This window comes from Dipodomys spectabilis, unplaced genomic scaffold, assembly GCF_019054845.1.
Source record: "Dipodomys spectabilis isolate Male_0828 unplaced genomic scaffold, ASM1905484v1 ptg000092l, whole genome shotgun sequence".
Lineage (NCBI taxonomy): Eukaryota > Metazoa > Chordata > Mammalia > Rodentia > Heteromyidae > Dipodomys > Dipodomys spectabilis.
In genome coordinates, this window is record NW_024870769.1 from 5108956 (window position 1) to 5169903 (window position 60948).

Sequence of the window (60948 nt, forward strand, 5' to 3'; positions counted from 1 at the left end):
TGGTATTAAGGTAAAACAAAACAATGAAGAGATTTTGCTGTAACTTCTGACAAATAACAGTGCTGAATGATTTATAGGTACCATTGTTTACTTCAGTGAAAAAATAATAAAAATAATCACAGAATGATCTGCTAATTAATTTAAAGCCTATCTCTCTGAATAGGAAAGTAAAAATACGTTCTCTCTTATGACTCAGTTCTTGCTCTCAAAGTAACTTCTAAAAAATGTGTCCTTCTATGAAGAATTATTTGACTTGGGTGTCCTAACACTTTTACACTGGCCTCCTTAAGGTTTGACTATCACTAAATCACTAATGTATTCTAACAAAAAGTAGGACACTTCTCTGAGGTAATGGAAATTCGTAAATTGTCCTATCAGCTATAATTGATGCTCTGCCCATATTGATACATAATTGTGTCATAATCATAACAGGCAAATGTTTTAAAATTTCCTAACCAAAAAAATCAAACAAAATACATTTTAAGTTTGCCAGTCCTATTAATTCATCCGATATTTTTTTTAAAGTTTCCCAGTTTAAACCAGGCGCTGTTGGCTCACACCTGTAATCCTAGCTACTCAGGAGACTGAGATCTGAGGATCACAGTGCAAAGCCAGCCAGGGCAGAAGGTCCAGGAGACTCATCTCCAGTTAACCACCAGAAAACAGGAAGTCGTGCTGTGGCTCAAGTGGTAGAGCACTTGCTTTGAGCTGAAGCACTCAGGGACAGCACCAGGCCAAGAGTTCAAACCCCATGACCGACTAAAAACAAAAAGCTTCCCAGTTTAGTAAAGTTTAGTTATAACAAAAATATATGTGATCCCTGGTGGTGAAGGAAATGCAAATAAAGACAACCCTGAGATACCACCTTACCCCAGTCAGAATGTCCCACATCCACAAATCAGCCAACGACAAATGCTGGAGGGGATGTGGAGAAAGAGGAACCCTATTACACTGCTGGTGGGAATGTACACTTATACAACCACTTTGGAAAGCAGTCTGGAGGGTCCTTAGAAAGCTAAAGATTGACCTCCCTTACGACCCAGTCATACCACTTCTAGGCATCTACCCTGAACAACAGGAACCAATATACAAGGACACGTGCACCTCCATGTTTATTGCAGCACTGTTCGCAATAGCTAGGATATGGAAACAACCTAGGTGCCCCACCACAGATGAATGGATCCAAAAATTGTGGTATCTATACACAATGGAATATTATGCAGCCATTAGAAATGACAAAATAATGGCATTTGCAGGGAAATGGATGGAGCTAGAAGGAATCATGTTGAGCGAGGTAAGCCAAGAACGAAGAGACAAACGGTACATGGTCTCCCTCATAAGTGGATGCTAAATCCAAAATGTTAGTGATACGACAAAACTAACAGGACTTAAGAAACAAAGAACTCCCGCTCATCTGGTTGAACCACTACTAAATATCCTCATGCTGCTGATCACAAATATGGTATATAACATGTGAACACTGTTATATATTACAGACTGTGGTAGACAATTTGCTCCAGGGAAGTTAGAATGAACTTGTGACTTTGAAATTATGTAATCATTTAATCACAATCAAAAAAAAAAAAAAAAAAAAAAAAAGAACCTCGGGGAAGGGAGGGAGGGAGGGGATGGTAGGGGGAAAACAATGGAGGGGGGTAACAATGTTCAAGAGGAAGTGTACTCATAACCTCACTCATGTAACTGTGACCCTCTGTATAGTAGCTTTACAATAAAAAAAAAAAAAAAAAAAAAAAAAACAAAAATATATGTGAAAGATATCAGAAAGTATATTCATTTCTTTATTCATTCAATTGTGCACACACAATACTATAACTCAAACCAAGAGTCTTGGGCACACTGTGCAAGAGCTCTGTTACTGCTTGAGCTACATCTTCAGCCCATATTCACTTGGAAAAATATCTGAATGTTTACTACATACTAGGCACTGCACTGTTTTCAATCTAAGATACTATAGTTGTTCACTCATAATAAAGATCTTGCACTTATCATTGTCAACATTTCATTCAAATTCTTGCAAGACCTGATAGTACTGCAATCTGATTAGACAAAAATTAAACAAAAAATGCCTTGCCACTAAAATATTTTTTTTGAATTTTAATATTTTATTTAACAAATAATATCCAACATATACCAATGCAATATATTTCACTGAAAAATTGAGATATGTAATATTTTATAAATATTTGATAATTCTATATTTTTTGTATTACATTTCCATACTCTGGTGTATGTTTTTCAATTGCAACACCCCTCCAGTTGTTCTACTCATGTAGAACAACTTTCTTTTTCCCAAACTTTCAGCATTAATATTTTCTTGTTTTTATTATTTTCTCATCAGTATCCCCATTGTGGCATTTTAACATACAAACAAGAAAATTCACTATTGCTGGTACAGGGTTCAATACATTTTCAAAAATGCAAATGATTAGGCTGAGAAGTTGGTTCAGTGGTAGAGTGCTTGCCTCACATGCATGAGGCCCTGGGTTCAACTTCTCAGCACCACATAAGCAGAAGAAGCCAGAAGTGGCGTTGTGGCTCAAGTGGTAGAGCGCTAGCCTTGTGCTGAAGAGCTGAGGGACAGCGCCCAGGCCCCCCGACCGACAAAAAAAATTTAAATGCAAATGATTGTACTATGACTACTAACATAAAACATAAAATGATTAATATAACTTATATAATGTAAGTGATGTAAAGGTATTATATAATAATAAAGATAATGTGTTATGAAATTAAAATAATACAGCATTATTAAACCATACCATGAAACTGAAATGATGTAGCATTATTAAACTAAGATAATTAATATCACCAATATAAAATAGTAATATAAAATTATGCCACCACTCCCCACTTCCTTTCTAAAGAATGTATTCTTAGTAGTAACCCTCACCTAGGCCACTTTTGTGGCAACCAATGGACTGTTAGATGTCCCTAGGGTTCTGGCCACCTCCCAGCAGCCTCTGCTCTGTCTGGCCTACGGTTATGCCTGCCTATCCCCATCCCACTATAATTAGGCTTCAGAGAATGCCACTTGGCTGTCATGCCCCAATACATTTTAGACTGCAGGAGTCCACTTCTCCAGGTGGAAGCTGCCAGGTCTTTAGGCAATAATTATCTCCAACTCATCATTTGCATCAGTCCTGCAGAATAATGGGAAGCAGGGGTTGTTGCTCAAGCCTGAAAGCTTTTGTAGGTGCTGGATATCATGCTACAGTGACACAATCTGCTCTGAAGTGGTGTTCTTGAGGAGCCAAGGCTCCCCAAGCCTCTCTTTGTGCAGGCTTCACCTTGTTTAAAACTTGCCATGCCTTCAAAACTTCCATGTTTGTGGGGCCTGGGAAGTCTCAGGTGCCTCAGGAAGAGAAGTCTGGACGGATCTGGTTCTGGCACTCTGTGCCCTCATCTGCAAGGTGCAACAGCAGCTCCTGTGGCTCCTTCTTCTTCTCCTCTTCTCCTGGCCATTCAGCTGACACTCCTCTTTCTCCTGAAACAGTTCATCCAGGTCTGCCATCTGCTCCTTATAGAATGCAATGCTGTCTTCAGTGGTTGTGGTGTGTTCTGACTGACAGCTGGCTGCATCAATGTTGGAGGCCATCCACTTGATGCTGGCAGTCCACCTTGTTGTGCAGGTCATGGGTGACGTAGATTTTCAGCTTTTTCTTGGGTGCTTGTCTGTCTGCTCCCTCTCCCCAAACCTGTGCTTCCAGCTCTTGGAGAAGAGCGTCTGCCATTTCATCTTTATCTGGCAGTGGGCTGCCAGGTTAGCTAGGTACCCACAGTGGGCCTGCTGCTCCTGCAGCTGCTGGCTGAGCTTCTTTGATTCAGCAACAGAAAGCACTTAACGGTAAAAATCCCACGTGGTTTGTGGGTTGTCTATGGCCTCTGGGACAGTCATATCAGGTGGTATCATTTCCTCACCCTTTTCTTCTTTGCTCACTCCTTCACCTTCCCTATGGGAAAGCCAGGAAGCTCAGATGGGTCCCATAGCTTCACATGCTGGTGGTTTTTCAGGCACTTCAGGGCCCCTTGAAACTTTTGACTGACCATCTGGGCCTCCAGTTTTCTCTGCACCTGCTCCTGCTTCATCTGGTCCAGCAGCTGAGTGAGTCTGCCTCAGCAGGTGCTTGTGCAGGGCCTTCTTCTCTGAGGTCAGCTGCTGATTGACAGCCATGTGCTGTTCACAGGTGACTGCGCTCCTGCAGCTGGGCCAGACACTGGTTATGCACTTCCCGCAGATTCTGAGCCACTTGCCTCTTTAACTCGGTTGTCTCTTCCAATTCTCCTAACTTCTCCTTTAGCTGGTCCAGCTTCAACTGCAGATTGTTCTTCACTTGCTGCTCTGAGTGAAGATGCTGACAAGCTCCTCCTTCCCATTGATCACCCTGTGGAAGGCATGCTGCATCTTTGAGATCTCTGCTATGCACAATTGTACATCCCATGGCCTCAGGTTCTCTTTCCATTGTCTCAGTATGCCTGGAACTGTTGCCAGTCCCAGGCATACTGATTCCATACTTCCACCTGCTGCTCCAGGAACCACAGCTGCTCCTGCTGATCTAGATTCTGGAGACTGAAGCTCTGGTTTTCCTGGTTTTCCATAGATCATTCTACAAGTGGTAGGCCTTGGCCTTCAGCTGAGATGGCCCTGCAGATGCAACCGCATGTGGTGGCAGCTCTGTCAACTGCTTTTGCAATTCTCAGGTTGGTTTCTAGTTCAAACATCTGCCTCACCCCTTGTTCTTTTTCCTCTCTCAGTTGACTCATCTGCTCCAAGAGCTGCTTGACCTTGACATTCCACTTAGACATCTCCACCTTCAAGTCCTCTGCAATGTTGTCTTTCTGCAATCCTAATTGTATCACTTCTTCATGTTCTCTAGTTCTCTCTCCAGCCGGGTTCCACTCCTCCATTACTTTTTGTACCTGTTGATTACTATCTCAGTGTGGAGATTCACTAGAAAATTGAAGAAGGAGGACTTCTGACATGTTGGTATCAATTCCAGTGTAAGTGGAAAGGACACTGGTAGAGAAGGACCCAGGGGAGATGCTCAGGGTCAGTGTGGTCTTTGGTCTCACTGTTGGTTGATTTACAATCCCCAGTTGTGTTTATCTTGGGGTTACCTCCCTTTGTAATTTCTTTCTTTCTTTTTTTTTTCTTTTCTTCTTTCTTTTTTTTTTTTTTTTTTTTTTGTGTTAGCATTGGCAGGTCCACTAGGACAATTCCTCGGCAGGAATTCTTGCAGTAGTTTCTTGCCTGCAGCTAATTTTTATTCTCTTCTTTTTCTTTCTTTCTTTTTTTTTTTTTTTTTTTTTTGCTCAGACATCCCAGGAGTAGGACAGAGAAGTATGGGGGCCATATTCCAGGCTCTCTGAAATCACCTCTATTCTTGCAACACTACCAACTATTTCTACTTCCTACAGGATCTCTGAAATCACTCAGTCACCATACAGCACCTGTACCCTTACCAACTGCTGGTAGTAGTGTGAGTCAATACAATATGCTAGCATACTAGGCAGTATGAAATGTGGGCGTGGCCTAAATTCTTGTATCCCATTGGTCAGACAGAAAAAAGAATGGAAGGGGCATGGCTAGATCTTGTGATCTAAGCAGAATGGTTCCAGTCAAGACTCCTATTACCCCTCTCCCACCCAGGCAGGACCAGGACCAGCTCTAGCTGGGTGCCTTCACAGCTGTATTGGAGACTGTTCGAGACCATGACCTCCATCATGCACAACTGTGGTAACAAAGTGGTCCTAAGAGTATGATCTCAGGCTACTGCCTAGACTCTCAGAACCAGGATTGGGGGTGGGGGGAGTGGTAATGGGGTCATACCTCAGGTGGTGAGTGAGTGACAGGCAGCAGGGACACTGCATCACTTTACAACCCCTTTCCTCATTTCACAACTTGATCCTCATATTTTCATGTCTTAGAATTTGCCCACAATTTCACAGTCCTCCAGTCCTCCAGACTGTCTCAGTTCCACAACTCCCCCACTCCTTAGTGGAAAGTTCCTGGCCCTTGCAGTGTATCTGTCCTCTTCCCACCTGGATCCAGTCCTGAATCTACTTCCAAGCTATTGCTCCACTCACACCCCTAGTGTACCCTGTTATCATAAGAGAGAGCATTGTACACAACCAGCCTTCCTCTTAGGATTCCAGTCCAGGACTGGATCAGAAACTACAAGTTGCCAAGGACCTTGTAAGACCCAGTCAGTATGTTTGTGCTCCTCTCTCCCATCGCAACCCAACTGCAGCCCACTCAGTTCAGCTCTCTACAAAACCTTCTACCAGTAGACCTACTGATCACATTTTAAATGCTTAACAACCACATGTGTGATTCACTAGTGGCTATCACATTGGGCAGGCCTAGACATTCCATTAGTTTTCCTTGCTCCAAATAAAAAGATGGTGAAGCACAGGCAGCTGTGGTTAAAAGAGCAGAGACTCTCCCACCCCAGCAAGAACTTTTTCACTGATGCTTCCTTAAATCACTTCCCTGATGACCTATCACAGCATATGAGCCCCACTCCTACTGGGGAGAGGAGGGACAGCACCATTCCTTGTGTTAAGGTTTAAAATATGGGCCTACCAACCCAGTATACCTGCTCAACACTGGGTAGAGGGCCATGCACCCCTATGTGCAAAAGTAAATTGCCTTGGCGCGATCTCTGTCTCTTGTGTGTCTATTTTTTTTTTTTTTTAGTAACATCAGAGAGTTAATTTCTTGAGGGTCTCATTTCCACCCTGAGCGTTGCATGCTTCCAAAAACTGGGGGCTCCTCCAGCATCCTCAATCTATCTTGGAAATGGGAACCCCAGCTCCTTCTCCAGGGAGATGCATCCTGCTGCCCAGCTGCAGTAGCCCCAGGGCTAGAGCAGCCACTATTGACTTCCCAGATCAGCTAATGAACCCAAACTCTTGGGTTTGCCATTGTGGATAAAAGAGCTCTAAAAGCCAGGTGCCAGAGGCCCTGAGAGCAGAGAATCATGGAGCAAAGCCAGCTGGTGATTACAAAGCCCTGCCCTTCTGGGTCAGGGGCTGCTGCCGTTGCTCATGGATCTGCAGGCTCTTGGCTGCCTGGATGCTGTGACTGCTGCTGCCCACCAGCTTCAGCATAGTGTCTGAGGGGAGCACTGGACTGGAGCTGTCCAGTTGTCCCATTGGCTCTGCTGGCCCATGACAGTCTACATGTAACAGAACTTACCCAGGGAGCCTGGGGCTGCCCTGACATCCATAGTGAGGGATGACGGAACAGCGAGCCAGGCTATGGGAACCTACAGGCAAAGCCCCTTTAAGAATCTGTGATGTTTTTCCCATTAACATTCCTCTCTGGTTTTATGTACTTGGTCTGTGCTGTGGGATGTAGCATAAATTATCTGCCTTCAGCAAAACGAACAGATGAAATGCACAGCTGCCTGACAGCGCTTGTTAAGGCCATTAGCTGCTGTGATCACACACTACTGGAGATTGTCTGACTTTCTCCTATCTCAAGAAAAGTCCTTAAGTGACTCCAAATGCAGGAGTTAGCTTACCTAGTATGCCAAACAAGCCCAGTTTTTTTTTTATCATCATGCTTGGGAGTTAACTGATTAATGAAAACAATCCTGAGACTTTTTTGTAGGAGTGTATGTTCGTACCGGGACTTGAACTCAGGGCTTAAGCACTTTCCTTTAGATTTTTTGCTAAAGGTTGGTACTCTACTACTTGAGCCACAGCTCTACCTCCATGCAATATTTATTTTTAAAGAAAGTATCACCACAAATGAATACATTTTAGAATTACAAAAAGCCAGCACCATGATAGGATGAAACAAAATTCTTCTAACAGGGCCTAAGAAGATGATCAATATACATTCTTTCTTACATTTGAGAGTAGTGTGTTTGTCTGTGTGTGTATGCGTGCACACGTGCATGCACGCGTGCCTGTGCACACTTTATACTAGGCCTTGAACACAGGGCCTCAGTACTGTCCCTTACATAGTTTTCACTCAAGCCTGGCACTTTACACTTGAGCCACAGCTCCATTTCTCATTTTTTGCTAGTTATTTGCAGATAAGGGTCTCACAAGTTTCCTGCCTGGGCTGGCTTTGAACTGTAATCCTCAGAACTCAGGCTCCTCATTATCTGGGATTACTGGTGTGAGCTCCCAGTGCCTAGCTTGAGTAGTACTGTTTTATTAACACATTACAAAAACACCACAGCCCAACCCCTTAGTGCATCTAGATACTGACCATGTTGATTTGGTCTTCCCTGCTGCCATCATGTCTGCTTTCTACAAAATGGGTGATCTCTTTATTTTCCTGCATGAAGAAGATACTTTGAAAGGCCACAGGAAGTCATTGGCTTCTTTGAAGTGTTTCCAAGAGTATAGATCTCATGAATCAGATCTTTCATGCAAATACATTATTTACCAAGAGATCAAGCAAGCAAAGTGGTATCTGTCAAGGCAATTCACTTCTTATTGATTTTGCCATAACCACACATATAGATAAGTTCATTACCAACTTCAGGTTTGGGCCCTTCCACCCAATATATGCTTGCAGAATCCTGGATATGTTCATTGAAGCCTTGTTGACTTCATAACAGTGCCACTGAAGAGCTAGTGAAAGCCATGAATTTACAGCACATTTTCTGGTCCCCTCCATGGATATATCTCACCATGATGACAAATGACCATTTGGGTTCTACAGGTACAAAGAAGTTACCAGTCTTTCAAACCTCAGTGTTGTATATCTGAAGAGAGAAAGACACACAGACAGACAGACAGACAGACAGACATCCCTGGTGCTAATGCCTAGATTTTATTTTTGCCAGTCCAGGGCCTTGAACTCAGGGCCTGGGTACCATTCCTGAGCCTCTTCAGGCTCAAAGCTAATGCTCTACTCCTTGAGCCACAAAGTCACTTCCAGCTTTTTCTACGTAGTTTATTGGAGATAAGAGTCTCACAGATTTTTCTACCTGGGCTGGCTTTGAACTGTGATTCTCAGATCTCAGAGCCTCCTAAGAAGCTAGGATTGCAGACATGAGCCACAGGCATGGGGGGGGGGTAGATTTTTCATAGATAACCTTTTTGTCTTTCAAATCATCTTTGAGGCAAAATTATTTCTCACTTGTTTGATCTTTACTTTTTCAGCTCTGCAAAACACTTTGTTTTCTCTTCAGTATTGGTAATTAAATTCAGGGTTTCCAGTTTGTTAGGCAGGCTTGTTTTCTGATAAGGTCTCCACAGTGACCATGGACCACAATCCTCCTATCTTTACCTCCAGAGTTGCTGAGATTACAGGCATGTGATACCCTTCACCTTTTCTTAGAAGTTTTCAGGACAACAGGGCCTTCTTTTACTTCTTTCAGAACCCTCCATAATTCCAATTGGAAAAGAAGATCAATATACTTCTAAAATATACATACAAAGAGATAGTTTATTTAGATAAAATCATTCTTCAAATTTCAGTTTTCCTGCATTCTTTGCTTGCTCTATTTGAAATAGCCTGCCAAACCCCTCCTCCCCACCCCTCTTATCTTCCATGCCTCCTGGAAGAGCTTTTCATCCCTGCCCAACCACATACAGACCCTACCACCCCCACCTCCTTACCCTCACCTCCCTCCCACTTTCCAACTCAGGAAGTTTTCATTCTAGCTTGAGAAGAAATATGAATATCCAGGGCTGGGAAGGTGGCTCCGTGGTAGAGTGCTTGCCTTGCATGCACCAGGCTCTGGGTTCAATTCCTCAGCACCACACAAGCAGAAAAGGCTGGAAGTGGTGCCATGGTTCAAGTAGTAGAGCATTAGCCTTGAGCTGAAGAGCTCAGGGACAACCCAGGCCCCACGACAGACAGAAAAAAAAGAAAGAAAGAGAGAGAGAGAGACAGACAGAGACAGAGACACAGAGAGAGAGAGAGAGAGAGAGAGAGAGAGGGAAAGAAAGAAAGAAAGAAGGAAGGAAGGAAGGAAGGAAGGAAGGAAGGAAGGAAGGAAGGAAGGAAGGAAGGAAGGAAGGAAGGAAGGAAGGAAGGGAAGATAGATGACTATCTATCTAGCTGGATGTCTCACGCCTGTAATCCTAGCTACTCAGGAAGCTGAGATCTGAGGATCACTGTTCAAAGCCAACCTGGGCAGAAAAAGACTATGAGACTCTTACCTTTAATTAACCAATAAAAAGCCAGAAGTGGAGCTGTGGCTCAAATGGTGGAGCACTAGCCTTGAATAAAAAGCTAAAGGGAGAGAATAAGACCCTGAATCCAAGCCCCAATACAGGCAAAAACAAAACAAACAAAAAGCCAACAGGAAAATCTGTTCATTGCCTTTTGGTCTTTTTATAGCTTCTGCTAGGCTATTTTATATCTCTTTTCAACTAAACTTTGAATTCATTTCTTTTGCACTTCACACAGTTCCTAACCCAAAACGTTCGAGGTCGAAGGAGTGAGGCTGATGAATGCATTCATAGTTTATGTGACTCAGTTTCCTTGTCCATCAAATGAGTATATCCATCCTGCTTAAGTGGAGTTTATCATGCTATCAGATCAGATAATAAATACAAAAGTTTTCTGACAACGAAGATGTATTGCTCACTCACAGTTCCAAACATTGAAAAGTCCAAAATCAAGGCCCCAGCAAATCTGGCATCTGGTGAGGGCTCTCTGCTTCATGGAAGATGCCTTCCTCTGCCTTTGTATAAGGCAGGACAGAAAGGCTTCATCAAGCCTCTATAATAAGAGCACTAATCTTATTCATAAGGACAAAACCTTCTGACCTAAATATCTCCCCAAGGCCTCCCCTCTTAACATCATTGCATTGGAAATTAGGGTTCAGTGTGTGGATTGGGGGGAGGGGACACAGCCATGAGACCACAGTGTGTTGTGCATAGTTCATAGCCAGCAATTTAACATTATTTTTACCAAGAGCCTTAAAGTTGTCCTTTTATTGTTCTTATTTTCTAATTATACTTTCAATTAACATTCCTAAGGTAAAAGTGTTTTACAGTATTTTAAAGCAGCTTTACAGTTTTGCAGTATTTTAAAGAGCAACGGTGTTTAAACAGCATTTACAAAAAATAAAGTGTGAAGTAAAATCAACATGCAACAAAAAGCATGACAAAGCAAATTACTCCACAAAATACTACACAGCCGTTTCTAAACCACAAAAATTATTTTACGGCCCTGCAATAATAAACATGAGGAACGTTTAAATATAGGATTCAGATTAAGACATTTAGTGTCAAAATTATGCATCTAGTTTAACAGCATATGAAAAGGAAATATCTACTTACAAAAAATCAGACTGAAGCAAGGCAACGTACTAACAATCATTGCTAAGGAAGAAGAAAATAATGAACATCTTTTATTTCTTTTTTAATTTTTTTTGTGTTTTCCAAACATTGCATATTACTTTGAAAAATAAAAAATATGTTTATTACTTTGTACTTTCTGAATATTATATATAACTTTTAAAATAAGAAAGATAAACTTTGATCTGCATTTAAAATCCATATAAAATGTAAATTGTATCAGTTCATTATTGTATGCCACTTATTTTCTTAAATAAAAATGATTAAATTAGTTTAGCTTGTATTTCAAAGCAGTCCTTGTTAGACAACCAAGAAACTATTTAAGCCAGATTTCTTCTGCCTGTAGGAAAAAGTAACCTCGCTGGGCACCAGTGGCTCATGTCTGCAATCCTAGCTACTCAGGAAGCTGAGATCTGAGGATCTTGGTTCAAAGCCAGCTTGGTCAGGTATGTCTGTGAGACTCCTATCTCCAATTAACCACCAAAAAGGTGGAAGTGGAGCTGTCGCTCAAGTAGTAGAGCTAAGGTCTTCAGCATAAAGGCTCAGGGACAAACCCCAGGACTGTCACCAATAAAAGTAACCTCAATAGTTTCAAAACCAGTTAATAGAAAGGCATTTCTCTTTCTTTCAGCACAAAGGCTGGCTGAACCCACTGTGAGGTACTATCATCTAGCTTTGTAGGTGAGACTTAAATGCTAATTTTTTTAGAACTATTTCAGAAGCAGCCACTACCTCTCACTTTTGCTTCTAAGCCCTATTCTTCTCAACTAAAGATCTTTTGAAGGATTTATATTTGCCCAAGTGTTCAACAGGCTTAAACATTTTCTTAGATCCTCATTAAATGTTAAGGTTAACAAGTTTTTCTAGGGTAGTCCACTATACTAAATGTTTTTATACTGCAAAAAACTTTAAAAAGAACAGGAAGAAAATTGAATATCTATTATTTGTTTAAAAAAAAAATCTCATTCTAGGCTGGGAATGTGGCTCAGTGATAGAGTGCTTGCCTAGCATGCATGAAGCCCTGGGTTTGATTCCTCAGTACCACATACACAGAAAAAGCTGGAAGTGATGCTGTTGCTCAAGTGATAGAGTGCGTGTCTTGGGAAAAAGAAGCTCAGAGACAGAGCCCAGGCCCTGAGTTCAAACCCCAGGACTGGCAAACATAAAAAATAAAAATAAATCTCATTCTATCAAAACACATTTCAAACATTAGGGTTTTTGTATTACCTTTCATTTCCAAGTATTTTCCATGTACTTTTTTTTTGGTGTTCGTTTTGTTTTTGGCCTAGAGTCTCACTAGGTAGCCCAGATGGGTCTTGAACTCATGATCCTCATGCATTAGCTCCCTAAATGTTGGCATTACAGGAGTGCACTACCATATAAGGTTTTCCATGTAGTTTTAAAGCACATCTCTTTAGTAATACCTATAATGGTTAACTTAGTAGAGAGTAATCTTTACTGAGAAAAGAAATCCAGTCTTTGAATTTATTCCAAACCAAAAACTTCCTATTAGAACATTTGAATTTAAAAGAAAAAAAAACAAACTGTGAGATGCCTCACGTTTATAATCCCAGCTATGTAGAAAGTAATGGTAAGGGGTGTTCAAGTTCAAAGTCAGCACATGTAAAAAGCTCTCAAGACTCCATCTGAATAAACAGTGTGTTTAGTCACATCTGTGACTCTCAGTTATGAGACCAACATAGGTAGGAAGCTCTTGATTGGAGGCTAGCCCAGCAAAACCCAAGATTCTATCTAGTAGTAAAATGCTTACACACTTGAGGCTCTGAGTTTAAACCCAGAATCTGCAAACACAAAACAAAACACCTATTTTACATGACCATGTTAATTGTGCTTTTCATCGAAACTGTATACTCACTTCTAGTTGACCCAGATGCCATATCAAGTGCCCAAATCAGGTGAAGGACAAGAGCCTTTAGCGATGCTACTTAAAGAAAAGATAAAATGTGACAAAGCTAGACCAGAACTTATTCTGGCGAAATGCAGCATTTTCTTTACATGGATTACATTGGATGTATGCATGTATGTGTGTGTATGTATGGGTGGGCACATGCGCGAACCTGAGTACTGGTTCTGGGGCTTGAAATCAGGGCCTGGGCACTGTCCCTGAGCTTTTTTTGCTCACAGCTAGCACTCTACCACTTGAGCCACAGTTCCATTTCTGCACTTTTTGGCAGTTAATTGGAGATAAATCTCACATACTTTTCTGCTTGGGGTGGTTTTGACCCTCTATCCTAAGATCTTAGTCTCCTGAGTAGCTAGCATTACAAGCGTGAGACTAGTGCCTTGCTTACATGGGTTACATTTTATGAAAAGGAGAAACGGTGACGCGCTGACTAGACAACTTGTTCCTGCACAGTGGCTTGACTGTTTCATTTTTGGATATTCACCCTAACTTTTTGAGCAAAAATATGATTAAAATACAAAACCATGTATTACAATTCACAAGTGGGGAATTTAGAAGATACCAACTACAGGTAAGTGTCTAACTTTTTTTCTCCCTCTCTCTCCTCTCTCTCCTTCCTTTCTTCCTTCCTTCCTTTCTTCCTTTCTTCCTTCCTTCCTTTCTTCCTTTCTTCCTTCCCTTTCTTTCTTTCTTTCTTTCTTTCTTTCTTTCTTTCTTTCTTTCTTTCTTTCTTTCTTTCTTTCTTTCTTCTTCTTTCTTTCTTTCCTTCTTTCCTTCCTTTTGCACTGGTCCTAGGACTTTAATGCAGGGCCTGAGTATTGTTCCTTTTTCACTCAAGGCTGTTGCCACATACCTCCACTTCTAGATTTTTGCAGGCTAACTAGTGCATCTCATGGACTTTCCTTCCTAGGATGGTTTTAAATAGTGATCCTCAGACCTTAGACTCCTGAGTAGGTACAATTACAAGCATGAGCCACCAGCACCCAGCTAGTTCCTTCAAGGATAAAAAGTATAGCTATTCTACCTGTGTACCAGCATCTATCTAATACATGTCTGAATATTGTAGGTGTTCAATAAATGTTTGTTAAACTAGTGACACAGAAACATAATTGACTTATTGAAAAGCAATTGTCAAGTTGTGCCACACTGTAATAGGCATGGTGGCTAATTAGCTCAATTTATTAGTGCAAGAAATGCTCAATTCCCAGAAGAATCTTTTGGCCTGATTCTAGTCACAATTTCATACCGCATTCCAACAAGCCACCTTCCTATGAATATTACAGAATTAGACACACAGGATAAATAAATAGTTTAACATATTCATTGTTACTCAAAGATGGGTAATTTACAAGTTAACTGATATTAAATAAACCATGTATTGATTTGATATGAAATGTTCCAATATTTTAGAATTGGAGGCTTGGTTATTAGAGTAAAATAATGACATTAATTCCTGCTACTAAGCTAGAACAAATTAATCTTCAATCCTTGTGTCATTTTATTAGCACTAGAAAGTTTGCAAGAGTTTGACTTCTGAGGATAATTCTCTTCTTGTGCTTGCTATGAAAGGTCATTTAATTAGAAACCATTGACTTATAGACTTCTGTTTGCATATGTGTGTGTTTAAGAGAGAGACAGAGACAGAGTGTGCTGGTACTGGAGCTTGAGCTCAGGGCCTAATATCTTGCTTAGACTTTTCACTCAAAGCTGTGCTCTACTACTTAAGCTACATTTCCACTTCTAGTTTTTCACTGGTTAATTGAAGACTGTTGGGGATTTGACTGGCTAGGATCCTCAGATCTCAGCCTCCTAAGTAGTATAATTATAGACATGAGCCACTGGTGCCTAGAAAGACTTCCATTTTTTATAAGAAATTTCATAATTTCTTATAATTGCAGGCGTTGGTGGCTCATACCTGCAATCCTAGCTACTCAGGGAGCTTAGATCTGAAGATTGAGGTTCCTAGCCAGCATGGGACAGAGAAAGTCTGTGAGACTCTCATCTCCAATAAACTACTCAGAAAAGGCCAGAAGTATCACTGTGGCTCAAGTGGTAGAGCACTAAAGCTCAGGGACAGAGTTCAGGACCTGAGTTTAAGCCCCAGGAGTTGGGGGAAAAATAGATATCTTTTCTAAGGACATACAGATTTGAACTCAGGAAAATTGTCACTATATTCAAGATCTCACTAGCTTTAAAGCCGGACAGTCAACCAGCTTCTGTGTGCACATTTTCTCATTGCAAAAGTGAAGACAATGCTAGTTACTGCTTCACAGGGGGGCTATGTGAATAAATTGGTTAATGTTCTTAAAGCAGGGCTTAAGTGCTAAATGTCATCATTAGTGTGCATTGTATATCACTGCAATTATCTACCACCTTAAAATATTATGACTTGTAAGAGAATGCCTCTGTTCTGAAATATTTAGAAGTGGTTAAAAAAAAAGTTCAAGAAATTAAAGGGAAAAAAAGCCTGGGTTAAATTACAGTAAGAGAATGGGAAGTTTGGAATTTGGCACATTTTATCGCATGCTTCTTGAAATTATAACATGCTTCTAGAAGAGAAAATTTTAGCCACACATTTTGTAAATTCAAAGTATGTTACATCATTTTAAGAAATCAATGCATAGGGGCTGGGGGTTTAGCTCAGCAGAAGGGCACCGGCCTGGCGCGTGCAAGGCCCTGGGTTCGGTCCTCAGTCCTGGAAAAAAAAAAGAAATAAATGCATAATACAACAATAGTTATGAAAATACAATAGAGTTTTGCACTGAGATACAATATAATTTGTTTTTAATTATAATTTAATTATTGATTAAGAGTTACATGAATTGAAACAACTTGATATTAATTAGACTAGAAGTAATGTCTGTCTTTGATTTTTGCCTCTCTTAAAGGATATAGATTATTATTTTATTTGTTCATTTATTTATTCATTTGATTATTTATTTATTTATATGGCAGAACTGGGATACCAGCTCAGGACTTTATACTTGTTAGGCAAATGCTTTACTACTTGAGTCATGCCTCTAGATCTTTTTGCTTTACATTATTTCTCAGATAAGATCTCATTTCTTTTGCCTGGGCCAGTCTCAGTCTTCCCACTTATTCATGCTATGTAGGTGGGAGCATAGATGTGAGCCACTATTCCTGGATTATTTGTTGTGATATGGTCTCAGTATCTTTTTACCTATAATGGCCTCAAACCTTAGTCCTTCCAATTTCCACTTACTGAGTAATTGGGGTTACAGGTGTAAGCATCATGCTCGGCCCATAGACTGTTTTTTCAAAAAGCTTAAATGCATAAAATGAAATTTCAATTTAATTAATAACAAGAGGAGTATTCATAGAATACTCAAGTTCAAGCCCCAGTACCAGCACACTCTGTCTCTGTTTCTGTCTGTCTCTCTCTCTTAAACACACACAAATGCAAACATAATGTACCATGTGATTTTTTTGTTTCTTTGTATGTTCCTTCCCCATGGTATTACCCCTGTTTTCACTGTATTTGATGTCAGTGCCCTGCATCTTGTTTATATACTTCTCTAGCTTCGGCAGGGGAAGAGAAAAAACAAAATGCTTAAATAGGGATACAGGTTGACCCATTGTAACAATGAGATGTACAAGACACTATGTTGAAAAATGAACTTTGCAATTTAGGTGAGGAGGGGGGAGATGTATTTGTGGAGGTGGGAGGAAAAGGAGGGTAGGGGAAAAACAAAGGAGGAGGCAACAATGCTTGATAGGAAATGTATTCATTACCTTGCTCATGTAACTGTAACCCCTCTGTACAGTATTTTTACAATAAAAATGTATTTTAAAAAAGAAGTCATCTGTTTCTAATTAAATGAGCTTTTATAGCAAGCACAAGAAGAGAATTATCCTCAGAAGTCAAACTCTATGGCAAATTTTCTAGTGCTAATAAAATGACACAAGGATTGAAGATTAATTTGTTCTAGCTTAAAGGTTAGTAGCAGTAATTAATATTATTATTTTGTTCTAATAACCAATGCTCCAATCTTGTGCAGGGATTTATATAATAGACTTATGCACTATAGCAGGTGACAAGTCCTGTGAAGAGTTTGAGTCTTTACCCTATTTACTAACAAGTTAGCTACTCGTTCCATGGAGTCTGGCAGAAGCTATGAGACTCTCATACCAGTGCTATTATTCATAGCAACAGCAGAAGCCAGAACATCTTCAATTGCTTGCACCAGTTCTCCAAGTCTCAAGCCCCACAAGGTAACACATAAAGACCAGGAGGTACCTGCACACACAGTAGATGGTATTATAGAAGAGGAGCCCTGAGCCTACAATCCCTAATCTTTCTTTTTCTCTCCTCAAAGAAAGACAGTGTCTCTCAAAGCTGATCCTCAGATCTGAGCCTCCTGAGTAGCTAGGATTACAGGCATGAGCCACTTAACATTTCTATCTTTTGAGTAGAGGTACAGAAAGCCTTTTCTATTCTTTCTTATTTTTTTTTAAGAAAATAATGAAAGTGACTTTGAAGTCCGGGCTGGCAGCTTATGCCTGTAACTCTAGCTAGGAGGCTGAGATCTGAGGATTGTGGTTCAAAGCCACCTGGGGCAGGAAAGTCTGTGACACTCTTATCTCTAATTAACCACTAAGAAAAACTGAAAGTGGGACTATGACTCAAAATTGTAGAGTGCTAACCTTGAACAAACAAGGAACAATGCCCAGGCCCAGAGTTCAAGCCACAAGACCAACACTAAATTTAAAAAAAAAAGGAAACAAGAAAAAGAAAAAGACAAGAAAAGACAGAAAGAAAAAAAGAAAAAAAAACAGTAACTAAAAATAATAAAACTAAAGTTTTCATATTCCTAGTATAATAATTATTATGGCCAAAGATTTGCCCTTCTTTAATGGAGGTCTCAGATAATTTTTACCCTAGAATTTCCTGAAACAAAAAAATTTTCTTAGTTTTTATTTTAATTTTTAAGAACATTTAAAATATCCAGTATAGGGGCTGGGAAGGTGGCTCAGTGGTAGAGCGCTTGCCTTGCACGCCTGAGGCCCTGGGTTTGATTCCTCAGCACCACATAAACAAAAAGAAAAAAAGCCGGAAGTGGCACTGTGGCTCAAGTGGTAGAGCGCTAGCCTTGAGCTGAAGAGCACAGGGACAGCACCCAGGCCCAGATATATATATATATACATACAATATCTTTTAGCCGCATCCAAACAATCCATTCCTTCCATGGCCCCATCCTCTTCTATTATCTCTCCACAGTTCACTAGCATTCCACTCCATTTTCACCTCTGCTGCTTCTACTAGCATCTCTGAGCTCAACGCTGACATATATCTCCACAATTACTTTCCATCTTAGACAACAGGGACTTCATTCTCTACAAGAAGCTCAGTTTATCCCTTTTGAGTGGCTAGCCCCAACAGCACTTTGTTCTTGTTCCTATAGGCCACTGGTATCCTTCAGTGTTCTTATCCACTGAATTTGAATGGGAACTTCAGTCACTGGCTCAGGACCTTGCCAGGTTCTTGTTAGGTCACTTATAAATAAGAAAACCCTGCAACCGATTTTTAAGTCCTGAGACAAAGGCTATGGAAGGCCAATCTGACCAAATAAACATGCTTCTGGATTCTTTGGGTTTGTGCCTTGCATGCCTTTTTATTTATTTATTTTTCTTTTTGGTGCTGGTCCTGGGGTTGAACTCAGGGCCTGGCCACTGTTCCTTAGCTTTTTCATTCAAGGCTGATGCTCCATCTCTTGGTGCCACAGCTTCACTTCTGGCTTTTTGGTGATTAGTTGGAGATAAGAATCTCAAAGAAGCCGGGAGCTCCTAGCTCATGCCTGTAATCCTAGCTACTCAAGAGGCTGAGATCTGAGCATAGAGGTTCAAAGCCAGCCCGGGCAGGAAAGTCAAAAAAAAAAAAAAAAAGAACCTCAAAGACTTTTCTCCCCTGAATGGCTTTGGACCACAATCCTTACTTAGATTTCAGTTTCCTGAGTAAATAAAATTGCAAGCATTAGCCGCTAGGGCCTGGCTTGCATACCTTTTGAGAAATCTGATCCCCACAAGGAAACTTTAAAATATACTTAGTTTCTTGTATACCATGGAATGTCTGCCTAGATTCCTTCTTTTAACCTACCCAGAGCCTGGAGCCAGTGGCTCACACCTGTAATCCTAGCTACTCAGGGGGCTGAGATCTGAGGATCATAGTTCAAAGCCAACCTGGGCAGGAAAAGTCTATGAGACTCTTTTCTCCAATAAACCATCAGAAAACCAGAAGTGGTGCTGCGGCTCAAGTGGTAGAGCGCTCACCTTGATTTGAAGAGCTGAGGGACAGCGCCTAGGCCCAGAGTTCAAGCCCGGTGACAGACAAAACAACAACAACAACCTACCCAGAATCTCACATAACAATGACCTTTTTTTTTTCTTCTTTTGTTCCGGTCGTGGGGCCTGAACTCTGGGCCTGGGCGCTGTCCCTCAGCTCTTCAGCTCAAGGCTAGCGCTCACAGTGCCACTTCCGGCTTTTTTCTTTTTGCTTATGTGGTGCTGAGGAATTGAACCCAGGGCCTCAGGCATGCAAGGCAAGCGCTCTACCACTGAGCCACCTTCCCAGCCCACATAACAATGACCATTTTTAAAACCTCAATTTGTCTTAGTTCTTTTTTTTTTTTTTTTGGTACGGTCGTGGATCCTGAACTTTGGACCTGGGCGCGGTCCCTGTGCTCTTCAGCTCAAGGCTAGTGCTCTACCACTTGAGCCACAGCGCCCCTTCCGGCTTTTTTATTTTTTCTGCGTATGTGGTGCTGAGTAATCAAACCCAGGGCCTCATGCATGCAAGGCAAGCGCTCTACCACTGAGCCACCTTCCCAGCCCTGTCTTAGTTCTTTACCACACTACAAGTTCTAACCAAGTGCCATGTTCTTACTTGGTTCTATTCTGGCATATAGGAATTTCTGTATTAGGCTTCTTCTTTCAAATGTACTTAATGAGTAAATTGCATGACTTCAGCAAGCTTTTGTTATTAAAGCAAGAAAGTTGAGCAAAATATTCTGTGTTTCAAAATACTCTCAGTGTGTGACAAATGACCTGGGCTTTGTTTATGAATTTTCAACTTACAGGCATCCTTAGGCATTAAATTTAAATGTAAAATAAAATTATAAACACCATGGTAAAATTTGTACATGAATGCATATGTGTGTCTGTCTGTATGTCTTTCTCTCTATATATACAAGTATATGGGATGTATGTATGTATATATACACACAATTATAGATATATATGTAAAATGACTGAAATTATGAAAACAAAATTTTGAAAGTATGAGCAAAGGCTTAAAATCAATCAACAGACAAAAACACACTTCATAGATCAATCAACAGTTAAGTTAGAGAAGTAAGATTATGGAGTTGTTTTCTTTAAAATATATGCCCATTTTGCATTTTGAAATGGAAGGAGTTATAATATTTACTTATAAGTATACTAAGATAACAATGAAAAATAGCTCTTTTCAATGTCTCCTTTTAGCAAGATCTTCTCGAATCAAATCTTGGTTTTGTTTTGTATTTATTTTATTTTATTTTTTTATTTTATTTATTTTTGTTGTTAGTGGTGGTGGTCATGGGGCTTGAAATCTGGGCTTGGGCACTGTCCCTCAGCTCTTCAGATCAAGATGAGCACTCTACCACTTGAGCCACAGTTCCACTTCCGGTTTTCTGGTGTGTCATTGGAGATAAGAGTCTCACTGACTTTCCTGCCCAGGATGGCTTTGAACCACGATCCTCCCATCTCAGCCTTCTGAGTAGCTAGGATTACAGGTATCAGCCACCAGAGCCCAGCTTGTATTGATTTTAGAACACAGACCCTCTCATATGCCTCTCTATAGGCCTCATAAGGTTAACAGCTGTTGTATATCATTATATACTAACAATATTTCTAGTGGGTAAGGACTGAATCTACAATCTTATAATCTTCCTCTTAGTTCTATTGGTTTTGGCAAGCCACTGAACAGATCACCTCTGCTTTTCTTTCAAAATGTGTAATAGTAATAACAATAATAATAATAATGGTTGGATAAAAATTATGAAGTATATATTAAGAACCTTCAGTGAAAATGAGAAATGAATGTAAACTAATATAAAGACCAAGTTCTTAAATTATAACTGAAATGACTGACTATGGAATTTAAGTTAGACTATTCAAATATTAAAATGCATTAGTAAATAGCATGGAAAATAGGATAACTTTCCAATAACAAACATCATGTGGCATGTAAAAACATATATTATTTCCAAGTTAGAATTTGCAAGAAAATAATTTCTTTTAAAACGTTGTAAGGTGCTAACAACATATCAATTGTAATAGCAAGAACCCCACTTTTTCACAAGTCATTGACAAAATACTAGAAATAAAAACTAATTGCCAGTCTAATGTCTAAAAGTGTATCTTCAAGCTGTTAAATGAGTGAATAGAGATCCATTAACACTCACAAGAATGTAACTCACCATGGGGATTGCTGCTATTATCAGTAGGAAGTGAATCACTTACCATTAAAATAAACCAGACTATGTAGAAGATGGAGGGGAACTGAGAATGTGAATGGGGGTGAATATTGTCAAACTCCTTTATATGCATGTATGAAAACAGAAATATAAAACCTCTTGAAATTGTTCTAATAAGAGAGAAGGGAATGAAAGAAAGACATGAAAGGGGCCGGTCTGATCAGGTTACATGTCTGTACATGTATAAATGTCACAATGAAACCTCTCTTTGTGGTTATACCTTCTCTTTGTGGTTATATGTTAATAATAATCTTTTTTTAAAAATAAGACATTTAAATTAAATGGAAATGCATTTCAGCCATTTATCAAATGTTTATTTACTTTACAATAAAACATTCTTGCGGGCACTGGTGGTTTATGCTTGTAATCCTAGCTCCTCAGGAGGCTGAGATCTGAGGATCACAGTTCAGGGTTGGGTCTTTTTTTTTTTTTGGTTGGTCGTAGGGCTTGAACTCTGGGCCTAGGTGTTGTCCCTCAGCTCTTCAGCTCAAGGCGAGTGCTCTACCACTTGAGCTACAGCGCCACTTCCCTGAGGATCACAGTTCAAAGCCAGCCCAGGCAGGAAAGCTTGTGTAGTCCAATTAACAACCAGGAAACTGGAAGTGGTGCTGTGGCTCAAAGTGGTAGACCACTAGCCTTGAACTGAAGAGCTCAGGGACAGTGCCCTGGTCCAGAGTTCATGCCCCACAACTGAAAAAACAAAAACAATAAAACTTTCTCTTGCTAGCTTTTTTTGTGTTTTTTGTGCTAGTACTTGGGCTTGACTTCAATCATGGGGCTTCCAGTTTTCTGTTGGTCAATTGGAGATGAGTCTCACAGACTTTTCTGCCTGACACTGGCTTGGAACCTCAGTCCTCAGATCTCAGCTTCCTGAGTAGCTAGCATTACAGGTGTGAGCCCCCAGTGCCAGGCTATCCCTTAGCTGTTTTACCCAAGGCTAGTACTCTACCTTTTGGGCCACAGCTCCACTTCTGACTTTTTGGTGATTAATTGGAGATAAGAGTCTCATGAACTTTCCTGCCCAGGCTGGCTTCAGACCATGATCCTCAAACCTCAGCTTCCTGGGTAGCTAGGATTACAGGCATGAATATTTGGTCACTAACTTACTAATACCTCATTGCTAACTTCATTAATGCAGGTGTTTTCTTAAGATTTTCTTTACCCTGCCATTTTAGATGGAATTTTTTTAACATGTGTCAGTTCAGGGGCTTGAACTCAGGGTCTGGGCATTGTTCCTGAGCTTTTTTGCCTTCCTCCTCAGGCTGGCTTCTGATCATGTACCTCAGATCTCAGCCTTCTGAGGAGCTAGGATTACAGGCATAAACTACTGGTGCTTGGCTTTAGATGGCTTTTATATTTTTAAGCCTTTATATTCCAAATTCTACCCTAGACAAATAATAGTAGAAAGGTATTGATTTGGAATAATGTAAGAATGTTTGCAATCTAATACATGAAAATGCTATTGTTGCAACAAACATTATTCCTGGTTCAGCAGTGCCTACCAGACAGTTCAAGTTTAGATAAATTACAGAACTTTCCACTTACCTAAGGTTTCATTGTCCAAGTTTCAGTCATCTGAAAACATTAATGAAACATTTCATAAATAAACAATACATATGTTTTAAATTGTGCCGTCTAGCTCACTTCTGCCTAAAACATGAATCATGTTCAATATATATAACAATGTGCTCTCTATGAACCTAGTAGCTACTTAGCAGCTGTCTTGATTATCAGATTGACTGTGTTTCTGTTAAAATGACCCTTACATAACTACCTAAGGTTATGTTGTAATGCCTATACCCTTCTCCCTCATCTTCACACATAAACATCGTGTGGTTTCACATTGTAATAGGAATAGTGCAATAAAATATTTTGAGAGAGACCATAATCACATAACATTTATTAGAGTATAACTTTTCTATTTTGCTATTAGTTATTTTTCACCTCTCACTATGCCTAATTTGCCAATTAAACTTTATAATAGGAATGAGTGTTTAGAAAAAAATATATGGGGAGGCTGGGAAGGTGGCTCAGTGGTAGAGTGCTTGCTTTGCATGCATGAGGCCCTGGGTTTGATTCCTCAGCACCACATAAGCAGAAAAGGCTGGAAGTAGCGCTGTGGCTCAAGTGGTAGAGTCCTAGCTGTGCACTGAAGAGCTGAGGGACAGTGCCCAGGCCCAGAGTTCAGGCCCATGACTGACAAAAAAAAAAAGAGTAAGATCACTACCATCAGCTGGTGGCTCATGCCTGTTTACTATGCAGGAGGCTGATATCTGTAGATCAGGGTTCAAGGACAGCCAGTAGCAGGAAAGCCTCCAATTAACCAGCAAGAAACCAGAAGTGGAGATGTGGCTCAAGTGACAGAGCACTAGACTTAAGCAAAAAAAAAAAAACTAAGTAAGAGCTTAAGGCCTTGATTTCAAGCCCCATTACTAATACACATATACTACACATTGCATGCATATGCACACACATATGCACACACACACACATTATTAAATTAACCTGATCTAACTATAGAAACAATATCTGCCTTTCATTCATCCATAAATCACAGCTTAACAGAAAATCTTCAACAGATTCTCAAAATGCTTACTTGAAAGGGCATCAGAATATTTGACATTTGGCATTTTTTACAACATCAATACACAAATTATACTTAATCCACAAGAATGTAAGATATAAATTGATAAACTGGGGCTGGGAAGGTGGCTCAGTGGTATAGTGTTTGCCTTGCATGCATGAGGCCCTGGGTTCGATTCCCCAGCACCACATAAGCAGAAAAAGCCAGAAGTGGCGCTGTGACTCAAGTGGTAAAGTGCACTGAACAGCTGAAGAGCTGAGAGACAGAGTTCAGGTCCCACAACCAAATAAGTAAATAAATAAATAAATAAAATTGATAAATTGTGTACCATTTGTTCCATCCATAGCAGCAGCCTTGCATGGCTTTTCTCTGAATTATATAGTAGCTTGTAAGACTATATAGGCCCTTTATTTTCTTTACTACCTATTCTCAAAACTGACTCATGTTTCTGTTCTATTTCAACTAACATCTTGAAAGAAGAAACCATCTCATATTCCAGAATTTGGAAGTAACAAATCTTTTCAGAATCTCCATTCCTTTTAGGGTACTTTGAATTTTATTTTGTAGAAGGACTTATTGCTAATAGCTAATAAGTTCCACAGATTGGTATCAGTGGAAATGCAGTCAGAGCTCAAACCCCATGGGATCCTCTGAATTATATGTTTAGGGAAGAAAGTTCATTGACAGCTTTATAGAAATCACACCAGATATTTTATTTTAAAAATGCTACTCACCAGGCACTTGTGGCTCACACCTATAATCCTGGCTATTCAGGAGGCTGAGATCTAGGGATCACAGTTCAGAGCCAATCTGAGCAGGAAAGTCTGTAAGACTTGCTTGGGCACTGTCCCTGGGCTCTTCGGCTCAAGGCAAGCGCTCTACCACTTGAGCCACAGCACCACTTCCGGTTTTCTAACGGTTTATTGGAGATAAGAGTCTCATGGACTTTCCTGCCCAGGCTGGCTTTGAACCATGATCCTCAGATCTCAGCCTCCTGAGTAGCTAGGATTATAGGAGTGAGCTACCAACGCCCAGCTATAAGACTCTTATCTTCAATTAGCCACCAGAAAACTGGGCATGGAGGAGTGGCTCAAAGTGGTAGAGCACTAACTATGAGCTCAAAAGCTCAGGAACAGCCCTTAGGCCTGAGTTCCAATTTCAGCCTCCTAGTAGCATGAGTCACCAGCTTCCTGCTCACTTTAAAGTACTTGTAGTGTTGAAACCTCAAAGGGAAAAAAAAATCTTAGTTCTTTAATAAAAAAGACAATTGCTGGGTGCCAGTGGCTCACATTACTATAATCCTAGCAACTCAGCAGGCTGAGATCTGAGGATGGTAATTCAAAGCCAGCCCAGGCAGGAAAACTGTGTGAGACTCTTACTACAAGAAAGAAAGGAAGAAAGAAAGAAAGAAAGAAAGGAGGGAGGGAGGGAGGGAAGAAGGAAGGGAGGGAGGAAGGAAGAAGAAAGGAAGAAAGAAAGAAAGAAAGAAAGAAAGAAAGAAAGAAAGAAAGAAAGAAAGAAAGAAAGAAAGAAAGAAAGAAAGAAAGAAAGAAAGAAAGAAAGAAAGAGAGAAAGAAAGGAAGAAAGAAAGAAAGAAAGAAAAAGGAAAGAAGGAAGGAAGGAAAGTAGGAAGGAAGGAAGGAAGGAAGGAAGCCAGAAGGGAGCTGTTGCTCAAGTGGCAAAGCACAAGCCTTAAGCAAAAAACTCAGGGACAGTGCACAGGCGCTAAGTTCAAGCTCCAGGGCTGGCACTAAAAAGAGAAAAGAAAAGAAAAGAAAAAAGATAATTGTCACAATCCTGACAACTGCAGGACCTTTCAAATGTCTGCACTGCTTCAACAGGAAGCCAGCCAACATCCTGATAGATGTGTCTACCTCTTTCCTTTTAATTTCTTTTATCATTTAGAATGCTGCCATCACGCATTAGTGTGAGTATTCCTCAGGCCCTGGCCTGAAATATAATTTGGCTTTCAAGTTTTGGAGGAAAGTAATTTTACCTCTTCCTTTTGTTTTATTGTTGTTGTACTGGGGAATCAACCTAGGGCTTCATGCCTGCTAGACAACTGTTCTACCATTTGATTTTAACCTCCTGATATATTACCATATTTGGATCTATAGCTGAATCATTTTTACATGTATTAAATAACAATAGCAACATAAGACTATTTAAAAAAGAAAATATGTGAAAGCTGAGGGTATGATTCAAGGGGCAAAGTCCCAGCCTAGCAACTACAAATCTCTGAATTCAAACCCCAGTTCTTCCAAAAAGAAAAAAGAACCTTTGATACAATGAAATGTAGAAGTAAGACAGTATGATATCTGTGGTTTGGAAGTCAGATTAATAAAATGAACAAAATTTAGGTAGTAGTTGAGTTTGAGAGATGAGTATATTTGAATAACTCCACATTTGTGTACATTTGAAAATTTTCTTTTTAAGTGTAACTTTCATTACAATAAAAATCCAGGGAAATGGTGCCTGAATTATTCTTGTGGGCATGCTCATTCCATCACCATATTCCCAGCTTGACTATAGACTTTTCCATACAGCTAGTTTGTAGCTTTGATGTCAGTTGTTTCCTAAAGGTAAAGGAGAAAGTGCTTTTAGAAGTCAACTGGACTTGTGGTCCAGAATGCTGAAACATGGCCAGGAAATTCAAGATGTTTCTGACTTTCTATCTCATCCCTTCTTACGAGGCTTAGCTTGCCTTCTACTTATGGCAAACATGTTGCTTTTGTTGTCCAACATCTACTCTGCTTTCTAAGGTAATAATTTCTAAACCCCCATCTCAGAATCTAGCTATATTCTCAGTCCATGAAGAAGCCAAGTCCACGTTTGGATTGGAGGTGGCATTTCTCATCAATCAGAGCATTTAGAGCAACCTATCCCCCAATCTTGGCTGGATTCATAGATGGACATGTGACCTTCACCAGCTGAAAGTAAACAAATAAACTGAAGATGAATCACATAAAGCTGAAGGTAATTTTACAACTATTGGAAACAGGCAAAATGAAGACAGGTCTTAATGACATCATGTGAGCTTTGACCATCTTCCTCTGAAGATTATCCTTGGCACTGTAGGAGCCAGTGGTGAGCTCTGTCTGACCATCTTAATTGCTCCCTTTTGTAATTAAACCAACTATATAGCCACATACTGTCCAAGGTATATACCCCAAATGATGCATACAGTTGAAGTATAATCCTTATTCAAAATAAATGAATGAGTTCTAAAACTATAACTTTGTGGCCATTAAATTCTATGAGTTGTATGTTGCATGCCCATTCTGTGACTCTTGTAAGTGTTAATTCCAGCAAGATCAGGCAGCTGAACAATAAGAAAAAAAAAATGTGATTCCCTCAATGCTTTAGTTGGTGGAATTGACATATCTAGCTCCATTTGAAATGTGTATAGCCAAACATTTAAAAGCATCACAGTGACACAATGGCCTAGCTCCCTTCTGGAGTGGCCAGGTGACACACTCAGACTGGGGTTATATAAACAGAGGTAGACATTTGAAAAATGCTTTCTATGTTTGCTAAGCTGAGAAACAGGAAGATTCAGAGATTGTTTCCAGAAAGCAAGTTGGAAGCAAGTAACACAATCCCATTAAAATAACAATCCTAGGAAAATTTGCACATGGTAAGACAATGGAGAAATCAGGAGGTACTAGCCAACACAGAAGATGAAATGGAAAAATCCCTGAAACCCTGGTTGTTATTGTTGTTAGTATTATTATTATTTAGGGGGGAGGCTGGTACCGAGACTTGAACTTAGCCTAAACACTACCCTTTAGCTTTTTATGCTCATGACTATTCCTCTACCTCCTGTGCCCAGCCTGACCATGGTTATTATTATATCTTCAATTAACACTAGGAAAGAGCTGTGGAAATGACAATCTATACATTTCAGACAAATAGAAAAATATTAGAAACTTGGCACCAATGGTTCATGCCTGTAATCCTAGCTGCTCAGGAGGTTAAAATCTGAGAACTGTGGTTCAAAGCTAGCCTGGGAAGGAAAGTCTATGAGACTCTGATCTCCAGTTACTTAACAAAAACACTGCAAGTGGAGCTGTGGCTCAAATGGTAGAACAGTAACCTTGGGCAAAACCATTCAGGGACAGCACCCAGGCCTGAGCTCAAGCACCAGGAGAAAAGAAAGGAAGGAAGGAAGGAAGGAAGGAAGGAAGGAAGAAAGAAAGAAAGAAAGAAAGAAAGAAAGAAAGAAAGAAAGAAAGAAAGAAAGAAAGAAAGAAAGAAAGAAAGAAAGAAAGAGGGGAGGGATGGAGGGAAGGAGGGAGGGAGGGAAGGAAGGAAAGAAACAAAGAAAGAGAAAGAAAAGGAAAACAGCTAGAATGGTTTCTGCTTCTTAAAACTAAATTGAAAACTAACTTTCTTTCTTTCTTTCTTTCTTTCTTCCTTTTTTCTTTCTTTCTCCTTCCTTCCTTTCTTTCTTTCTTCCTTCCTTTCTTAAATTCTTTCTTTCTTTCTTCTGTCATAGGCTTGAACTCAAGGCCTAGGCACTGTCCCTGAGTTCTTTTGCTCAAAGCTAACACTCTACCACTTTGAATCACAACACTACTTCCAGTTTTATGGTAGCTAATGGGAATAAGTGTCTCACAGACTTTTCCTGCCTGGCTGGCTTTGAACCATAATCCTGAGATCTCAGCCTCCCTAGTAGCTAGGCTTACAGGTGTGAGCCACCAGTGCCCAGCAACATTCTACTTTCTAAAGCACGATAGGTCTGAAGTGATAGTCAAGCCAAAGATAAATCCCATTTACAGATAAATGTCATTTGAGCACATACACAAAACAAATATAGTAAATATAGTACTTACAAAAGCAAAAACATTCAGGTGGTTTATTTATTTCTTCTTTTTGTTTTTGTTTCTATGTAGGTCCTGGGGCTTAAACTCAAGACCTGGGTGCTATTCTTTTACCTTTTTGCTCAAAGTTGAGCTCTACCATTTGAGCCACAGCTCCACTTCTGCTTTTTGGTGGTTTATTGGAAGTAAGAGTCTCATGGATTTTTCTTCCGCGGGCTGGGGAAGAAGCGTGATCCTCAGATCTCAGCCTCCTGAGTGGCTACTCTTATAGGTGTAAGCCCCTAGTACCTAGCTTGAGGTATTTTCTTTTGGTGTCACTGGGATTTTAACTCAATGCCTTGTGCTTGCTAGGTAGATCCTCTACCACTTGAGGCATGCCCCTAGCCATTGAGATGCTTGCTAAGTGACTGAAGTGGCAGAGCATATAAGTCTGTGCAGCAGCCAATAGTTACAATTGGTTATTGTCCTCAGGTAGACAGATTTCCATGGGACACATTTCCCATAATGCCAAACCATTCGTTTAGCGGTGTTAGGCAAAGTAATGAGGTCGCTGGATCTTATTTGTTGTCATTTCCCCATTGTAGGTACTTAGGCCCAATGTGGAACATTAATAAATTGAATAGGCCACCACATACAGAGGTCTGGTCAAGATGGAGTCATTTGTAAAAGGTTATGAATCAGATTAAAATTCTCATTTGTCACGGAGCTAGAAAGGCAATAGACTTCCCTTAGCCATAGACTCCTCTACACTTTTCAGGGAATAGTCACTGAAACTCAAAATGAAATATTATTTAAAAGCAACACCAACATCATACCTGTATATTCTTCTTTTTAGAAGCAAGGCAAGGAGTAAAAACCATTAAATGCCATTTGGGGAAACACTTGGGCTTGAAAGTAAATATGGCTGTTGCACTTGTTCTAATGATAATGGAGAGAAGGCAATTGGGGTAAACTTATTTTTTGTAAGGATTTGATTCAAAACATGACTTTTCTGTGCTAAAAATGTGAGACAAGGGCTGTTGTTTACCCCCAATAAAATCTGAGGGTGCTCCAGCTCTCTCTTTAGAGACCCCCCACTCCAAAAGGTCTGGGGTCCCATTCCCCTGCTACCAATAAAATGCCCAAATCAGGTTCTACCTGCAAGTTGTAGTGGCCTGAAAAACTGAAAGCCAGGCCAACTTGAGAAACAGGGGATTCTTATGATAATTACTGTTTATAAATAATTCTTAAATGGCCAGGCATTGGTGGTTCACACCTATAATTCTAACTATTCAGGAGGCTAAGATCTGAGGATTATGGTTCAAAGTCAGTCTAGGCACAAGAATCTGTAAGATTCTTATCTCCAATTAACTACCACAAAAGGCTGGAAGTAGTGTTGTGGCTCAAGTGGTACAGCTAGCCTTAAATTAAAAAGCTAAGGGACAACACCCAAGCCCTGAATTGAAGTCCCAGTACAGCAACAACAACAACAATAACAATAACAATAATCATGTTTCAATAAATTATATACTTGGAGAAGATTGTACAGAAATCACTCACTTGCATTTTCACTGATTGATATATAAACATTTTCATTATTGTGTATATGCTTATAGTAAAAATAACTTAATCTGGATTTTCTTTCAATATGATTATGTCTACTTCTCATTTATAAATATTCTAAGGAAAGAATTGTCATAAGCAAGGAGCTGATGGCTTGCACCTGTAATGCTAGCTACTCAAAAGGCTGAAATGTGAAGATTGCAGTTCAAAGCCAGCCTGGATGGAAAAGGCCTTGAGACTCTTATCTCCAATTAACCACCAGAAAACCATAAGTAGCATTGTGGCTCAAAGTGGTAGAGCACCAGCTTTGAGCTGAAGAGCTCAGGGACAGCACCCAAGTCCTGAGTTCAAGCCCGGGGACCAGCCAAAAAAAGGTGTGGGTCAAGCTGGAGAATATCAACTGAGTAAAAAAAAAAAAGCAAGATCCAGAGTTCAAGTACTAGTACTGGGGTGGGGGCGGGGGGAATGGGGATTATATATACATTTTAACATGGTATTTTCATGACAAGGTAGCAGGACAATTAAATCCAAATCCATATTCCAGTTATGAAGAATTAGGTAAGCAAGAAATTTAAATATAATCACACCTTAGGGACAAAGAGCTACCCAAAATAAAACAAAATGTGATTTTACCCAAAATTACCACATGTCATTTTAAGAATTTCTAAATACATTGTTTCATTGTCATAAAATTAATTATTGACATATACACAGCACCAATACTTGAAAGCCTGATTATATAATTTTGAATAATATTTTAAAACTTAATTGTTCTTTTCTGACTGCTAAAATATTACAGAGCAAGCTGGGTGCTAGTGGTTCACACCTATAATTCTAGCTACTCAAGAGACTAAGTTCTGAGGATCATGGTTTGAAGTCAGCCCAGGCAGAAAAGTTTGAGACTCTTGACTGCAATTATTCTGCAAAAATACCAGAAATGGAGCTGTGGCTCAAGTGTTAGAGCACCAGCCTTGATTTAAAAAGCTAATTACCCAGGCCCTGCGTACCAGTACCAGTAAACACACACACACACAAATTTACAAAACAGTAAACAGGTGAAATAAATATTAAGTAAATAAATGTTAAATGTATAATAAAAGAGCATGATGTCCGCACTACCATTTGTCACAGACCTTGCAAGCTACTGCAGTTGCTGCACAGTGGGACCTCCCAGCCTGAGAGATATCTAATTCCTGTTCTCTGCTACAGATCTTGCTCCTGCACCCTGCAGAGCTCAGGGTCATTCTTAGGTCATGGTGGTTAAAGATGGCTGTCAATTCAGTCTTGGGCTAGGCTTCAAATCTCCTTTCTTTCCATTTTATTGATGACGCCTAGTGATAACTTAGGAAATTAAGTGTTCTATCCATATTCATCTTTAATGGTGTATCTTGGGATGCCAAAGTAACTGTATTAAAAGCTCAACGTACTGTATTTGAAAGTCTGTTGCCCTTTGAGAGCTAAGAACTGGAACAAATATGCTTTTATTTAAATAAACTGTTACAGTTCTGTGCTGCCTTGCAAATTTAAAAGGGAGAGGAGGCGTAATAAGACCAGTTGAAACTAGCTGATCCTGTCTTTTTCTCAGTGCAAAGGCAATTACAATTCAGTCAAAAATATGCAGTGAAAAAGAGTAATTACAGAAAAAGACATCCTGACAGCATTGACCTGGTGTTTTTACTTCAATGCATATACCCTTTTGGATCTCCATGTCTGCACAATTTAATGTTTATCACACTCTCCTTAGTGAAAGAGAAAGACAAACCTTAATTGTAAATTTGTGCATGCTTTATTGTCAATGCAATGGCATGAACACATTTAACGGGACTGTCATTCCATTTAATTACTCTGATTTTGACATGGACCGATCACAGATAAAACTGACGGCATGAGTTATAGGGACTATAAACACACACACACACACACACACACACACACACACACACACACACACACACACACACACACACACACACACCAAAGACCCATGGAAAATTGTCAGCACCAGATACTTCGAATATATGGTCTGCCAGGTTAATATGGTCCTAATGTCAGAGTTTTCTTGCATCAAATCGTAATCCTACTGTGGAGCATTGTCTTACTCTGGGATCTAAACTAGTAATCTTTTGTGTCACTTGGGAAATTAATTGGGACAGTACTCAAAAGGGTTGAACTTTGTCCAGAGCCCAAAATGCAATGTTACGTTCTTCCTAGAGGAAAAGGTATAAAAGGTTTATTTTGGAGAGAATTGCTCCAGAAATTCTAAGTTAGGCCCATTTAAGGTTGACTAGTTTAGAAAGCTCACTGTGAGAATCTAGCTCAGGTAGGCCCTAAATTATTGAGCCTTTTGTAAGTTTAGGTATTTATTTGTTTATTTATTCTCAGGTTTGAACTCAGGGACTTACACATGCTAGGCAGGTGTTCTACCCTTTGAGCTACTCTGCCATCATTATTTGTTAGGCTTAAATGCTTCACTTTTTGGAATATGTAGATATTAGCAAAGCTTCCAATATAATTGTTAATGAAATTTCAAAATAAGTTTTGTAAATAAAGTTTTATTGAAACACAAAAAAAATCTGAATGTGTAGAACCTAAAAAAAAAAAACACAACTTCCTCTTCAAGAGGTAAGTATTAAGACGTTTTGCCATATCTTCTACAGCTATGTGTATTGGGTGAAAGACAGTAATTAGCCTTCCTCACATTGGATTCCTTCCAACTTGAGTTATGCTTTGACATAACAACGTGTAGATCATTTTTTCCTTGTTTTATTTTGTTTACCTGGATTAGAATGGTAACATCTAAAGAAATTAACAAGCAAATTGATAAGTCAGAAAATTTTAAAAGAGAGATGGGAGAAAAATACTTTTCCAAATGAACTGTGTGGGGTTTTTTTAGTTCCATTGTATTTGTTATTTCCTGGGATCTTCTCAATGATATTTTAAAGTACTCATTATTCGCTTTTCTAAAATGAGTTTAAAAATTATCTCAGAAGCTGAACAATAGGCTCAAATTCATGCAGATGCAGCAGGATGCCAGTGATTCACACCTATAATTCTAGCTATTCAGAAGGCTATGATCTGAGAAACACAGTTCAAAATCAGCCTACGCAAAAAAGTCTATGAGACTCTATCTCCAGTGAACCAGCAAAAAAAAGCTTGACAGAAGGTGTGGCCCAAGTGGTAGAGCACTAGTGGTGATGAAAAAGCCAAAAGAAACCTCAAAGCTCTGAGTTCAAGTTCTAGTATGTCACAAACAGAAAGAGAGAGAGAGAGAGAGAGAGAGAGAGAGAGAGAGAGAGAGAGATTTATGCATGTATAGGAGACTATAGTAATACTTTGTTATTGCCAAAAATTTAAAACTGGCATTAAGAGGAAGCCAGTAGCTCTGTTCCTTTGATATTAGTAGTAGGGTGTTTGGCAACCTGGAATGTGTAGCTAAATGGAAAGGTGCCATACTGGCTGGAAGAGTATAAAGTACTGACTTTCTCTTCCAGAATTTGAGGGAAGAAATACTTAAGCAGCACAGTATCAATATTTTATGTAGTCAAATTAAACTGTCTTCTGAGTTCATTTTGGATATTTTACTTTATGACTCACTAAAAGAAGAAGATAGTGTCTTTAAAATGTATCTATAAGTTTGTTTTTTGCAAATTGGGGAGGAATTCTCAGTTTCTCAGTATGTCTATAAATCAAATATCTAAGTAAATGACAGATCAAAGCAAGTCCTTTCTCAGTCTTTTATGCTAAAAACTATCATTAAATAAGGTTATATTTATTGGGCTATTAACCTAGTAGAAATATTTAATAATAAAAATACTCTGTTATTACCAGGTATGGTTTTATCTACCTGTAATCTTAGCACTCAGGATGCTATGGCATGAAGATCTTGAGTTTAAGGCCAAATGAACTATACAGTTGAGTTTGAGGACAGCCTGGATTACATAGCTAGATCAATCAATCAATCAGCCGGGCACTAGTGGCTCATGCCTGTAATCCTAGATAATCAAGATGCTGAGATCTGAGTGTCAAAGTTTAATCAACCTGGGCAGCAAAGTCCAGAGACTCCAATCTCCAATTAACCAGCAAAAATCCAGGAATGGAAATATGATTCAAGCGGTAGAGTGCTAGTCTTGAGAACAAAAGTTCAGGGAAATACTCAAGATCTGACTTCAAGCTCCAGGTCTGGCATCAAAAAATAAAATAAGATCAAATTAGTCAATAAATTAATAAATATCTGCCAGGTGATTTTATTCCAAGATTTCTTTTTTTTTTCATTTCAATTAAGAAATGGTTCTATCCTATAGCAATAAGATGAAATATTCTAAGGATTAAGTGGAAGACTATAAATTAATATAAAAGAAAACATCAGGTCACTGCCCTGCTACAACAGATGAATTATTAAAGAAGGTAACTCCATAGCAATTCACTATATTAGTTTTTACACAGTTAAAGGCAGGGAAAGATCAATGATAACTTTGGCTTACTGTTTCTTTTAATGGTTCATTTATAATAGCCACTTATCTCTATAATAATGTCAAGGCAAGAAAAAAATAATAACCATTATGGGAATATACATTTAATTCAGGTCTGTCTGGCTACTTTAATCTGATTCATGTGTTTGTAGAGTAGCCAGAAAAAAACGGAAATGCAATAGTGATTCTTAGTTACACATAAAAACCCCACTACACTCTACATTAGATTCACAGTACAAAAAAAAAAAAATCTTGCTATTCTATGTTGTCGTAACTATGTTATTAGATAAAGAGCTATGTTACAGAACTTGCCTACCAGCTTAAACCTGCCCCATGTCTTTCCTCCATAGATGCACATGAGCCCATATTTTATTCATTGTTATACATTTTATGTATTATTCGGTAGTCACATTCCCATTCTTGAATAATTATTCCTTGATTTCAGTGAATGTCTGATACAGGCCTCCAATGAAGGAGGAATAAATGCACCTGCTTCTTTCAACAAAGCTGACTGCAACATTCCTCACCTACCAACCTTCCAGACACTGTCTTCCAAGAAAATGAGATAAATATTAAAATGGAAGAAGGGATTATTGAATTAGACAAGGAAGCCTTTCTACTACCACCACTATAGTAGAGTAATGTATAAAAGGGACAAATGTCTTTTGGCAACATGCTTCCATTACCTTGCCTCTATTCATTGCCCTGTTAAACCTCTACCTAGAAGCATTAGAAACTTGACTAATCATCATGATTCCCCATCACTCTGGATAACACTACTGGGGCTGTACATGAAATTTTACTCCAAACATAGTGGTGCACACTCTCTAGAAAGGCTAAAATGAAGACTAACTGTTGGCAATCATATGGAGCAATCCAAACCCTTGTAACTGACAAAAAAGAAAAGGAAAAGAAAAGAAAGGAAAAGAAGATGGACTCTTATAATCAATTTAAGAATTTGAATATTGCTGGGCATGATCCATCAGTACCTTTTTGCTCAAGGCTAGCGTTCTACCATTTTGAGCCACAGCACCACCTCTAGTTTTCTGATAATTAGTTGGAGTTAGAGTCTCACGGGGACTTACCTGCCCAGGTTGCTACGAACCGAGGTCCATAGATCTCAGCCTCCTGAGTAGCTAGGATTACAGGCATGAGCCATCAGCACTTGGCTGCTACTGGTTTCTTACCAAAAAAAAAAAAAGTTTTTATACAAAGTATTAGCAACAGTGTTAGATCCGGAATGGATTCTAGAATTTACATCATTTCACCTCCATCCAGAGAGGTGACATACCGCCCAGCTAGTTGGTTGTAGAAATTAAAACCTATGGCAGGCTGGGAAGGTGGCTCAGTGGTAGAGTGCTTGCCTTGCATGCATGAGGCCCTGGGTTTGATTCCTTAGCACCACATAAGCAGAAAAAGCCAGAAGTGATGCTGTAAATCAAATGGTAGAGTACTAGCCTTGAGCTGAAGAGCTCAAGGACAGTGCCCGGGCCCCACAACCGACAAAAAAGAAAAATTAAAAAATAAAAAATAAAACAAAACCTATGGCATCTGAATTTCAAGCTCTAATTCCAATCTTGGAAGAATTTTTTGTTTCCTTTAGTATTTTCATTTTATTTTCTTAAGTACTAGTACAATGAGGTTTCAAGTAAGAAATTTGTTTTTTAAAAGGTAAAGTGATCATCAACACTACATTAAGTTGCATATCTTCAACCACTTTTGTAGCACATATTGGCTCTTCCCTCCCAAAGGGATCAAGAAAACTAGCCAGGAACCAGGAACAAGTGGCTCACAACTGAAATCTTAGCTACTCAGAAGGCTAAACTCTGAGAATCCTGGCTCCAATCAATTCCAGGCAAAAAAGTCCATGAGAATCTTTTCTCCAATTAACCACCAAAAGCCAGAAGTAGAAGTATGCCATAAATGGCAGAGCATCAGTCTTGGGCAAAAAGGCCCTGAGTTCAAGCCCTAGTACCGGCAAAAAAAAGAAGAAAAGAAAGAGAAGGAGAAGAAGATGATGACAACAAGAAAACTAACCACAAATGTTTAGAGTTCCTTGAACTGCTTAAGCAGCTCTACCTTAGAAATGTGACATATCAAAATACTTTGATATTAGTAATTTACCATAAAATGTATATTATGGCAGTCCTTATTTAGGGAGCTTAGCTCAAAGTCAAAACATATTTTATCTTCAAAACTTCTCTTCCTGGTCCATTTCCAACAACACTAACAAAGTACTAAAACTTAGATATTTAAAGGGTATAATTTACATTATAAGAAATTTTTTAACTTCTCTGGAAATATAATTCCTTCTGTAATGAAGTAACTTTTAAAAGTACACACAGACAAAAAAAAAATCCAGATCTTAATAAATCCTATATAATACTGTTTGTGGACCAGACAATTCCCATCATTCTCACACGCCTGCAAAAGTGAGCCATTGCGCCTTCTTTTGCTTCTCTAACTTTGTGACATTAAAGAAATGCAAAAATCAGTGCCCCCAAGTTTCCTTTTCAAGGGTTTGTAGCTACCTAGATGACCTTTTGAACTCCTATCCCCTCCTGCTCCCAGAAAAGCCCAAACACAAGCTTCTCTCTGAACTCCACTCCCTGTCAAAACAGAAAAGACTCTATATCAGTTATTTACACTTTTGATTGACTGATTAGCTGTACTTCAGTTTCAACAAGCCTTAGTCTATATGTTAATTCAAGCAACATTAACATTTCAAGTCATTTTACCCCTCATTGTATAATGAAAAGTGAAGGCAGCAAATCTAAAGAGTTTTCAACTTTAATTTAACCTCAGTAAGCAAATGAGAAAATATTCCCCACAAGGAAGAATATAAAATCCACACTTTGCCTTTCTAGCCTTGTGAGGTCATGAGCACATTAGAATGCTTAGAAACTACAGGAAGAACTCAAAGAATCATTTGCTCTTTTATTCATTCATCTTCACCATGTGCCAAGGATTACACAAGGCAGAGTAAAGCACTGATTAATAATATATAGTCTTTCCTGGAATCCTTTACTAAACAACAGTCACAATCAGGTTATAACATTATGAAACAAATCCAGGTGCCAGTGGCTCACCCCTATAATCCTAGCTACTCAGGAGACTGAGATCTGAGGACCAAGGTTCAAAGCCAGCCTGGGCAGGAAAATCTAAGGAACTCTTTCCAATTAACTAGTAAAAAGCCAGAAATGGAGGTCTGGCTAAGAGGCAGTGCCCAAGCCCTGAGTTCAAGCCCCAGTACTGGCACAAAAACAAAACAAAACCAAGGAAACAATAACCAAAAAAAAAATACTATGAAACAAACATGAGAAGTTCTCTGAGAAGTAAGAAAGGTTAAAGGAGAGCAGAGCAAATTCTCTTCCTGTGGGGAGAGGGACAGATTTCAGAGGGACTGCCCTAAGAGCTCAGTTTAGAGTTTGACAGGTCAAAAGGCAAAGAATCAAAATGGGTTCTGCAAATTTTCAGCCAAATATGAGAGGAAATAGGAAGTGGTGAATCCCTTTTGTGTGCAGAGTATTTAATGTCCAGCCCATTGTCTCCTATACATGAACAAAAATGAAGGGACAACAACCAGTCCTCTTCCTCCCCTCCCCAATTACATAGAGAGACCGGCATGGCAGTCCTTGCCAAGATACTCTGGGCCACTTATAAGGAAGAACAAGCTCATTTTCTTGCATTTTCAGCCTACACTTGTCAAAATAAAAGAAAAGTTATTTTTGTATCAGGATACAAATTTTATCTCTGTCTTTAGAAGTATCACCAAGGAAACGGAGCAACATACAACAAAGAGGCCCATCAGCTGCACTGGACATAGATGAAAATGAACTAAGCAACCCAAAGACAGTGATGGGAGGGGAGGAATGAGAGGGAAAGAGGGAACAGCTTACACTAAGCAAAAGGAAAGAAATGTAAATGTCACTTCATGTGGAGGAAATAATTGTATTGTCAAAGCTCAGAGAATTCACAAACTTTATAGACCATGATAATGGCAATTTGCCTTGTGAAGGTTAAAATGTGTTTGTGACTTTAAGTATCACTATTCCACAAGACTGTGAAATATGTGAAATTTATGTAATCACCTAATCTCAATCTTGAAAAAAGAAAAGAAAAGTGAGAGAAGGGATGGGTTAGGAGTGATGGGTGACAATGTTCTCAGACACCTTGTATTCATGTACTGTTTTGTAGAATGGAAACTTCTTCGTATCACTACTTAAAGAGAATTTTCTTTTAAAAGTATCACCAAGTGCTTGGAGGCTCACACCTGTAATCCTAGCTACTCAGGAGGCTGAGAGCTAAGGATTGCCATTTGAAGCCAGCCCATGCAGGAAAATCTGTGAGACTCTTACCTCCAATTAATCCCCTTAAGCCTGAAAGTGGAGCTGTGGCTCAAGTGGTAGAGTGCTAGTCCTGAGCGGAAAAGCTCAAAAACAGCACCCATGCCGAGTTCAAGCCCCATGACTGACAAAAATAAAAATAAAAGTATCTACAAATCAGGTTTACTCTGTCTTTAGTCTTAAATTTTCACCCTCAGTTGATGTCAAATTTAGGATAACAGGGATTTGAAGCCAAATAATATCCTAGCTTCAAAATAGCTCCATTGTAATTAGCAAAGAATTAGAGGAATGTCTTACCTCTATTGAGGTGTACAGCATATCACTAGAATTTTTTTTTTTTGGTCCCTCAGCTCTTCAGCTCAAGGCTAGTGTTCTACCACTTGAGCCACAGCTCTACTTCTGGCTTTTTTCTGCTTATGTAGTGCTGAGGAATTGAACCCAGGGCCTCATGCATGCAAGGCAAGCAATTTACCACTCAGACACCTTCCCAGCCCTCACTAGAAGCTTTTTATTTTTTTTATTTTTTATTTTTATTTTTGTCAGTCATGGGGCCTGAACTCTGGGTTTAGGCGCTGTCCCTCAGTTCTTCAGCTCAAGGCTAGCACTCTACCACTTGAGCCACAGTGACACTTCCAGCTTTTTCTGCTTATGTGGTGCTGAGGAATCGAACCCAAGGCCTCATGCATGCAAGGCAAGCACTCTACCACTGAGCCACCTTCCCAGCCCAGAAGCTTTTTAAAGGCAAAGAAACTCCCATTCCATGTTCCCAAATTCTAGCAAAATCAGATTTGTGTCCCTACACAGCCCAAAGCTGCCTTGAATCCTATTTACACAATTTGTTGGCCTAACTCTCTCATACCCAAAATGTGCAGATAAACAGGTTATCTCACTAAAATTATTTTAGACAATGTCTAATTTTGTGTGTCTATGTCCATGCTAGAAATTGAACTCAGTACCCTGGCACTGTCCCTTAGGATTTTTGCTCAAGGTTAGTGCTCTACTACTTAAACCAAAGTTCCACATTTGACTTTTTATTGGTTCATTGGACATAAGAGTCTCATGGACTCTCCTACCCAGGCTAGTTTTAAACCATAATCTTCGGATCTCAGTCTCCTGATTAGCTAGGATTACAGTACCAGTGTCCAAAAAGAAAAGAAGGAGGAGCTGGAGGACAAGGAGGAGAAAAGGGCTGAGCATTGGTCACTCATGCCTATAATCCTAGCTACTCAGAGGCTGCGATCTGACGATTGAAGTTGGAAGCCAGGCAAGGCAGGAAAGGCTGTGAGGTTCGCATCTTCAATAAATGCAGGAAAAGCTTGAAGTGGTGCTGTGGCTTCAGTGGTAGAGTGCTAAACTTGAACAAAAGAAGCTCAGTGACAGTGTCTAGGCGGCCCCAGGATGGGCTATACAAAAGGAAGAAGAAGGAGGAGGAGGAGGAAGAGGAGAAGGAGGAGGAGGGGGGAGGAGGGGGGAGGAAGGGGGGAGGAGGAGGAAGAGGGAGGGAGGAGGGGGGAGGGGGGAAGGAGATTATTTCCCCTACTCTTTGGTTCTATCCTCTTCCTAAGAACTAGAACAAGAAAGTGGAGATGATATTGTCTCAACCATGTAAAAAAAACAACAACTAGGGAATATCAGAGTAGTACAATGGAAGAAACCCAAATGCTAAATAACCTCTTGGTATTAAAGCACTCAAAGCTACCAATCTGGAATCTTATATTCCACTGAAATATTACATGCAAGAGAATCAAACTTTAACCATATTTGAACGTGTGTGTGTGTGTGTGTGTGTGTGTGTGTGTGTGTGTGTATGTTGGTCCTGTGGTTTGAACTCAGGGCCTGGGAACTGCCCCTCAGCTTTTGTGCTCAAGGCTAGGGCTCTACCATTTTAAGCCACAGCACCATTTCCATCTTTTTAGTAGTTAATTGGAAATAAGAGTCCCATGGACTTGCCAGGCTGTCTCCAAACTGCAATCTTCAGTTCTCAACCTTGCAAGTAGCTAGGATTACAGGCATAAGCCACCCATGCTTGGCTAATATTCACTCAGATTACACATTTAGCAGAGAAAGGATTAAGGCTTCTAATTATAAATTTTGTCTAATAAACCCTAAAAGTTTAAATGTCTAATTATATTCTAATAAAAATACTGCTAAGTAATATATCATTACCTAAATTAGATAATAAGTTTCTCCACAGTGATTCTTCTGTAACTCTTTGAGAAGAAATTGTGTCTTGTATCTGTAAAATTTTACATCAACACTAAATGGTGTTTTAATTCATGAAGGTACAAAGTAATGAGACAGAATTCAAACATGAGGCAGAAGAGTAAACAAGAAGAGAACAGAAGCTCCAAATGGAGGAAGGATAGAGTTTGTAGAGGTCAGGAAGAGGTGAAGCCAGAATGAATTCCTAGGCCAGAAAAGCCACCTGCAGCTAAGAATGCCACCACTCACCTCCCCCAATTATGGGTGCTCCATCAGGAATGTGAAGGATGCCTTCATACCATCCTCAAATAAGAGAAGAATGAGAAGACAAGAAAGAGGAAAGGATGAAAAAATAGAAAGAGGAAAATCTTGTCAGTTAAGCCAGTTAAAGGAAAACATAGTGTTTGTTAAGAATGAATGCTCACAAGCCAAACTACTGAGTTTTCAAGTGGACTTTGCCATTTTCTACCTGCACTACCTTTTGCTCTCAGTTTCCTCCTCTTCTTTTCATGGGAATTATAATAGCACCTACACCATAGAGATGCATGGAGGATTTTTAATGAATCAGTATATATGGTGCTTGGGAAAGGACCTTATACTAATGTAAGCCATCAAGTCAGCTATTCTTCTACATATAGGAGAATAAATATTTGTTCAAACTGATAAGATAGAAAGGTTGCAAAATACAATAGGAAATAAATTCTATTGTCTAACTCAATCAGACACATTTGTAATTTTTTTTTTTTTAATTTACTGATGATGCCGGGAATCTAACTCAGGGACTACCACCAAGCTACCCTCGGCACTATTTGTGTTTTCTTGGTAGGCAAAGAAAATGACCATTTTTTGGCTCATGTTATGTATTTGTTTATCTATAAGTGAGTGGTGACAAAGAACATACGCATTAAATAGTCCAAAGCTGGAAAAGGACAGAAAATGGAATTTAAAGAAGCTTCTATCTGGCCCATGTTGTAAGGATACTTTTTAGGTCATACAGTCCAACTTCTATTTCACAATTCTAGGCCATATTTCACAGGCTCTAAAACTTTTCTAAGTGCCACTATCTGGGATACTATGTAGTGCTTGTATCAGGATTCTCACTTGTAAGCCACAGGACGTGGCTACTAGTCTTCAAATTATAACAGGAACATATTGAGTATCACAGAAAATTGTTAGGAAAACTGGAAATCAGCTTGAAAATTGAAAAGTTTGGTGGTCATCACAGAGACAAAGTGGTGAAGAGACAACTGCATCTTCCCCCAACCTTTATACTGACACCATAGTATCAAAGCACTATACTTAGACACTAACTGGATGCCATCTCTAGCACCTTCACCACAGCTGTGCTAGAAACAGATGAGACCACTCAGAAGCAAGCTAAGATGGTGGTTAACACCACTCAAAAAAGACAAATGAAGTCAGATGCTGGTGACTCATACCTGTAATCCTAGGTAGTGAGGGGGACGAGATCTGAGAATCATAGTTCAACGCCAGCCCAGGCAGGAAAGTCTATGAGACTCTTATCTCCAATTAACCACTAGAAAACCAGAAGTGGCGCTGTGGCTCAAGTGTTAGAGTGCTAGCCTTAATCCCAAAAGCCCAGGCTCTGAGTTCAAGCGACACAATGGAAAAAAGTAAAGAAAAGAAAAAGGTAAAAATAGCTAAATATAAAAAAAAAAGTTTTGTTTTGTTTGTGCTAGCCCTGGAGTTTGAAGTTTCATAGAGAAATCATAACTTAGAACTCCTGAATAGGATTGCCGATGTTAGGCACTATGTTCAAACCTGCTTATCTTTAATAACTGTGATATCCAATATTTAATTAGTTCTTAATTGCTAAGCTTACTATAATAACTTATTATCAGTTATGAATACATTTAGGCTAAAATTCATTTTTGCTCATCATTTTAATATGCTTAAGTGTATATTAAAAATATAAGCATTTTTCTTCTGTTGGTGCTAATACCCTTTTCAGCCTCAATTTCTTCACCTGTAAGATGAAAAAATGAAATTGGATAACTCCCAATGTCTAGAGATTCTGAGATTTTACATATAATTAAATAATATCAGTACTTTACAAGGTCTGTAATTACACCAACTTCTTTTTGCACTAATGAAAGTTAGAAAAGTAAGAGACAGAAGTATGTCCAACAATGAATACGACTTATGTCAATTTGTTCAGAAAAATGACTAGCTTTTAAAGACTCATACTCTGGTTTCTTCTCATATCATATACATCTTTTAAAGGCCAGACAGATATCATTAGGTTCCATATATATAGATATATGTATAGATATATTCCTTACTAAATCTACTTGAATCTGGTTTCACTGGTTATTATAAATCAAGAGGTGTTAAGTTGTAAGCCATGAAGATTAGCTGTATCTGTAGACTATAAAATATCCAAACAATAGCTAGAAGCGGAAAAAGCCTGCTTCCACCCATATAAACAACAGCTTTCATAGAGACAAAACATCTATACTTTATACTATTTCCATTTTATTCCAATATGTTAAGCATGCCACACACATAATGAATATAAGGGGTGTCTTTTTTCCCTTAAATAATTGCTACAATTAGTGTCAGATATGAAAACAGACTTTTTTATTACTTCTCTTTTTTACTTCATTGTTAAACTTCACCTCTCTGTGGGTTTGTTTTCAGTCATGTTATTTGTCATTTGCTTAATTTTCCAAGCATATACAACCATAGTTTGTACATATGTTTGATATTAAATAGTTTCTTCACCTCTCTAACTTTTTACTAATGAGTAACTATTTACTATAGCAGAACCTGAATAAAATAAAGTAAAATGAGACATGCATATAAACCTAGCTACTCAGGAGGCTGAGATTTGAGAATCATGGTTCAAAGCCAGCTTGGACAGGGAGACTCTAATCTCCAAATAACTACCAAAAAATAAGTGGAAGTAGAGCTGTGGCTCAAGTGATAGAGCATTTCCCTTGAGCACAAAAGCTCACAGACAGCTCCCTTACAGACAATCTCAGACTGCGCCTTTCTCCTCCCAAAAGAGATAGCCTAATAACTCCTTGTAAAGGATTTATACCTTATACTATCATTTTCCCTGTAATAAAATGATGCAACAAAATGAGTAACAATTTGGACTATGAAGCCAAGGCACCAGTGGCTCACTCCTGTGATCTTAGCTATTTAGGAAGCTGAGATCTGAGGATCATGGTTCAAAGCTAGTTCAGCCAGGAAGTCCCTTTGAGACTCTTACCTCCAATTAACCACCAGGAAACAGGAAGTGGCACTGTGGCTCAAAGTTGTAGAGCACTAGCCTTGAGGAAATGAGCTCAGGGACAGTGCCCAGGCCCCCACTAACAACAACAACAAAGAGAATTTGAACTCTGGATTCAGTAAATGGGATACTTAACATGGAACATATTCCTTTTGCTTATCTATTGGATCAAAATAATGGATTATGAGCTGAGTAAGGATTATATAATGTAACATTTAGAGGGCTTGGATCAGAGGAATCCCAACTTAGATTTTTCAGGATACTGAGAAACCACATAAATATGAGAGGACATCTTAAAGTCAGCAAGAACAGCCATCTCATTTTATAACTAAGGACTCCAGAGGCCAAGGTGTAACTGGTTATTAGAGCACATGTTCGTGAAGCCTAAGGTTTCATCCCTAGCATGAGGGGTCAAGGGATCCAAGTTGCTACTGTGAATGAGAAAAACAAAACAAAGGTATCCACACATAATTGCATTCAAGTGATCTCATAGAAATTGAGAGTAAGCATGCTAGAGGCTATGGACGACAGTGGGGAGGTGGGTCATAGAGGAAAAGGCCAATCAACATGTACAATATTATTATTTGATAAAGTGAATCAGTTCTTGTGTTTTATGTTGCAGCTAGATCAATATAAGTAATAATAATGCTTTATATATATCAACATAGAAAAGAAAGGAATTTGAAAATACACTAAAGAAATGGTAAAAGTTGAAAATGACTAACTCCTCTGAGTTGATCACTCTCATATATATAGATAGATAGATAGATAGATATAGATATATATATTCCTCTTAAATGTGTACAAATAGAATATGGAAATTAAACATACATGGGTCCTGGATTCCACTCCAGAGCAGTCTATCACAAGGACCAGCGGCTTCATGTTACTGGAAGTTGAGGGTCTTGACCTCAAGAAGCTTAAGATCCACTAGGAAAATCAAAACTAATGCATGTGGTTAGTCTACTTCTAGCAGGCAATTGGTGGCTCAAGCCTGTAATCGTAGCTTCTCAGAAGGATGGTGGTTCAAAGCTAGCCAGTCCTGCCTGGAATGTCTTGGAGATTCCTATCTCCAATTAACCAGCAAAAACCTGTGGAGGTGTGGCTCTAGTGGTAGAGCTCTATATCCTTGAGAAAGAAAAAACACTAAAGGACAGCACCCAAATCCTGAGTTCAAATCCTAGTACTAGCACCAAAAAAAAGTCTGGTCTGCAGGCATGGCTCAAATGGTAGAGCACCAGCCATGAGCAAGCAAGACCGTGAGGCCTGAGTTTCAACCCTAATATTGGCTTTAAAAAAAAAAGTCAGGTACCATTCCTCAGCAACACTTGCAAGGAGGGTGTGCTGGCAGGAAGGGAATGACGCTGCGGGAGGCCTCCTGGTCCCAGTTGAGCTCTAAGTCCCTAAGGTGCCAGGCGGGTCTGAGACTCGCGCTGGGTAAGGGGTCGGAAGCTGCTCTGCCTGTACCCACCTGCCCTGCCCCTCGCCGCTGGTCCCTGAGGATCAGATGCGGTTTCCTGGGGCCTCTTTGTGGATCCCCGGGACAACGGAGGACTAGAGAGGCCGCCTTGAGGAAGGCAGCAGAGGCAAGGGAAAGCCGACTCTGTGGGGTCGCGAAAACCCTATGCCACCCCCACCCCGCCACACTGTGTGCCTGGACCCTTGCACCTCTCCGGGTCTCTGGTCCCCGCCAGCCGCGACCCTGGACTCGCTGCCCCTGCCCGAGCGCCCCGTGCCCTGCGCAGAGCTGGTGCCCACGCTCAAACCGCGGGCTCCTTCCTGCGTGTCCTAAACAAGGGACCCCAGGGTGGAAAATTCCCGCTCATACTTGACCCGAACCGTATTTCTGCTAGTTTGACAGAGTTGAGGGAAGGAGGCGGAGGAAGGGAGCTCTACCATTTTAAATCATAGCTTTCTGCATTTGCCTTATGGTAGTGTGATGATTTTTCTTTTAAAACGAAGCAGATCCTAATTAGTAAAATGTCCAACGCGTTAAATATATATATTTGAAAAGAAAAAAGTTCAATATTTTTTCATTTGGGGTTACAAGCAATACACATAAGCCTAAAATGAAAATATAAGACAATCTGATTTCTTTCTATAGATTGGCCTTGTGACTAAATCATTTTTCAACTGGTTTTTAATGGTAATAAAACGTAATAGGCTGTTTTTAAAAATTGGAGACAGGTATTTCAGCTGTGCCTAGAAATGCTGTTTTTTTTTTTTTGTTTTTTGGTGTTGTTTTTTTTTTTCATTCATTTCCAATAAACACAAAGTGCGACCTTCCAAGCACGTTTCAAAGGATACAACTGAGGTTCAGGGTTGCCCTATCTCCCTTGAGTCAAGAATAACCCCTTTAAAATGGATGGACAGTGTGTTTGCAGTTCTGTAGTGTATCAGTATTTAAATGGCTGATGTTGTTCAGGACAAGGCACTGACACTTCCAAGATTCCAGTTTAGCTCTTCAAACACTGCCAGCCCTTGATGTCCTTTGAGCAACAGGTTCTGCTGAGATTCTTAGGATGTTGAGAATGTGGAAAGTTGTGTTCCAAAGAAATTTTATGTTAATGGTGTGGTTATGAAACTTGTGTTAGCTGCCTGAGTTAAGATGGGGAGAAAGTGATGCAGTGTGGCAGGAAAAACAAGCACAAAACGACAAAAGATTCAGGATTACCTACTTGAAATGTTCCTTATAATTTTGAATCTCCTTCTAGCTAGTACCTTTTGCCAGTTTAATGGAGAACTAATTTGGATGCTAAAAACCTTCATTTCCGGTTTGAGTATAGTTTAAAAAAAAAAAAGTACACGCATGATTTTGCTTGCTCTCTCTGTTTTAAGAATGTATGTTTTTTAAGGATGCGTAGATCCCATCCTTCAAGATAGTAGAAATATGTACTTCAAAGGTTGTTTCAAAGATTCAGTAGTCCTAATGGCATCAAAATTAAGGATTGACTGGCCAAGAGAGCAAAAACAGAAAAAATCCAGACTGAAACAAATCACATAGAATGAGTGGGGGTGAAAGGATTTAATCAGAATTTTAGAATTTAAAAGTACACTGGACTCAGGTTGAAAGCTGGTCTGGTTTTTATTTAGGAAGTCAGTATTGATTATTGGCAATGTGCTCTCCATCAGATCAATCCAATTCTGTGTGCTTTTCCCTGATCCATAAATAAGAGGCTAGGTATATGAGTCTCATTCGGTTCTGATCATCTATGTGCAGGGAGTTCTAAAGTAGAATTTCTGTGTGCTCTAAGAAATGTGAAGCACAAAGCAGGCTCATCTATGGTAGAGAGTTGCCAGAGTTGGCCACCCAGTGATCTTATCTGATATGGCCATGCTAACTTGTGTGCCCATGTGTATTGAAAAAGATAGGAACATTTCTAAGAGTCACAGAATTATGTTACAGTCCCATTTAATCTAGAGAAAATCTGTCCCTGCACCAGTCTCAAAGTTTCACAATACAATGGTTGTTTTTCTCTCAAAATAATAAATAAAAATCCTTCATCTAGAGCTTCTACTTGTAGAATGATTATTCTTAAGGAAGAAACACAAACAGCAGTGACCATTTTTCACAGACGTGCTCAGTCATCAGAAAAGCTTAATAATTCGCTATTTAGTATGCATTTATGCAGTGATTACATGAACTCTGACCTCTGAAGAGCTGTAGCAATTACCTTCTGAGTCCAGTATCTTCTGCCTACCATTCCCTACTGGCTGCCTTGGGTCCTTCTTTTTTCCTTTTTTTTTTGTTTCATCTCTCAAAGCCTCATACATAAAGAAGGTATAAAATCTTAAAGTTGACTTTCCATTTGAAGTATTTGCTTCGGTATAAGTTAATTCCCCTTTCACTCCTATCTGAACACCCATTTCGGATGGATATTGGGGCCCTGGTTGTCGATATTACTCAAACACAAATGGATTTCAGTTCAATCTTGCCCTGTACTTTCCTAAAGAGAAACTCTAATGGCCCAAAGAGTTTCATTTCATAGCTTGTGGGATCTGAAATAAATTGAATTTCTTCCGTCAGATGAATTTAATGTGTTTTTAAAAAGAATAGTCCACACAATTTATTTTAAGTCAAATGAAACCTACTGGATTGGCAGAAAACTAGAGGAGGGCAGAGGAAGGGTAGCTGGAAGCTTCCGAGAGGGAGGGAGAGAGAGGGGGGAGGGAGGAAGAGAGGAAGGGGGGAAGGAGAGAAAGAAAGAAGGGAGGGAAGAGGAAAGTGTTTTAAGTTTCTAGTAAACATTGTTTAGCACAAGAATAATAGGAAAGTTGCCCTCTTTCCCAAAGAGGAATGAAACTATAATTGTTGCCTTTAGCTGAGAGCTCAGATAAACCACTGGGACTCATTCTAAAGTGACCCCTCACTGCATTCATCTCTTCTTGAACTTTCGGTGAACCTGAGATTAAACAGGGGTGAGCAGCTAAGCAGTTTGTTGTTAGCAGCCTTTTCAACAACCCTTTCAGACTGAGTAAATATTGATCGGCTTGAATCTGATTGCCCCAGAGGAAAACACCACCGCATCTGAATAGCCTCCAAAAGTAAACTTTCAAAGGTGAAGCCCAGAGCAGGCATTGAGTCACAGCAAGACTCGATTCAGCCTAGTTGAAGGACATCCTGAATTTGGGGAGTAATTAGGTAAATGCAGAGGAAGAAGTAAAGAAAATGCATTTGAAAAATTAATTTTATATTGCAATTATTCGAGGTCCTTAGTAGAGACCCTAGTTTCTATTTTATCTCAAGAAAATGTTATTTTCAGTTTTCCTTCTTTAGGTCAATTCAGTTACAATTGCTGTCATTTTTCAAGAAGCTAACTGTGCTCCTTTGAGACCAAAACAGAAAAAGAGAGACCTTGAAATAAGATGTGTTAAGCGCCTTTGATTTAATCGATTGGGACAGCTAAAAAGATACAAATGTTTTCCTTGTTGAAAGGTGTATTAATGTTTCCTAAATGCATTGCTTGTTAGCTGATTTATTCCATGACCTAGAGAAGGCTAGGGATGTTTTGCCATAATTTATCGTTCTCTCTCAGCTACATTAAAACCAGCACCTTGAAGATTGGAATCTGGGATCCCAGCAGGTCCGGCCCTGCTTTTAGATATTGAAATCAAGACAGTGGCATGCAAATGACACTTTAACACATTAAAGTATTTGGAAACCAGCCATCTGTTTTGCTGTGTGGTCTTACACTAATAAACAAAAGATACAGTATAAGGCCAAGCGGGCAATGAAAGAGAGGGCTAGCTGCCTTTGAAGTTTTCCATCCACTTTTACCGGCAACCTCAGAGCCCAGCAGCTGAAGGGAGGGCACTGGCCGCCCTTGATATGGCCGCAGTTACTGTGCCTGCAAAATCCAGGCATCTCCTTGTTAAAGGGATGTGTGGAAAATCTCAAGGGTACTCTAGAAGGCCTACAAATCCCAAGTTCTTTTTTGAAGGTTTGTCTCTCCAGCCAATCCTTTTAAAATACCCATTGGGGAAAGGAAGTCGTATGTCTGTATTTATTTGTGAAGCTGTGAATTTTCTGCTCAGCTCTTAGGGTTCAAAGCCTGCAAAAATGTGTTAAAAGTAAAGAACAAGTGACAAGTGGTGTGGGAGGGGTGCCATTTTGAGCCCTATCACTTGCTGGCTTCCCCTGTGGAAGATCTGATACATTGCTTTGGTCAGAAGTCACTTGGATATTCAAAGATTTCAAAGTGGCTTTCCACCAACTCACCTGGAAGAACCAATTGAGCCTAAATAGAAAAAAAAATGTTTTTTTCTGACTCATGCCATATGGAATCAGAACTGTGGACCCTTCACAACCATAATGACTATGGATCCTACCTGAGTCTGAAAGGCATGAAATCCACAACCCAGAGGCAGGAAAGGAGAGCTTCTGGAATGAATGCTGATGAAAAGAATGGATAGACGGACATAAGGGCTTACTGAAAACAGATTGTATTCCATTTAGAGAATGAAATATACTGGAACACTACATGGCAGATCTCAAAACATAGAAGGAGGGGGTTGTCGGGGCTCATACTCACAATATCTTTATACAAGAGGTAATTAAATATGAGTCTCTTCACTCCTGGTTCACTGATGAAAGACTGACTGAAGGTAGTTTCAGCTTTTGAAGGGGACTCTGTTTATATATATGTCATCATTCAGCTAGAGGTGAAAAGGTTAGCACTTGACCCAGGAAGTATCTGTGTTTGCTTCAAAAATAGATCTGCTTCATAAATTTCTTCACAATTTTTTTTCCATTTTTAAGTTAGATTATAATAAAGGAGCAGTTATTTAAAGAGAATCAACAGAGTAACTAGACATTTGATTAGGCGAAATAACTTTCATAGGGGAAACTCCAGCTACATGGTAATGAAACATCATTTTTATTCAAGAAAAGGCCCACTTCTTTGAAAATACACACCATCCTTCCTCTGCTTCGTAGGCAAGTTTGTTGGAAGCAACAAATTGTAGTCTAGTGAAATACACAGAAACTTAAGCATACCTGAAACTGGAATATATTTATTACAGACATCTTAAGACCCGTAAACTCTGCTCTGGATCTTATCACTCCAGGATCTCAGAGCTGTTCATGATTGTACAGGAAATGAGGAATATCATAGGTTCACAAAGGATAACTGATAGAACTCAGTGTGGTACTTCAGGGACATCAAAACATTGTGCGACATGCAAAAGACTATTCACGAATCACACAAAATATACATTCATTGTGCCATCCATCACATTAACAATTGAACTGCAAATACATCATATTCAGCTAAGATAATGGTGGAAAGAAAATGTTGATTTGAATACCATTAGGTTCCTAATAACCCAACACAAATTTTAAATGGAGGTGTACAGAGAAGCAAGAAGAAATGGATAGGGTTGGGGGGAGAGGACATGATGCCAGGATTCTGAACCTTGTGCTTTTCAGGCCTTCTTAATTCCATGAAAGAACAGTTTGAGGCACCTTCAGAGGCATCTGATTGGGTTGAAATGAGAGTATTCTTTCATCTCTAACCACATGTAAAATTGAGAGTTTGTCCACCCTGTCTGGTTTAGTCACCTAATCTAAGCATTTCTAGAAACTCTGTATAAAGATAAATCTCTCAGGACAAAGTATTTACAATCAGCAAACTCACATGAAATTGAATTAAATTAAGAGATGAATTAATTGTGTGAGCACAGTCATATTGCATCTCCTCTTCTTGAACTCTTCAACTTTCTCTCTATCCTACTTTCAAGGTCAAGGTATAGGAGAAATGTAAGTATACACTTAAATAAAAGATAAAATGCCTCCCTTCTGAGCATAGTTTTTTGCTAGCAAAAAGAAACTACTTTCCAAAGGACAGCTGAAAGGAAAAGACCATTGGCTGAGAAATCTGCTAAAAGCAAGGATGGATGTCAGAGCCCCTCAGAAGTTGCTGCAGATACCCAGTGTGGATTAAGGAGTTAATCTCCAACCAAGTATCTAGAATTCTCTGGAAACACAGTATCCTGGCCAGGAGCCTCCACAGATAGGATCAGAAAGAAAAAAAGGAGAGACTGAAAATGGAAAGGAAGATAAGCTAAGAATGTGCTTTGGGTAAGAAATCCCAGCCCAAGGCGGCAGCGGAGTCTGGGGTTCAGGCGGCCTCAGTGGGAGGTAGGCAGAGTGTCTGAGGTAGAAGACCCGGGCGAAGGAACGCAGGGTGAGGAGCTGGACTTCTCCGACGATTCCTCAGCCTTTTCATCGCTTCCAGGTGGAGTGGCCGGAGAGATGGGCAACAGCCCTTCCTTCTCACGTTTCTTCTGCTTCATTCGGCGGTTCTGGAACCAGATCTTCACCTGGGTCTCATTGAGCTGCAGGGACGCAGCAATCTCCACCCTGCGGGCCCGGGTCAAGTACTTGTTGAAGTGGAACTCTTTCTCCAGCTCTGTAAGCTGCTTGGTAGTGAAGTTGGTGCGCACTGCGTTGGGCTGGCCGACGTAGCCGTACTCTCCAACTTTCCCTGAGCGGGGGAAGGAAAATGAGGAAAAGAAAAGGTCAAAATTCATAAACCGATAGGAGATCCCCTGCACACTTCAGGGCAATATTCCAGGTGGATCAAGAAACTTCTCAATGCAAACCCGGCTGGGGAGAGTGAGTGATGAGGTGTGAAGTGCTAACCCGAAGTCAGCCATTAGCATGGTCAGACCTGTGATTAATGGACATATTAACGAAACACTATCACCACCTACACCCCCAACGCGTTACACACCTACTTCCTGAACATTTAAACCCACCAGCTCCAAAGATTCCTTTGCCCCAGCACACTTGGCCCGTTCTCCTCCACAACCTACAACACTAGCCAGAAGCAAGAACCTTACTTTAAAAAAAAAAAATCATTATTACTTTTCCATGAAAACTAGACGAACCAGCCCTTCCAAAATCAGTCATGGAGCTTTTTCTGGCCGGCAGGACTGACCTGTTTTGGGAGGGTTTCTTTTGACTTTCATCCAGTCAAAGGTCTGAGCTGAAGAAGACGTTTCCGACGCAGGGGAGCGACAGGCTTCTTGGTGGCTGGCGTGGAGAGGGGACAAGGAGTTATTATACGTAGCCAGGGCCAGGCTCTGGTGCTCTTGTCCATATGAGTGGTGAATATATTGAGGCGAGCCCACTGCGCCCCCAGCATAACCCTGGTGGTGGTGGTGATGCTGGACCATGGGAGATGAGAGATTTCCAGAGTAAACAGCGGGAGCGCACGAGGGGTACCCACCGTTTATGTCTGCTTCCTGATTTAACCCGTAGGGGCTGTAAGGCGCACCGAAGTTTTGCGCGCCGTAGCTTGGACCACAACTCGAGTGCGAGTAGGACACCCCCAGGTTCCCAGAAGTCTGGTAAGTGGTCGGCTGAGGATGGTGATGGTGATGGTGGTGGTGGTGGTGGTGGTGGTGGGGCGAGCTGATCTGCACCCCCCTGCCCACTAGGAAGCGGTCGTCGCCGCCGCAGCTGTTGGCACTGACCGCGCAGGATTGGAAAGTTGTAATCCCATGATCAGAGGGGTAGGCTCGCGCCGAACAGGTCCCGGAATCGCCACTGCCAAGGATGGGGTATTCCAGAAAGGAGCTCATTCTCTCATTGTCCATCTGTCACAGAGTGGCCGGGTCCTGCGAAGCCCTGGGTGACCGTGCCAACTTTCTCACTTCCTCCATGGGGCCGAAGAAGAAAAATGATATGAATGTACAGTGCTCAAGGGGGGGGCGGGAAGGCGGAGGGCGCAAGGGGAGGGGCACGTGACTTTGTCAGCCAATGGCGGAGCTTGCTGCGAAAGTTTGTGGGCTCCGGCGGTGATGGATCACTGTTTCAGTGGCATTTAAATCCCCGGCGCTCCTCAGTCTAGGTGACGTGCCATCGCCCCCCCAGGCAGCCCAGGCGGCGGCAGCTGCAGCTGCGGCGGCTGCAAAGGCAGATTCAGAGCGCTGGAACCCAGGGGCGCTGAGGCTGCCTTCTGCGCGCGCCCGACTCCGCTCGCCCCCCCCCCCACCTCCGGGAGGTGGGGGCTAGGAGGCATCCCCCGCCCCCTCCCCACCGCGATCAGAAAGATGAACTGGCAAGAGGTGAGAAGGGATGAGGGTTTCCGGCTCTCCTGGGGCGGGAATCAGTGACCCCGAGATCTCGGGGTGGCTTCACGGATCCCGGTGGAGCCGGGAGCGCGCGGAACCGGAAAGCCGGGAGTCTGGCGGACACTGTGCGCTAGGCTTTCCCGGTCGCTTCCACCGGACAGCTCCTGCCGCGAAGCCACGGGGACTGTGAGGAGCTCAGAGAACGGTGGAGCAGGGCGTGGCTGGGCCACTGGCTTTGCCAAGCTCAGAATGGACCGGGTCGTGGGCAGAGGACTAGCTGGGAGGACCCGGGTGGGTGTGGAGGGGACGGCGATCAGAAAAGAAACTTCCCTCCTCCACCTAAGGTCTTCGCCTGGAAACTTCCTCAGGGCATTAGCATAGCAATACAGAGCTTATGTAATTCGACCCCCGGGGGCGGGTGAGCTCTTGAAACCAAGCTGGCTGAAAAAGGCCTGGCACGGCCCGACTTGTCGCGCGCTCTTTCCTCGCTCTCCGCCCCTTTCTCTTTCCTTGCTCAGCTTTGCTCCGGGAGCCCTTCCAGATCCTAGGCAACGCGGCCGTGGGAGTTTGAGGGGATGGGGGGGTGGGGGGAAGGGGGGGGATGACGCCAGGTGACGTGGTCAGCGTACCCGCCCGGGGGTGCGCTGCAGGCCATCTGCCGGCCCTACTAGACCCTGGAGCCTGCGCGCTCGCTCAGACGCAGGCCTCAGAGGGCCAGACCAATAGCTTCTGCAAAGTATGCAGAGCTCCCCGCCACCACCACCACCACACACACTCCCACCCCAGTCATGATGTTTTTATTTTCCTGGAGGAACACATTACTAGTTGGAGAGCCTTCTTTTTCCACCACACCCCCAATCTTCACATCTGGAGGGAGGAGGAGGGGGCTGGCAGGTGGGAGAGGCTGGGGACAGATGGCTGAGGGTGGATAGACGGGACACTTTCCTCTTCCCTAACAACATCTCCTCCCCTTTCCAACGGACTGTGTAGTTGCTGGTGTGAACCTTCAAGACTTTCCCCAAGAGAGATATGTGCAAATCTAAGCGTCATCTCAGGCCAGGGGCCTGTTCTCCATCCCCCACCCCCATCCTGCACTGATGTTGTTGGGGTTGTTAATTGTTGTTTACTATTAGGTTTCTTGTCAACCCTGGGCTTGCAGAGAGAAAAAGGCCAAGCAAAGAATTGACCTAGTCAAATAGGAGAGATCACAGACGAAGCAGCCTTGCAGCCAATGATGCATAAATTTTATTCTGACCACGTTTGCAACAAATGAAATTAATAATAAGGATTATATGTGGGTTGGGGGGTCCCTACTTTCTCCACCTCTCCTACCTATTAGGAAGAGGAAGTTTTGCTCCAGACTAACATATTTCCGAGTTAGTCCCCCATGTCTTCTGCATTCTGTTTTCTACATACAGAATTGTGCCTCCCCCCCCCCCCACTGCATAAGGGAAAACCTATGCAACCTTTTGAGACTAGGCTGCCTCAGTACCACTGGACCCACACACATATTTCCTTTTGCAATGGTATTTCTCTGTGACCTTTGACCCACACCCAAGCACGGTTAAGGGGAAGCCCAGAGAATAAAGTTCCTCCTGCCTCAGTTTCAGCTCCTGGGAAATTCTCATTCTGGAGAAGGCAATGGCCCCTGTCTCTCAGGCGTCTTCCTTGGGATCCCCAGGCCTCCTACTATAGGTCAAATGAGCCCTGGGATGTAGGGTGCACGATTGGGGGGGAGGGGCGGGTTACTGCTTCCCAGCCAATGCTTGTTGATACCCTACCTCCCCTTGCCGCATTCTTGTCTCTTTGTGGGCCTTTGCCACGGTTTGTACTGTCCTCCTGGCTTCCAAACACCTACCACAAGGCTGCCTCCTCCCCACCCCAGAGGTTCTGGCTTCTTTGCTAGTTGGGGGCCTATGGGCTCTTCTTCCCCCACCCCCACCCCCCCATCCCCTCTCCTGGAAGCCAGTGAGGTGTTTTCTTGTTATCTCAAACTTACAGGCCTACAGACACAAGTCAGCGACCACCCCTCCTCTGCGCGCTGACCCCGCTCCCCACAGGCCGGACGCTCACCACACGGCCGGCCTGGGCTCGGCCGGCCGCCCGGAGTGCTGCTCTGCCCGCACAGCTCACAAAGACAGCCTCCCCTGGCCTGAAGCCCATAGGCTTCCGTAGCTCGCGTTCCTCCCCAGCCCCCACTCGGAGCAATAGTGGGGGCTATTTCTTGGTGTTAGAGACCCTTGGTCCTTTGAGCAGGTAGGCCAGCGATCCTGGACTAAAGTCTCTTTGAACGTCCCAGGAGAGTGGATGAAAAGCAAGCTTGGTCAACATTTAAATGATCGTTTGCAAGCAGCTCGATCGGCCTCGTTCTGGGCTCTTCTACCAGAAAGGGAAAGGGTGAGGAGGAGACAAAATGCCGCCGAGGCCCTGAGCCGCTCATAGCATTCGCTGCTCAGCCAAGCTGTTGTTTTTAAAGAGCAATAAAAATGAATTATGACTAAATGCCTTCTAACTTAATGCCTTCGGACGGGGATCCCCAGCAAATACGTAAGAGGATTTTTATTTGTGCATGTGTTCCTGCAATTGATCTCTTTGATGACATTCTCATTCATAGAAAGCAGTTGATTTATGAGCTTAGGACGAATCCAGGAGTGGCGCAGCCCTGGCCGCAGCCAGGATGCCCTGCTCGGCGCTGAGCCTGGGGCGGGAACCCGCCTCAGTCCCCAAATGCCTCGGGGATTTAGTGGGCAAAGGGGTGAAAGGAGGTACTAAAAAAGATTGTCATTTCCTAGGCTTTGCTGTTAAGAGCTGGGTTCTTAAATCAACCCGCCCCACACACATGTTGCTTTTTCTCACGGTAAGTAAATATCCGTCAGAACAGAGCTCAGAAAGGGAGAAATAAATATAGGGAGACAGAAGAAAGGGGGGGAGATCCTAACGGTTCAGTGACACACCGTACCTAGATCAGATTTTATTGATATTTCACTTAAAGTGCTTTTCCCCCTCCTCCCTTAAAAAAGTGTGCTAGTTTATAATTTAGGGGAAAGAAATTCTCCATTTTAAATATAACTTGCTAATCTGACTTTAGAGCTTCAATGATCCATTATTTATCTATGTAAACAGATTTAAGAATGAAATATTGATTCTTTTGACCCCAGGGGGTAGGGGGGGGAGAATGATTCTGAACCAGAAGATTGGAAAGAACCTCTTCTGCTTTGGAGTTCCAGGCTAGTAATCATTGTTCTGTTTTATTTATTTTTCTATCTTTTAGGTCTGTTTTGCCTGAACCTATCAGCTGGGAGATTAATCGACCACACTGAAATATGCCTGGATGGGAGGAAAACTTGTGAGGGAGGGGTTAAAATGTAGATGTTTGAAACAAATGTGTATAAATAAAGGAATTGTTGATAACTTAGTTAAAAACATGGAGACTAGCAGCTAGTTAAAGAAACTCCACATTATTCATTCCTAGAGCTGGGCATTTCTGTAGGCACTTTATGTTTCTACTTTGTAAAGCTTGAGCTTTAGCACACCATAGGCTGCCCAATTCTGTTTTTATTACTAATTTAAGCCTATACTGGAAACCAAAAAAAATTTTTTGAAACACTTGTCAGAAGCCCTAGCCATTTTCTGGCCTCATTCTTTGTTGCTATCTGTTGAAGACTTTGAGCGTGCCACCTTAATAAATATATTAAAATTGAAAAGAAGGTAAATTGTGACCAGAATTTTATTTACCACTTTAGACTATCGGAAGAAGAAAGAGAAACCATTATGAGTCTTGAGAAAGAGAGGGAGAAAAAAATTAGAAAGCTACTTATAGCAAAGGAGAATTTATTCTACCAAAAATACGCATGACAATGCATCCTAATGTAATACAAAAATAAAAAGAAAGTGACCATACAATTTTTGATCACTTTCTTGCAGGCCTTATGTATTGCTTTCAGGAAAATCACAGAGGGCTGTTGGATTGGATTGGATTTTAAACATCTGAAACTCCAACACGATCGGTTAGAAATGGCTCAGAAACTGGGTCAAGAGAAATTACAAAAAATCCTCATCATTTAAAGGGGAGAAAAGGGTAGGTCAAGAAGAAAATTTAAAAAAAAAATCAACTCCAGGAATTAAAAAAAGAAGGCAAAACCACCTGATCAAGGAGGATTTTGTTTTGTGATGCTTTGATTTGCTTTAATGATTTTTAGTAATTCAGATGCTGCAAGTCGATTGTGGTGAGTGTGTCTGTAAAAAAGTCAAAGCTGTCAGTTGAAATATCTACGGGACTGTCCAGGGAGCCTGGTAAACTGGGGGAGACTGCATCTGAAAGCTGCAAGCAGGAATCTGTGGAGAAAACGTTAAAGTCCTGCAAAGAGGGCACTTCGAGGGCCTCGGGACTGTCATTGTTTAGGCCAGCTCCACAGTTCTGGCCCATTGTTGACAAGCAGTTAGGAACAGTGGGTGACTGGTGCTGAAAATGTTTCAGATTTTTCTCATTGCTGGTTAAAGGCGAAACTGGGAAACTTTGGGAGTCTCCATTGTGTCCATTGGGAGCCTGCTGCTGAGAGAGGGCATTTTGCTGAAAAGTGTAGCCTTCCCTCTCCAGAAGGGCCCCGGAGACGCTGAGGGCTTGCTCAAAGAGCGACTTCTCTTCCTCATCCTCCTCCACTTTCTCTGAGTCCTCGAGGCTTTTAAATTTCCCTTCGCTGTTTTGGTTCTCCTTGCACTGGGTCTGCCTCTTGTGCTTCATCCTCCGGTTCTGAAACCACACTTTCACTTGTCTCTCAGTCAGGTCGAGCAGCGCTGCAATTTCCACCCTTCGGGGTCTGCAAAGGTACTTGTTGAAATGAAATTCTTTCTCCAGCTCTAAAAGCTGCGTGTTGGTGTAAGCAGTTCTCAGGCGCCGCGATCCCCCGCCGCTGCCATCGGCTATTTCCAGGGATTCTGCGGAAAGGGAAACCAACAAGAGACACACGCACAGTTGGAGGTGGAGGGGTCCGAGCGGGGTTATTCCACTGGAGAATAAATATAGCAGAAAAGATCAACGGCAACAAAATGGCCGCCCCTGGATGCAGAAGAGAGCTATTGTACTGCCTTTCCTGGGAGCCCAGCTCGGGGAGACCCCCATCTCCTCCACCTCTCTCAAATTCCTGCCTGTAGCTCCCACCCCCCACCCCCAACCTCTTCATCCGGGAGCAAACTTTATATTAGCCACAACACAATTTATAATTAATGCATCAGCTGCTTAGCTGAGCAAGAGCGATCTATCACTCTTCATTACTGTCAAAAAGCCAAACTCTAGGACAACTAGACAAGAGGAGGTCAGTTCCAACTCAAATAAATCATCCCACATTACCCAAGTTGGGAAAGTTTCCCCCTTCGTCCTAAAAATATGTGCGTCGTCGTGGGGCGCAGGGTCCCTTCCCCTGTCCTCCCTTAAACGCACCCCTGAGCTCACGGGGGGCAGCAGGGGAAAGGCAACCAGGCATCTCTCTCTCCCTCTCCCCCTTCCCTCACCGCCCACGCTCCCCTCCCCCCCGTAGCCGCTCTCGGGGCAGCCCGGAGGGGGAAAGAGGGTCCCGGGCACCTGGGGCCAAGTCTTTGGACTGACCTTTGTGGCTGAGGCAGGCAGGGCCAGTGGCGGCGGCGGCGGCGGCGGCGGGCGGCAGAGCGGTTTTCTTGGCCGCCTTCTTCTCCTTCATCCAGGGATACTCGGGCGGCTGCAGGGCGCCGGCGGGCACCGGGCTGCCGCGACTGCCCGCGGGGCTCGGCTTGGGGCGGCCGCCAGCGCTGTGGCGAGGGTGACTGCCCGGGTTCAGGCTGGGAATGGTCTGCTCAAAAGGAGGAGGAATCAGTGTCGAGTGTGAAAGCGTCGAGGTCTTGATTGATGAACTTTGAAATGTATCAGCGACAGGGGGAAAAGATGTCAGGCACTCAGCGAGCGATGGCTGGCTATTGATAAAACCAATCTCTCGCTCAAATTCGTAATTCATGGCCTTCTCCTTGGAGCCCCCTCAGAGGAAAAGTTCCCTCTTTTGGAGGGGCTTTGGGGGGGCAAGGCCCAGGAAAAAGGCAAGCGCAAAGGAAAAAAAAAATCTATCATAGAAGATCGCTGCTGGGGTGTTTTTTTTCTAATTCACTGATTACAGCCGTATGGGGACCGCGCTACTATTAAACTATTGAATTCATGGAGACAAGGTTGAAATTGGACCGAATTGGCTGTCACATGATTGCTTCTGCCCAATGACAATTTGGGCTTTAATCAAAAGAAGCCACTGTCTGTTTGATTGATCCAAAAAAGTCGGGAAGGAACGCCTCATTGGGGGCCAGCGAGGCTTTATTTACACTTTTTTTTTTTCAGGACAAAAATACATATATGTGGGTGTGGGTGGAAATG

The 60948-nt window shown here is 41.2% G+C and overlaps 2 protein-coding genes, 1 long non-coding RNA gene and 1 pseudogene across 3 annotated transcripts; 1 reads left to right on the forward strand and 3 right to left on the reverse strand.

Annotated features, from left to right (window-relative positions):
• Positions 1–8233: 8233 nt before the first annotated feature.
• LOC122112107 lies at positions 8234–45866 on the reverse strand (annotated as a pseudogene).
• Positions 45867–52281: 6415 nt separating this feature from the next.
• Hoxa1 (homeobox A1) lies at positions 52282–54195 on the reverse strand. Its single transcript, XM_042685042.1, has 2 exons — positions 53423–54195; positions 52282–52966 (listed from the first exon to the last, which is right to left on the reverse strand). Exons 1-2 carry the CDS (start codon positions 54081–54083, stop codon positions 52611–52613), a joined length of 1017 nt encoding a protein of 338 aa, XP_042540976.1. The 5' UTR covers positions 54084–54195; the 3' UTR covers positions 52282–52610.
• Positions 54196–54267: 72 nt separating this feature from the next.
• On the forward strand, positions 54268–58264 carry LOC122112182. Its single transcript, XR_006148118.1, has 2 exons — positions 54268–54554; positions 57832–58264. It is a non-coding gene; the product is annotated as an uncharacterized LOC122112182 (long non-coding RNA).
• Positions 58265–58374: 110 nt separating this feature from the next.
• On the reverse strand, positions 58375–60742 carry Hoxa2 (homeobox A2). Its single transcript, XM_042685041.1, has 2 exons — positions 60163–60742; positions 58375–59495 (listed from the first exon to the last, which is right to left on the reverse strand). Exons 1-2 carry the CDS (start codon positions 60542–60544, stop codon positions 58756–58758), a joined length of 1122 nt encoding a protein of 373 aa, XP_042540975.1. The 5' UTR covers positions 60545–60742; the 3' UTR covers positions 58375–58755.
• Between the last annotated feature and the right edge of the window lie 206 nt (positions 60743–60948).

Coding starts and splice junctions, on each gene's coding strand:
- Hoxa1 (XM_042685042.1), bottom strand. CDS start 54,083: ATGGACAATGAGAGAATGAGCTCCTTTCTGGAATACCCCATCCTTGGC. Junction 52,967..53,422: donor AAGAAACCCTCCCAAAACAG/GTCAGTCCTGCC, acceptor TCCCCCGCTCAG/GGAAAGTTGGAGAGTACGGC.
- Hoxa2 (XM_042685041.1), bottom strand. CDS start 60,544: ATGAATTACGAATTTGAGCGAGAGATTGGTTTTATCAATAGCCAGCCA. Junction 59,496..60,162: donor TGCCTGCCTCAGCCACAAAG/GTCAGTCCAAAG, acceptor CCCTTTCCGCAG/AATCCCTGGAAATAGCCGAT.